Source organism: Zophobas morio, unplaced genomic scaffold, assembly GCF_036711695.1.
Source record: "Zophobas morio isolate AGI-343-1 ecotype UQ-CSIRO unplaced genomic scaffold, CSIRO_AGI_Zmor_V1 ptg000058l, whole genome shotgun sequence".
Lineage (NCBI taxonomy): Eukaryota > Metazoa > Arthropoda > Insecta > Coleoptera > Tenebrionidae > Zophobas > Zophobas morio.
The window spans coordinates 2,919,463-2,991,551 of record NW_026972163.1 but is presented as its reverse complement, the minus strand read 5'-3'; the positions used below and the strand labels follow the sequence as shown (position 1 = coordinate 2,991,551).

General features: G+C 34.2%; 4 protein-coding genes and 2 long non-coding RNA genes across 6 annotated transcripts; 5 read left to right on the top strand and 1 right to left on the bottom strand.

The window, feature by feature from the left end:
- Positions 1 to 14,152: 14,152 nt before the first annotated feature.
- Positions 14,153 to 15,685, top strand: LOC135143260 (uncharacterized). The gene is made up of 3 exons (XR_010282719.1): positions 14,153 to 14,214; positions 15,243 to 15,364; positions 15,417 to 15,685. It is a non-coding gene; the product is annotated as an uncharacterized LOC135143260 (long non-coding RNA).
- A 124-nt stretch (positions 15,686 to 15,809) lies between these two features.
- LOC135143259 (uncharacterized) lies at positions 15,810 to 19,517 on the top strand. The gene is made up of 11 exons (XM_064075135.1): positions 15,810 to 16,833; positions 16,897 to 17,003; positions 17,063 to 17,113; positions 17,170 to 17,247; positions 17,308 to 17,376; positions 17,439 to 17,630; positions 17,690 to 17,755; positions 17,816 to 17,989; positions 18,125 to 18,352; positions 18,496 to 18,744; positions 19,120 to 19,517. Exons 1-11 carry the CDS (start codon positions 16,010 to 16,012, stop codon positions 19,332 to 19,334), a joined length of 2,253 nt encoding a protein of 750 aa, XP_063931205.1. The 5' UTR covers positions 15,810 to 16,009; the 3' UTR covers positions 19,335 to 19,517.
- A 7,360-nt stretch (positions 19,518 to 26,877) lies between these two features.
- Positions 26,878 to 30,022, top strand: LOC135143317 (uncharacterized). The gene is made up of 5 exons (XM_064075177.1): positions 26,878 to 26,924; positions 26,977 to 27,054; positions 27,112 to 28,928; positions 29,444 to 29,733; positions 29,790 to 30,022. The coding sequence occupies exons 1-5, from the start codon at positions 26,898 to 26,900 to the stop codon at positions 29,999 to 30,001; spliced, it is 2,424 nt and encodes an 807-aa protein (XP_063931247.1). The 5' UTR covers positions 26,878 to 26,897; the 3' UTR covers positions 30,002 to 30,022.
- A 3,346-nt stretch (positions 30,023 to 33,368) lies between these two features.
- On the top strand, positions 33,369 to 44,239 carry LOC135143411 (uncharacterized). The gene is made up of 8 exons (XM_064075277.1): positions 33,369 to 33,541; positions 33,604 to 33,767; positions 34,418 to 34,525; positions 34,845 to 34,979; positions 35,201 to 35,281; positions 38,824 to 39,042; positions 43,792 to 44,031; positions 44,111 to 44,239. The coding sequence occupies exons 1-8, from the start codon at positions 33,472 to 33,474 to the stop codon at positions 44,237 to 44,239; spliced, it is 1,146 nt and encodes a 381-aa protein (XP_063931347.1). The 5' UTR covers positions 33,369 to 33,471.
- LOC135143254 (uncharacterized) lies at positions 43,977 to 46,173 on the top strand. Its single transcript, XM_064075132.1, has 3 exons — positions 43,977 to 45,432; positions 45,512 to 45,666; positions 45,772 to 46,173. The coding sequence occupies exons 1-3, from the start codon at positions 44,309 to 44,311 to the stop codon at positions 46,161 to 46,163; spliced, it is 1,671 nt and encodes a 556-aa protein (XP_063931202.1). The 5' UTR covers positions 43,977 to 44,308; the 3' UTR covers positions 46,164 to 46,173.
- Positions 46,174 to 63,149: 16,976 nt separating this feature from the next.
- Positions 63,150 to 65,994, bottom strand: LOC135143381 (uncharacterized). Its single transcript, XR_010282774.1, has 4 exons — positions 65,774 to 65,994; positions 65,224 to 65,504; positions 63,876 to 64,083; positions 63,150 to 63,384 (listed from the first exon to the last, which is right to left on the bottom strand). It is a non-coding gene; the product is annotated as an uncharacterized LOC135143381 (long non-coding RNA).
- Positions 65,995 to 72,089: the final 6,095 nt, after the last annotated feature.

Sequence of the window (72,089 nt, the reverse complement as noted above, 5' to 3'; positions counted from 1 at the left end):
TGTCACCCGAATTTGTGATCAACACTATTTAAAAAGTTTACTACAATTACCCGATGCCGGGGCGCCGTTGTGCAATTTTTGGTTGTAGTAACAGCCGTGTTTTTACAAAAAGTAATGATCCGGGTTTATCATAACTTTCCCAAGGAAAATGTAACAAATACTACTCGTAAAGAATGGATACGACGCTGTAAGCGTGCCGACAACTGGAACCCGAATACCAGCCAAATATGTTCAATTCATTTTACTGAACATGATTACGAAGCTGATATGAGAAATCATGTCTTAGGTAATAAGTAATATTCACATGCATTATGGCAAACAATTGTTAATATTTATTTCCAGGTTTACCTTTACGAAAATTGCTAAAGAAATCCGTTGTGCCTAGTTTAAATCTCCCAAAGCAACCAGAAAAATCAACCAGTTTGGCACGCCAAGAAAGAATTTTGAAGAGGAAGAAATTAGAAGAGGCAAAGCAAAGAAAGGAAGAAATTAATAAGTTAATCACAGAGAGATACACAACAGCAACTACTTCTGCAGCCCCACAAACCAATGTTGATGAGTCTTTCTCCTTCAGTGAGAACGTGGAATTAAATAATAAGAATGATGAAGAAAATATTGAAGTAAAGTATAAAAAACTGCTTGAAAATTACAATAAAATTGCAAGGTGAAATTAATGTCATGAAACATAAATTAATTTTGCAACGAAAACAGCTACAATATTAGAAAAAAAAACACACAGTACAAGGAAGAAGTCAACAAACCTTGAAGAAATAAGTAGTATTTTAAAGAAATTTCTGACTGAAAATCAAGTTGCTATTCTTTTGAACAAAAAAAAAAAAAGAAAAAAAAAAAAAAACGCGTAAATTGGACTACTGAACAAATTACCCTTGCCTTTACTCTACGTTACCTTTCTAAAAAAATTTACTTATTTCTAAGGAATAAAATTAATTTTCCTCTGTCTGCTTTATCTACACTGTGAAAATGGGCATCAAAAATTAGTATCAAGCAGGGTATTTTAAAAGATGTACTCACTTTTTTAAGGACAGCGGGAGAAAATATGACGGCCATGGAAAGAATTGTAGTAATTTCATTTGATCAAATGAAAGTTAAAACTATTTTAGAATATGATGTTGCGGAAGATCAGGTTTTAGGACCATATCATCTAATGCAAGTGTGTATGGTACGAGGTTTGTTTTCGACTTGGAAGCAGCCTATTTATCTAGGTTTTGATCAGAAAATGACAAAAGATCTTTTAATGGAAATTATTACAGAATTGCACAATATTTCTTACAATTGTGTAGCAATTGTCAGTGACTGTGGAAGTAGCAATGTTGGTTTATGGAAAACTTTATCTGTGGATATTAATAAAACTTATTTTAATCATCCAAAAACGGGAAAAAATATTTATGTCTTTGCAGATGCTCCACATCTGTTAAAGCTTCTTCGTAACTGGCTGCTTGATAAAGGTTTTATTTTGGGCGATGACACAAAAATAAGCAATAACCACTTGAAAGTCTAATCGAACTTACGAATCAAGAAGTAAGTTCGTGTTACAAAATATCACACAAGCATCTTACAGTTGAAAAAAGTGGACGACAAAACGTAAGACTTGCTGCTGAATTATTATCCTATACTGTAGCACAGGCGCTTTTACGATACAAACCTGGTCCTGACAAAAACCTAGCTGAAGATCTGGGGAAGTTTATTGAAAATGTAAACACCCGGTTCGACATATTTAACAGTTATGTAAAAGAACCGCCGTATTCTAACCCTATGAAGGCACCTTTTGGAATAAATGTTCAGCAATTCTGTTCATGATGTGTAGAGATAATCAAGCATTTTCTTTGATTGAAAATGAGGGTTTTCAATTTTTTATGCATAAAGCTCTACCGTTGTATAGCTTGCCATGTCGTAAAACCTTTACAAATCTGCTCGATGGAAGATATGAAGTACAAGTACCAAAATTTAAAGCACAATTGTCACAGTATGAATATTTTACCATGACAACTGATGTATGGACTGAGCAACACACAAATAAAAGTTACTTGGGTGTTACAATTCATTATTTAGACAATATTGATATGCAAAGTACACAACTAGGAGTATTTCCCTTAGAAGAAAGACATACGGCTCAGTATCTTGAACAAATTTTAAATCAAATCTGTACTGAATGGAATTTACCTAAGCAAAAAGTCATTGCCGTTATAACAGATAACGCCGCAAATATCGTTAAAGCGGTTACCAATTATTTTGGTGAACTCAACCACCTGCCCTGTTTTGCCCACACGTTAAATCTTGTGTGTGAAAGATCACTTGAAATGTCCGAGGCTGTAGCTGTTGTTATTCTTAAACTTAGAAACATTGTAACCTGGTTTAAACACAGTATTGTGGGGACTGACGTGCTACGTAAACTTCAGTTGAAGGATGGGATATCAGGAGGCAAATTATTAAAATTAAAGCAAGATGTCCGAACTCGATGGAATTCAACATTCTGTATGTTAGAAAGCTATCTTATTCTTTGCAATTATGTTAATGAAATTTTATTAAATGATCCAAAGTCACCAACTGTATTGAATGCAAATGAACTGCAAATTCTTAGAGAATTAAAGGTGTTACTGAGACCGTTGGAAGTATGCACGAGAGAAGTCTCTGCAGAGAAATACGTCACTCTAAGTAAGATTATACCTCTAATGAATTGTATGGTGAGGGAAATTTTAAACACGAAACTATCAAATGTTGATGTAGAACAGTTTAAACAAAATCTATGTTCAGAATTAAATAAGAGATTTGGAAATATTGAAAAAAATGAGAAGTTGGCTGTCTCTGCCATCTTGGATCCGAAATTCAAGAAATTAGATTTTAAAGATATTCTAGACGTTGGGAAAGCGGTCACGAGTGTTAGAAAGAAAGCTTTAATATTTGCAAGTGCAAATTTAAAAGATGTTATTAGTAATGAAGAGGAGAATTCTCATGAGATTCAAGAACTTCCAATGCACCAAGATGATTTTGACTTATGGAAACATCACGGAGCTTTGGCCAATGTTTCGCGTGTTAAAGTTAGCGACAAATAGGAGCTAAACTCTCTTATAGGACAAGAACTGACTCATTATCTCAGTACTTCAGTGGCAGAACTTCATAGTAGCCTATTTAAAGTATGGGGACAGTTGAAATTAACGTATCCTCATTTGCATCGTGTTGCAAACAAATATTTACAAATCACTGCAACGTCGGTGCCATCGCAACGATTGTTTTCAAAAACAATAATAAATGACAGAAGAAGTAGAATAAAACCTGAGCGATTAAAGAAGATGGTATTTTTGGGTTCACTACCAATAGAAGAATGGTTGTAAGTGAACAACACTACGCACCATTTTTATGGAACCATTTTACTTTTCAATTTAAATTTTATGTTTGAGTTTAATTTTATTTTTTGACTTAATTGTTGATTTTTCAGTTTATTTTTTATTGTTGAGTTTATTTTTCATGTTTTGTTCATTTGGTTATCGCTACTAAATAAATGCTTTAAAGAAGTGGAAAATACCTGTTCTTTTTTATAATTCCTTTAAAAATTTTAAATCGATGTTGGACAAAACTCGATGTTTTTAATCGATGTATAGGTACATCGATTTCGTATTACAAACGAAGACCGATGTCTTGACATCGATATTTAACTTTCGATGTTCCCATCTCTAGTACAAAATATAAACTCTTGCATGGAATGTGGAGATTATTTTATTGTGTCATTCGTTGTGTGGTGTATGCAAACAAATCGTAAGTATGTACTTATATTATATTATTGCTGCTTTACCTAATTGAAAAAGTACATAGTAGCAAAAGAATGTCAATGTTTTCACCAAAAATTCGGATTCGGAGATGGGTTCAGATTTCTTAATATAATCGGTTGCTTTGATCTTGACCATGCTTTTGCTCGCCTTCGTTTTAATTAAAATGACCAGTCTTGAGCCTGTCAGCATTTTCCGTCGGGTGAGCTCGGCAGCCCGGGAGGTGGCGGGTCGCCGACGGTCGAGACTGTCCGAGCAACACCGACGCGGTGACGGGAGGGATAGGAATGAACTTGTGTTCGGATGTCTGATCTGAAATACACGATTGTTGCGTTCGAAGAATAAATTTCTAAATTTTGCGTTTTGGTTTCATTTTTCGTAAAACTTTGCTGACATTAGGAGTGGGATTCTTTAAACCCTTGCGTGCACTTGTAGGACAATGCCGAAAGGTAAGCGACGCCATAAAAAAGACAAACGGCGACGTTCGCGTCGGAGTGAATCTAGTGATGGTGCAAGTGGGTCTCGTTCACGGCATGAGCGGTGACAAAAGCACAAGAAGTTGCGGGAACCGACTCCAGAACAACAACTTGCGGGACGGCACCGCTTGCGAGCTCACTCCTCGTCCTGCTTCTGTGACGCAAATCAGTGAGGCTATAGCAGCTGGGTTTGGTAAGCTGGCAGAGCAGGTGGAGGTGCGTGAGACTCTCCAGCAGAAAACGATGTTGACGAGTGGTTGGAGTCGATTGCCAGAAGAACCCTCCATCGTCGACGTCACTGACATTCGAGACCAAATAACTGCGCGTACGACCAAGGACCAAGCTGCTCAAAAGGCTCGTTTCGACCGTGTTCGAACTGCTGGTCAACCATATCAGGAGGGAGACCTGGTGCTGATCCGTCTAACCAGCGGCCCTGCAACCGGAACTAGCCGAAAGTTACTGCCCAAGTGGCGTGGCCCATTCCGAGTTACCAAGGTTCTCGGAAATGATCGGTATGAAGTCGCATACCGTGGAGCGGCCGGCATCGACAATATGAGGCCATGGGTCGTGTATGGGTAAGGTAGTACGGTTCAAATCGGGAGTAGTGCATGGTGCTTGGCGCTACTCGCATTTGGCCGGCTTGTGGATTGTTGATGCTCGCTGATTCAGGCTTGACCAGAGGTTTCTGTGTTTGATAGTCTGGTGGGTGGCAGAGCTGGGTGACGATCACACAAGGTGTAGTTTTAGTTTTGTTTTGCGTTATTATTAAGTATTATGTTCATTTAAAAATTAAGCTTCCTTCTATGCGTTACATTTAATATTCGCCCTCGTTTATTTTGTATTGTATTCTTGCATTATGTAAGTTTGGCCAAATTTACCCTGTTTTCTTCCAGTTACCGCTCTCTGATTTATATCTTTAATGTAGGAGAAGTGACGATCAAAGTCTAAGCCTGCATGTATGAGTTTCAGTCCGAGGACCTGGACTGAGGTGCCCATGTCCGTCGAGTGAGGACACTCTCTATGTCAGGAAAGGCCGTGTCAGCATTTTCCGTCGGGTGAGCTCGGCAGCCCTGGAGGCGGCGGGTCGCCAACGGTCGAGACTGTCCGAGCAACATCGACGCGGTGACGGGAGGGACAGGAATGAACTTGTGTTCGGATGTCTGATCTGAAATACACGATTGTTGCGTTCGAAGAATAAATTTCTAAATTTTGCGTTTTGGTTTCATTTTTCGTAAGACTTTGCTGACAAGCCCAATGATTAAAAACACAAAATTTACATTTTTAGCATATAAACATGAAAAAAGACACTTAACATAATGTATGTTTCTTTTTTAGTTTTTTATTTGTTTTTAACTCTTTAGTAACATACTTGGTATTAAACATTCAAAGAAAAATTATACTCCTATTAAAAAGATATTTCTGCGATGAATGCACGTATTTTAGAATGTGTTCTTCTTGTTTACGCTTTTGATCAACGTCAGCCCTGTATAAAGTGTTTAGGCGTTTCGACGATTCGTGTTTCGCACTAAATTAATTAAAAATACAGCACATTTTACAGGACTTATTTAATGCAGGATACTATTTTTGAAAACAGGACCGTCCTGTACAATACAGCACGTATGGTCACTTTACTCTAATTTTAACCTCAAGTAGAACACATGTCACATATTGCGATGAATTTTTTTAAACATGTTATTAGAGCAGCCGGCAGAATAGAAGATGACATGGGCGGAGCTTAGGCTGCGCAGCTTCAAGTCACCAGTGTCGTACCATACAACATTTCATTAATTATTTTTTATTTAATTAATTAAATTTAGTCTTTAACAAGGCTGTTTTAGTTATTATAAAAGAAATAATCTGGAAAACACAAAGCAACTTGAGAAGACACACCAACCGCTCGTAGGAAAAAACCTGAGTAACAACGAGTAGACGCGCGCCACTGTGTATTATATGTATCTTCCCTCAGCTCACAATGGACTCGACCAGAGCGAAATTGTGCGATCTGCGCTGGCCACGTGCTGTCATCTTTTCTCTTGCTGGCCGCTCTAAGTAGGAGTAGTTGGACTTACTTTGTTAAAGATCAATCAGGGGGTAAATGCAAGCTTTGCCAAAAACAATTTAAATCAAGTGGAAAAACCACAAATTTGTTCAATCATCTAAAAAGAAGCCATAGAAATATATATATATATCTAGGCGGCAATTTGGCATCGAAAACATGCATATTGTAGGCAATTCGGTAACTTCGTGGTTACTTTCGCACCTGTGCCAAATTGCCACTTTCATCAAAGCGGAATTTTGGCATAAATAAACGTGAAATTTGACATCGTTGCACACGTTTTCTTATTTCATATGAGAACCTGGCTTGCTTGTCGATAATCTGCAATGTGCTGCCTCCATGCGAAACATGTTACTCATTAAAAGGAACTTTCGCACATTCACATGGCAGGCATTGCATTTGCATGTTTTAAAAGTTGTGGTTAGTCAAACTATTATTTTTGCCATAATATTACTCGATCGAGCCATAATCACGTATAAATACTTATTTACAATAATCAAATTTAAGTGAGTTTTCGGAGTTGAGAGTAAAGACTGAAACAATATCAAAAATGATATTGTTTGGTATCCAGTCCAGTACAAGTTTTTCAGACACGATATTGTTGAACAACTGTATTGATGTTCACTTGTTTAAAATTAAACTTTCTAATTAGTGGAGAAAATTTTGTATCCATCAACTTCAGCAGAAAATTCACCAGAGGAGTGCCAATCAACCACTGAGACTATGAATACTCTCAACAACTGAAATTGTGTGAAGACTTTGGAACTCTTGAGTGAAAAATGGGCAGTGAAGACGTTTCAATTTTTCACTAGTTTTTGATTTTAAAAAATTCCTTGTCCTTTAAATTCTGTCGACTATTCGCCAGAGGAGTATTGGTCAGCTGCTGGAGTAAATGGTGATTTTATCAAAAACTGTGAACTAGAAATAAAATTTTTTGAGATGTCTTCAACCTTCTCTGTGAGGCAGTGAAACTATACAGTGTTCGTTAAGTTTTCTCAATTGGTGGAGTGACAAATAAAAGTGTGAAAATTATTTGCAAAAATTGGTTGAAAAAACATCTTTAAATTTGTGTTAATATAGAAATTTTGTTGAGAACTACACAAACACATTTTCTGTCCTTTTTTCTATGTAAACTGTTCACATTTTAAATGTGTTGTTGAAAATGTTTCTTACTATTCAGGAAATTTGGCACCCTCGTTATTAATACAGTTTTTTTAGTAAAAATATTAATTTATAACACATTTGTTAAAGTTCTTTTTATAATTATGTTGGCCACTTCGAAAAAAAATTAGATGAATTTGCAGCAGTTGAAAAAGACGAAGTTCTCCTGTGTGCCAAACTTCCTTACTGTTAAGAGATGTCCTCGTAAATGCGCAAGTTTGGCAACCGTCCGAAAACTTAGTGTATTTTCAAAAAAATTGGTCTAAAGAGTTTAGACAGTACTTCCCTCGCTCTCAGAACCGTGTCTCTATGTCAATCATAGTTTCTTCTCATTAGAGTTCTGTGACGGGACATTTTAATGAAATTGCTTTCAGTCTGAAAGTCACGGCTCGTTCTTTATTTGATCAAAAATAAATTGACTGATTCATTAATTTTTTTGACCCACCCTGTAAAAGCAAATCTAAAAAATATGAATGCAAGGATAAATTACATGTATAGTCTGATCATAGTTTGCACACTTTCAAAAGGATTTATTCGGCAAAATTTTGAGATGACGTAATCAATTTTTTGGGGTTGATAAACAAATACATTTTGATTAAAAAGTTACCATGCTTACAATAACTTTAAACCGTCTACAAGATTTAAAAGTATTCAGTTTTGTAATTCTTGATTTAATTAATAAAATAAATTAACTCGGTCATTAATTTTTTAAGGCACCCCGTATAAGCAAATCTAAAAAATATGAACGCAGTGATAAATCACAAGTACTGACTCATCATACTTTGCACATTTAAGATAGGATTTATTCAACAAAATTTTGAGGTGACATCGTCAATTTTGTAGGGGGGATGAGCAAATACATTTTGATAAAAAATTTACCATGCTTATGATAACTTTAAAACATCTCCAAGATTTCAAAGCATTCGGTTCTGTAATTTCTGATTAAATCAATAAAATAAATACACGCATTCATTAATTTTTTTGAGTCACCCTGTATATATAAATCCAAAAAATATGAATGGAATGATAAATCACAAGTACAGACTCATCATATTTTGTACATTCTAGATAGGATTTATTTGGCAAAATTTTGAGCTGGCGTCATCAATTTTTTGGAGGGGATAAGTAAATATATTTTGATTAAACATTTATCATGCTTATCATAACTGTAAACCATCTGCAAGATTTCAAAGCATTCGCTTCTATAATTTCTGATTCAATCAATAAAATAAATACACGCATTCATTAATTTTTTTGAGTCACCCTGTATATATAAATCCAAAAAATATGAATGGAATGATAAATCACAAGTACAGACTCATCATATTTTGTACATTTTAGATAGGATTTATTTAGCAAAATTTTGAGCTGACGTCATCAATTTTTTGGAGGGGATAAGTAAATATATTTTGTTCAAAAATTTATCATGCTTATCGTAACTGTAAACCATCTGCAAGATTTCAGAGTAGTCGGTTTTGCAGATTCCAAATTAAACTGCAAAATGTTGTTTCAACATTTTGATTTTTTTTTCAAAAATCTGGACGTTTCGGGTAAAAACTCAATTCGAAGTCATAAACTACATGTTTAGGACTATGTTATTTCATACAATTTAAAATCTATTTACTATGTACAATTTTGACGTGACGTCATCACATTATTGGTGGGGATGATTAGACAAATTTTGGTTAGCGTTTTACCATCTACATGATATTCTTGATATAAATCCAAAATTTCACAACAATCGGTCCAGTACTTTCGGAGATTATCTGTCTAATAAAAAGTGGAGACGGCAGACAGACGGACAGACAGACGGACAGACGGACAGACAGACGGACAGACAGACGGACAGACAGACGGAAACGGGAGACCTACTTCTTTGTCCTCTAGGGATCATGACAGGTCGAGAAAACGTAAAAGTAGAGAGTCGACCAACGGACTCGATTACAATACTTCCTTTGCTTACGCTCGGGAAGTAAAAAGAAAAAGAATGTATAGATTAGAGTCACCGATGAATAGATTATGCTTTTAGACATTTTTTCTTGTAATTTGTAATAAAGATGATACATAGACTTTACATGGATATTTTTTTATCCTTATCTCAAATACTTATTGTGTGAAATTGTTTTTTTTTATTTATTGTAAATATGCTCAATAATTTATGTTCAGAAGGTTTTATCAATTAGTGCAAGTTTAATGCAACTAAAAAATTTATGGGTGCCATACTTCTTGAATGATAAAAAAAAATCTTATAAATACGCAACACGGCAACTCCTAATAATAATAATACAAGAATAAAAATGAATAAGGTGGAGGATTACTTTTTTACTTCGCTTGTATAAGTTAAGGAAGTATTGCAATCGAGTACAACGAGCGACTGCCTACTTCTTTGTTTTCTGGAGGTTTCATAAATCCTAGAGTACGAAAACACTGGTCGTCCATTTCCGTCTGTCTGTCTGTCTATCTGCCGTTTGGCCGTTTTTTTTTATTAGACAGATAATCTTCGAAACTGCGGTCCCGGTTGCTGTCAAATTTTTAATGTGTATAATGAATATTGTGTAGATGGTAAAACGCTAACCATAATTTGGCTAATCATCCCCATCAATAATATGATGACGTCATCTCCAAAATTTACATTAGTAATTATTATTTAAATTTTATAAAATAGGATACTCCTGCACAATTGGTTTATGTGGTTTATGAATCCGTGTTGAGCTTTTACCATGGACATCCAGATTTTTGAAAAATAATAAAGCAAAGTTTTGTAACAACCTTTTATAATTTAATTTTGAAACTACAAAACCGAATGTTATGAAATCTTAAAAGGTATCCGTGTTGAGTTTTTACCCTAGACATCCAAATTTTTGGGAAATATGTAGTTCAAAATTGTATTTTACAATTTTAATTTGAAACTGCAAAACGCAGGGCTCTGAAATCTTGCAAATGTTTGAAGGTTGCACCAGGCATGACAAATCGTTAATCAAAATTTGTCCGTCATTTTACAATTTTGATGAAATCTTCTAATTTGTAACTGTTTTCGGGAAAAGAAACTGATTAATCACTTCTCTCCTCTGTGTTGTGGAGACACGAAGTAAAAACATAAACAGTTGATGTTAAGCATGTATTGAGAAATTGAGAATTTCAATTATTTTTTACAGTTGGTTATCTGCTTATTTAAATATATTTCATATTGTCCACACTTGTGTACCCTCTTGAATTGCGGCTTCGCGGCGTAGGGGCCACAGGGGAGTTATTTACGCCAAAGATGTTTACTTTACAGAGGTTAACACAAAATGAAAATCGCAATATTAAATTTTATATTTTTTTAAAGAAGCAGGATTTCTCGCACTGTCCTTCAAGAGAGAGGAAAATTCTGTCGAAATAATTTTCGACCATTTTTTTAAATAAATTAAACTGTTTTAAATAGCTTTCAGATGTTATTTTTAATTATTTCTAATAAAGTTGATTATATGGTGTGTACATTTGTTTTTTTTTTTAGAATTTATTCTAAATACATGCAGTAATTTATTTTTATAATATTTCGTCAATAGCAGAAGTTTCATGTACTCGAAAATCTGACGTGTGCCAAACTTCCTTGTTGTTGAGAAAAAAAAATTGTAAACACGGTATTCTGAAAACTCCCTAAAATATAAAAAATACTTTCTTTTTTCAAAAAAAACAAAATTAATAGAATGATGTGGATAATTACTAAATAGTATATTGTTTTATTAGGAGCTAAAATGAGACTTTTCGTGGCGAATCTGTAGGTTTGACGGCCGAGCGCGCGAGGCCGGCAATTACAGATGAGCCACGAAAAGTCATTTTTCTCCGAATAAAACATGCTATTTTTTCTTCAAACGTCTGCAATTCAATTAGAGAAGTAATTTAAAAAAATGGAATTACATATCAATTCTTTAAAACGAATGAATTAAGTTAACTGTTACTATGGTTTTTCAGTGTGCTTTGGAATGATTTGTATGCTGTTGCTATGGTTTTACTTTTGCTGCCGCCTGTAGCGGCAGCAAAAATTTTTATCTGTCGGTGGTGAGGAGCGGCTGAAATGTCATACTTTAAGTTCATTTGTTGAGGTACATAAAGTCATGTTTTTTTGACGTTTGAAGAAAAACAATATTTTTCGATGTTTAATGAAGTAAACTGATATATATAAATACACTTTGTAAATTGATCAAAGTATATTTCGACAGGATTTCCTTCAGCCCTAAAGTACAGTCGAACAAATCCAGCTTCGAAAAATTATCAAATTTAACTTCGAATTTTTTTTGATGACGTCATCAACATCTTAGCAAAGACATGTATATCATCAATTTTAGTAAATGCAGTGTATTACTATTAACAACTAATAAAACATGTCCCATCCATTAATTTTTTTAATAACTTTGTATAAGAAATTCAAAAAAACATGAATGCGTCGATAAACCACAAGTACCTACTTTTAGTAGTAGTGTGCACATTTTATATATATATCAACTTTTTACAAGATATTCGGCTTTTCAGTTTCAAGATTAAATACTTTGTTGCTATACAATTTTGATTTCTTTCCAAAAATGTGGATGTCGAAGGTGAAAACTCAACACGGATTCATACAGCACAAGTGCAGACGTATCTTATTTTATAAAATTAAAAACAAATTTACCATTGTAAATTTTGGAGATGACGTCACCCCATTGGTGGTGGGGCTTATTAACGAAATTTTGGTTAGCGTTTTATCATCTACATGATTGTCCTAATCCTAATATATATGTACAAAATTTGTCAACAATCGGTCCGGTAGTTTCAGAGATTATGTGTCTAAGATTAAAAATCGACACAGACAGACAGGCGGACAGACAGATAGACGAACAGACAGACTGAAACGGAAGACCACTTTTTTCGTACTTTAGGGGCCATAAAACGTCGAAAAAACACGAAAGTCGCAAGTCGCCCGATGGACTTGACCACTATACTTCCTCAGCTTACGCTTATGTAAAAATCAAATTTGTTTAACGACATGTTACAGTTTAATTTTGAAGTTTCAAAACCGAATGATATGAAACTCTGCAAAGGTTTTAAGGTTATCGGAAACACGTAGGTAAATCGTTAATAAAAATTTATGGGTTTACGATCCCCCTAAAAACTGATGACATCATTTTACAACTTTGCTGAATAAATGTTATTTAAATTCATCTTGTGTTATTGTGATCTTAAACATGCAAATTTTTGAAAAAAATCAAGACTGCGTAACAACATTTTGCAATTTAACTTTGAAATTGCAAAAAACTCATTTCAAAACATAGGCGTAGCACGCTTCTTTACATTTACTGTAACACCACATAATACATATGTTTATTTCAACTTATAAGGCTTCTCGTAAAAAAACTAAAATTTGCAGAATCAAATTTTACAATCTTTCAAAGAAGCTGGATATGTTGTACTTTAGGAGCCAGGAAAGTTCTGTCGAAATATCAAGTGATCAAGTGACCCCAAAATAATTAATCAGTGAAGTGTCATGTTTTATTCACATCCCATTTCCTTGAAAATCTGAGGGTAACAGTACTGTTACTAAAATAGTGTTATACTGCACCTATTCAAACTGACATACGTGTCTTTGCTAAAATGTTGCTGACGTCATCAAAAAAATTTTATATAGAAAAACTCATAAGAGACATATACACACTATTCTTCTTTACCTATACCTTAACAATCCACGCATGCTTATATTAATTTTAGCCCATAGGAGTGATGATAACAAAGTTCTCGAAGTCAAATTTGATCATTTTTGGAAGCTGTACTTGTTCGACTGTACTTAGTGACGACCAATTTTTTTAAGTAATTTTCAATGAAGTTGATAAAAACAGGCTCTACCCTTATAGTTTTGTAAACTTATCTTAATTGTATAAGTATACTAAATAGTACAATAATTTATATTTGCAACATTTCGTCGATTAGCAGAAGTTTTATTCACTTGACAAATCTAATGGTGCCAAACATCCTTATTGATGAGAAAAAATTCTGTAAATCTGGAAATCTAAAAACTCTAAAAATATGAAAAACATAATTTCATCTAAAAAACTGTCAGAATGAATGGAATGAAGCGGGTGATTATTTTCACCAGTAATTTTACAAAAAACAGAATGTATCTATTTTAGTATACTAAACTCATTGTCAACTAGTATGGGGATTATTGTAATTTAATATGTACTACATGTAAATACCGAGAACAGTTTCAAAACATCACCATTTAGAAAAAACTTTTACTACTATTTAAATTTACAAAAATATTGCGACAGCTAAATTTCCCAATTATATTATATGTTCTCATAAAAACGGAAGTTAAACAACACAAAAAAATGAATAGTTACCATATTGATATATAACTTGTTTTCAAAAATTATCAATTTTTATGAAAATAGTCGAAAACATAAAAATAGCCCAACTGATTCTCTGAAACCACTCTTTGTTCCCGTGCGGATGTTTTGGCTCCCGTGCGCGCTGCACGTGTTATTGTTATTGTTATTTAGAATCGGTTGCTCCACTGAAACTATCATTTTTACAAAGCGCGTCAAAGGTGATGTGTGCAGTGCATTCGCTGGGCTTCAGGGCGTCGCAGAAGCAGAACAGAACTTATGGAAAACAGATCAGCAGTTTGTCAGTTACCGTTGTTGCTTGTTAACAATTTTGGTGTATAGAAGGATAACGGAGGATATTTTATCCAAACTATCATTTTCTCCATGGAAAAGAAAAAGTAAGTTTTCAATTTTTTTTACATGCAATAGTTTTTATGTACCTAGAGCGTTATAATATACAATGTGTGTGTTATGATCTAGTAACGTTAGTGGTGCGTACAACATTTTATTTTTCACATTTTTTTCAAGAATTAAAATAAGTTTAGACCGCGTTTTGATATATTTTGAAATTACTAAGCCTGAACATAGCGTTCATACCTATGGTTTACATAGATAAAAACTACGGGTTGCTAAGAATTGTTTAATGTAAGATTCATTTGTTAGTTTTAAATTAAAACATGGAAATTCCCTCAAAGATCGTTAAAAAAGCCACAAAGGCAAAGAAGATTTAAATTAGCGGGCGTTAAAAAATCATAACTAATTTCTTGATAACGCCAAGGGCGTTATGAGCCTGTTGATAGCAGCTGTTACTAAGGTATTATAAGTTTATAATTGATAGGTGAAAAATAAAAAAATTCAGTTATTTGATTACTACTCCCTGAGACTACTGTTATGATAACAATTTGAAAATTTATCTGGTTCTCTTATGTCTGTTTTAGAAAAATACAAGTTAGTTCTGATTACTTTCAGTTAATCTTTGTTTTTAGTTCATATTTTATTTATTATACAGGATGTCATAGAAATAAGAGGAAAAAATCGATAATCGCGGGTTAGAAAATTTAACCATTTTCGAGATAACAGGGTCTTGAAGGAAGGACAACAATTTTTTAAACAACTTTTGAACGTGTCAGCGTAAGATTTGAAATTCCGTAAACTCGATTAATGTTTGAAGGGCTTTATTTGAAGCTTAATGTATTTTTAAAAAGCTGCCAGTAACATTTATTTCCAAAAAAGATGGCGTATAAGTTTCGAGTAAAAAAAATAATTTATCCCTCAAAATCTACGCCACTGACTGCTTTTTCAAAATACATCAAGCTTAAAAAAATCCCTTCAAACTTTCAGACCACCAATTATAAATTTTTTCATCTTAAAATAAAGCTCTAAATCACTTCTCTAGAGTTGTCTCCTTATTTCTCTATTTTTGTAGGGGAAATAGGAAGAAAAACTGTTGCTTTTTTTGCCAGAATACATTTTTAAATATTGCCCGCCATCTGGAAAATCAACACGGTGACGAAGATGAAGTCATTAAATTTACGCCTCTTCCAAAAGGTTAGATTAGTTATGCCAAAACATAATATTAAGATTTTAAATTATTTATTAGGTTCTAAAGAAAGACGAAAAATTATTGACTTGATAAGAAAAAAAGGCAACTACGAAAATAATACATATGAAAACGATATCATTCCAGTTCGACGGGCACAAGAAGGTAAAAATCCGAGATTAATACCGTGTCCCAGATGCAGGGGTTATTATTCCAAATGTTCTCTCAGGAAACATTTCCCTAACTGTCAACAAGAGGGATACAAACAGAAAAACAATAGACTTGGTATAATCTTAGGTCGCAGAATTAACAACGATATACACTGTACGGCGTCGAAGACACTAACCGCGATAATGAGTCGCTTAAGAATGGACAGTGTATACGACGTGATCCGAAAGGATCCTTTAATTATATCATTCGGCAATAAACTGTGTAAAAAATTAAAAGCTCCTCACCACGCCAAAGAAATACGCGCTAATCTGAGACAACTTGGGCGCTTTTTAAATGTTGTAAAGAATTTAAATCGTGAGATTTCAGAATTTATTGAGATATATAACCCCATCAACTTTGAAATTTGTCTGCAAGCTGCGGAATCAATTTCAAAAATTTCAAAAAACGATGGGAATTATCAGTGTCCGACCGTAGCCTTATCAATGGGCACATTACTGAAAAAAGTCGGAAAGCATGCCAAAACGTACTTAATTAAAAACAAACTCGACAAGAAAATCCAAGCATGGAAAAAGTTTATGCATGTTCTAAACGAAGAATATGGAACACATATTAACAAAACTGCTATCGAAAATTTGTCGCAACTTCACAGAAGTAAACCAGTACAGCTACCAACTGCAAATGACATATCAAAATTTTACGCTTTTCTCTGTGATAAGAGAAATTTTTATGCCAAGCTACTGCAGAAGGAGTTTTCTTCTAAAGCATGGAAGGAACTGTGTTCATATACTTTAACATGCATTCAGGTTTTTAATAGGCGAAGACCTGGAGAGAGTCAACGGATGTTAGTAAGTGACCTTAAAAATATTAGAAAAGCTGACTATGCGGGAGACCAGATGCTCTTTAACTCACTTGACATTAGAGAACAAGAAGCTGTAAAAGAATTCAGTTTAATATTTCTCAGAGGGAAATTAAATAGATCTGTAAGCATGCTGGTAGACCATACAACTTTAGAGTGTTTAAATTTGATTATGAAACACAGAGAGCAAGCTGGAGTTTTAAAAGAAAATCCTTATATTTTTGGACTGCCTGGGGAGGACCAGCAGGAATTCAGGCATTTGGATGCATGTACACTTATGCGAAACTATTCTAGTTCTTGCGGTTTATCACATCCAGAAACAATAAGAGCTACCCTGTTAAGAAAGCACATTGCCACTTATTGTGCCGCAATGGGATATACAGATGAACAAATATCAGATGTGGCAAACCATTTGGGACATGAAGAAAAAATCCACAAGAACTACTATCGGTAAGTACCTTTGTAATTTTGCTTTATAACTAATGGGTCACACGCTAAAAAATAATACAACAGGATGCCAGTGGTGACAAAGGAAATAACTCGCATGTCAAAACTGTTGAACAACGCATTGATAGGTAGTGGAGAAACAAACAAATCACCATCTGTTCTTTCAGAGTCAGGTATGGAAAATGTAATTTTCTTAGATAAAAATACAATATGTGGTTCTTATTTTTTCTAGACACTCATTTTGACAATGAAAGAGCATCACCAGCTGTTCTTTCGGAGTCAGGTAAGATGTAATCTTCTACATAAAAACAAACATTGTACATACTTATCTTTTTCCAGACACATATATTGACAATGAAAATTGTAGTGTTTCCAGTTATAACTATAACGCCAGTGAAATCCTATTTGATAATGAAGGTAAGTCTTCAAATGAAATCAAATTGTTAATGAATTAAATTCTTACTTGTGGAAAAGTAGTTGTTGTAGAACAGTATTCAGAGAGCAATTTCGTGGAAAGTTCAGCACAGCTACTTACGGGTGATGCAGGTTTTTTTTTGTCAATTTCCTTACGTATACGTATGTGTAATGCATATCACAATTTTTTTTAGACACTCTGTTCGAAAATCACGTAGTTTCTGATAGTCATGTGGAATGTAACGAGAACAAAAATGGTGCATCTGACACAGGGATAGATCATATTACCAGAAATGAAGGACAATATTTGGAAACTGTAATTTCACAGGAAAGCGTATCATTTTCAAATCATTCTTTACAGTCAAACACCAGCGATACACATGAACGTAACTTTAATATTACATTTTCATAGAAACTCTTTATTACCTTTTTTTTTACGTTCTAGAAGATACGGAAGTAAATGATATTCTTAAAAAACCTTTCACATTTACAGAAAAATATTTTAACGAAGGTAAAAGTTTCGAATGTATCCCCGTCTATTCATTCACTTGTATGTTTCTTTCTCTGTTAGGCAAAGAACTGAAAGTGGTATTGGTACCATTGGAATTAAAAACAAAGGAGACAAGTTTTCTCAAAGAGAGGAGTAGATATAAGTTGTCCTCATCCTCGGAGTCTGACTACGATCATGAGTCAGACATGTCTGAACATTCTGAGCATGAAGTTGAAACTGAAAAAGCAACAAAAGGTATATTGTTAACTATTTGAAATATTGACCAACAATTTAAATTTTGAATGAAATCAAAGAAAATTTACGATCTAGTATGTGTTGCTCATACACTTTAAAAATGCTGTAAATTATTGTTGTGACTTTTGATTAAAGGTTTATCGAAAAAGCGAATCAGACACACATGGACGACGCCAGAAAAAGTAACTGTTAGAACTGTTTTCAGAAATTATTTCAAAAAAGAAAGTATGCCCAGTCTTAAAGAATGTCAGAAAGCAGTAAATCTGTACCCTAATTTAAAACACAGAACAGCACAGCAAGTCCGAGCGTGGATCAAATGGAATCAATCACAAAGCAGAATTTCAATCGAGCTTGAAAAAGAAGGTAAGGCTTTTTACGTTTTAGTAACGAAAATTTGCCAAAAGACTTAAAAACGCAGCTGCTATTTTACGTCTTAAATTTCAAATAGAAATTATAAGAACACATTTCACACTAATTTGAATAAAATTTACTTCGAGTTTTTTTAGAACTGGAAGACAATCCTGGAAAAATTACCAGGAAAGCCTGGACTACGCCAGAAAAATGTATCGTAAGAAAACTTTTTGGGAAATTCATTGATCAGTTAACTTTACCTACATTTAAATCGTGCCAAAAAGCTGTGCGTGAATATCCAGAACTTCAAAATAGAACGGACAAAGTGCTGTATGCATACGTAAATAATCAAATTAAAAAAAAACAGCGAAACGTGACTTATGGACATTTTTCGCCTCAGAAAGGTAACCGTACCAAGTATTATCATAACTGCGCGTTAAAAGTTAGGGATATTTTGATTAATTTAATTTAAGCCTACGTAATTATATGGAAAAGTATAAAATAAATAATATCGATATCCCTAACTTTGACGCGCAGTTCAGTATTACATTTCTACAGAAAAATTAACTTCTTTTGCTGTTCCTGTTTGTTTTTTTGTCGAAGTTACTTAATACAAGGCTTTCTGCTAATGCTGTGGTATATATTGTTCTAAAATTTAGCATCCAATTCTTATTTATGATAACCTAATTTAACAATATCTTTTTGCTCGTTTTATACAAAATATCGGTTTGTGCTATTTTAAACAAATTTATGTGCAAAACTGCTTTTTTTGATTTTAGAAAAATTACGATCACCATTTAAAACCATTGTTCTAAAACATTTTGGCCAATACATTTCTTCTCTAACAACCCCAACAGTGGTTGCAGCAATGGAGATAATGGAGCAGCATTCAAAGTTAAGGTACATGAATGTTGAATCCGTTATAAACACAGTGGAACACGAAATAAGAAGAAGAAAATTCACGCACATAAAAAGAAAACTTGTCCTCAGTTAATCTCATAGGTCTCAGTATGTCTTCTACAATGGTTTCTCTTCTTTTACATTTTTTTACATCACACTAATTAGAGAAAGCGTCATCAAAGATTTAGGTATCTTTTTGGATTGTAAGTTAACGTTTGTCTATCATATTAATCATATAATAGAAAGAGCATTTTTACTATTAGGCTTTACAATAAGACAAGGCAAGTCGTTTAACAATATTTCAACAATTAAGGTTTTGTTTAATTCTTATGTTGTTGCATGTTTACAATATGGATGTATTATATGGCATGAAATTTATTTCATTTATATAAGTGCTATTGAAGCAGTTCAGAGAAGATTTCTCAAATTTTGTTGGTTCAAAAAACATGTCTCCGCAGCGTGGTATTGATAATTCCATTTTGTTAGCTGAATTTGGAATGTTATCTTTGGATATTAGAAGACAGATCGCCATTATAACGTTGTTTCATAAAATCGTTCATTTTAAGATTGATTGTGCTGAGCTACTGGCAAAGATTTCATTTCATGTTCGACGGCTATGTTGTAGAGATGCATTGTCTTTATACTCTCCTGCAGCTCATACAAATATATTACTGAGTTCCCCAATTAATTTAATCTGTATGTTGTATAATAATAAGTTTAAAGAATTGAATGTCTTTTATCTTAATGAAATCAATTTTAGGAAATTAGCGACGAAAATGTTAAATTAAAATCTCTAGTTTTTTTTTGTGTTAAGTAGGTACATTACATTATTATTTACTTACTTAAGATTTGATTTATGTTTTTGTTTTCAATTAATATTTAAAACATCGGTTCGATCTTGTTTCTTTTGCTTATTTTATAATTATTAATATTGCTCTGTAATTGGTTCTAGGAACTGTAGGTCAATAAAGGTTATTAATATTATAATCCAGAGAACTTCAGATTATGAGTTTTTCAGGTTTACATAAGAATACTTGTTTAAAAATTAAATAACATCTCTTATTGTAATGGTTTACTGTTTAAAATGAAATTATAATTTGTAACATACTAGTATGTAAGTTTCAAATGCTTATATTGTTATAGAAGTATCCTTTTGTTAAAAAATCAATATAAATATTTTCTAAAATTCTTGAACTTTTTACTATTTCCCAAAATTTTAATGTTAATATGATAATGGTTAATAGTATATTAAACAAAAAAAAACTGTGTATGTCTGGAAAACACGATGTATGTGTGTATAGTGATACAGTCGCCCTTTAGCATGTAATAAAAATTAAGAAAATTCTGTAAAACTCGGTATCTCTCCGAAACGAAATTTATTTGTCTAAAATTATTTGTGGCTTTAAAAAAAAACGATTTTTTTGGATCCCACCCTTCAGCCTGGATCAAATTTTGACGAATTGTCTTCAGTATTTCATGGTTGGCGATGCTTCACCTAAAAATAAGATTAAATTACAAAAATGAAATGTGAAACATATACAAAATACTTACATAATGTAATAATAGGCGATTATAAATTTTGTCGGCTACTAGAAAAATTTAGGGTTTCAAAAACGGATAACTGATAAACTTCCTGATCCATAAAAAATTTGTTTATAAAGGTGGAAGTTCGGCAACTCGTGAATTTACATATAAATAAATACAGAATTATTCTTCAAAAAGATAAAAAAAATTAACAGACTGAAACAGGAGATCACTTTTTCGTACTATAGGAGTCATGAAAGGTCGAGAAATCATGAAATTGACAAGTTGCCAGATGGACTGGATTACTATAAAACAAAATATATACAAGGTGGCCCAAATAAAACAAAACAGATGGAGCATCTTGTGGGGAAACCCTGTTAATTCTCCTTCTAACAGTGTTTGATTTTTTAAAATCGGTGGATTGGTTCCTGAGAAATTGTAATATGAAAAATCATTTAAAATATCACCTCTTATCACCACTTTTTACTTACTCGTTAAGAATGCCAAGCCAACGCAATCAATGTAGAAAATGACCTCCCGAACATAGCAACGTTATACGTACCCCTTGAATAAAAAATCGACCTGTTCGAGCATTACATAATCAAGTACGGCGTTTACGGTCCTGACTGTGTGTGCCAAATTTCCTTATTGATGAGAAAAATTCCTGTAAATACGGAATTCTGCCAACTTCCTAGAAATAAAAATCAATTTTTTTCAAAAAAGCAAAATATGGATGGAATCATGTGGATAACTGTTGGATCACTTTTTTTCAAATTCTAATGAGAAGTGAAAATATATAAATACATTTTTTCCATTCTGTGGTCCATGTTTATAATTTGACAAAAAAGAGTGAATAAATAAACGTCAGTTATCGTAGATTTTTTTTATTACAACTGTAATTGTATCAAAAGAAAATTCCAAAATTTTTGAGAAAAAAATCTTATGTTTTAGGCAGTTGCCAGAATTCTGTATTTATAGATTTTTTTCTCATCCATGAGGAAGTTTGGCAGCCACTAGAATTTATTATTGACGCGCATGAGACTTCTGCTAATTGACGACATGTTATAAAAACATTATTTTAAGTTTTGAGAATAAATAATAAAGAAATAATATTTTTAGATACCACTTGAGATGAATTTACAAAAATATACGACGAAAGTCTGTTTATATCAGCTTTAATAGAAGTTATCAAAAAAAAGCCTAAAAGCATTATCTATGCAGTAGTTACCCCAGTGTACACATTCTCTCATTTTTTTTAAATACATACATCACGTTTTGAGGTGTTGCCGAACTTCCGTATTTATGGGAATCTCTCCTAACAGCGAAGAAGTTTGGCACAGCCAAGATTTTCGATTTTTTCAAATACTGAAAATTTTTTCGTGACAAATGATTTTTATAAACACAAATTATTGTGTAGAAAATATGATGAGTCTGTACTTGTGATTTATCATTCCAGTCATATTTTTTGGATTTGCATATACAGGGTGACTCAAAAAAATTAATGAATGCGTGAATTTATTTTATTGATTTAATCAGGAATTACAGAACCGAATGCTTTGAAATCTTGGAGATGTTTTAAAGTTATTATAAGCATGGCAAATTTTTTATCAAAATGTATTTGCTCATCCCCCCTAAAAAAATTGATGACGTCACCCCAAATTTGGTGAATACATTTTATCTAAAATGTACAAAATATAATGAGTCTGTACTTGTGATTTATCATTCCGTTCATATTTTTTGGATTTGCATATACAGGGTGACTCAAAAAAATTAATGAATGCGTGAATTTATTTTATTGATTTAATCAGGAATTACAGAACCGAATGCTTTGAAATCTTGGACATGTTTTAAAGTTATCCTAAGCATGGTAAATTTTTGATCAATTGTTTATCAACCCCAAAAAATTGATTACGTCATGTCAAAATTTTGCCAAATAAATCCTTTCGAAAATATGCAAAATATGATCAGACTATACTTGTAATTTATGGTTGGATTCATATTTTTTAAATTCGCTTATACAGGGTGACTCAAAAAAATTTATGAATTAGTCAATTTATTTTTGATCAAATTAAGAACGAGCCGCGACTTTCAGACTGAAAGCGATTTTATTAAAATGGCCCGTCACAGAACTGTAATGAGAAGAAACTATGACAGACATAGAGACACGGTTCTAAGAGCGAGGGAAGTACTGTCTAAACTCTTTAGACCAATTTTTTGAATTTATGACCCTGATCGTAATCACACATCTTATGGAAATAAAACGTGTATTTATATTAGTTCACTCCAATAAAATTAGGAAGATATTGTTCTAGTAGTTATCCACATTATTCCATTCATTTAGTCTTTTTTTGAAAAAAAAAATGTTATTTATTATCTACAAGAGAAAAGTGATCATTCACTAGTGGACTATTTTTCACGAGTACATAAACATTCTTTATCATCGAGTGTAATATTTTATTTTATTTTCTACCAGATTTTAACTAAAACTTTAAAACTGTTCGAATGTGCTGTACGTAATATTTTTAATACGCTGCGTCGCGCATCGGCGAATGCAAACGTGTTGGCTAATACATGTGTTGTCTTGGTTTGACTTTGGTTTCAATTTGTAATCTTAACAAATAACAAAATAAATTGTAGATAAAAGACTCCTTTATCTACCGGTAAACAAGACTTGTTTATCTACTAAACATAAGGCCAAACGACCTACTTTTAATGGCTGGTACAAAATAAAAGATTTTTTTTAATTTATTAGGAGTTTCCAAAGTTCCGTATTTGCAAATTTTTTTCTCATCAATAAGGAAGTTTGGCACGCATAAGGTTTTCAAGCCCATGAGACTTCTGCTAATTGACGAAATGTTAAAAAAATAACTTAATGTAATTATTTAGAATAAATGCATAATAAAAAACCAAAAGAAATTTTACACACCATTTGAGGTTCCAAAAATATACTCGTAAAATTTATTTATATCAACTTTAATAGAAATTACATACTTATTGACAAAAACATCTAAAAGCTATTTATAACAGTATACTTCATTAAAATTTAAAAAAAAAGTCAAAGTTTAATCATACACAAATTCAAGATTTGTAAACCACAAATACAAGAGTATATCATTTCATACAATTCTGGTAATGTTGACTATGCAGCATAATGAGCAGACGTCATCAAATTGTTGGTGGGGATGGTTAACCAAATTTTGGTTCGCGTTTTACCATTTACATGATATTCGTAATATACAAACAAAATTTGACAACAATCGATCCAGTAGTTTAGGAGATTATCTGTCTAATCAAAATCGATACAGACGGACAGACAGAAACGGTAGACTATTTTTTTTGTACTCTGGGGGGTCATGAAACGTAAAGAAAACATGAAACTGGTAAGCCGCCCGATGGATTCCTTCACTTACGTTCGGAAAGTAAAAAAGCCTAGTAATCATCCACTTCATTCAATTTTAATTTTTCATTATAAGGGAGTTGCCAATGTTGCCTCTTTATAGAAATTTTTTTTACCAATCAAGAAATTTGGCACACACTAAATTATTCAGTTGCATTAAACTTCTACTAACTGACGAAATCTTGCAAACATGATGCTAAATGTATTTATAATAAATACAAAAAAAAAAAACAATTTTACACAATATGTATTTGAGATGAGGTTAAAAAAATATACGGCTCCAGACTATTTATATTAACTTTATTAGAAAAATAAAAAAAAGTCTTAAAGCACAACCTATACATCAGTGACTCTAATCATATTCCTTTTAATTTTTTGAAAATACATTATGTTTTGATATTTTCAGAAGGTTCCCGAACTTGCGCATTTACGCGAACATCTCTTGACAGGAGGGAAGTTTGGCACACAGGAAGATTTCGCTTTTTTCTAATGCTGCGATTCCATCTAAATAAAATAATAATTTTGTTTCAAAGTAGACAAAAAATTAAAAAAAAGATACAAAATGTGTTATAAATAAATGTTTTTACTATAAAAACTACATAAATAACGAAGGTGCCAAATTTCCTGAATTGTAAGAAAAACATTTTTATAAATATGGAAGTTTAACAACACATTTAATGAGTACAATTTACAAAAAATAATGAACAGAAAATGTGTTTGTTATAGATAGTTTCCAACCAAACTTCTACATTTACACAAATTTTAAACTGTTTTTTCATCTAATTTTTTCAAATAGTTTCCACACATTTATTTGTCAGTCCACCAACTGAGAAAACTTAACTAACATTGAAAAACTTCACTGTCTGTTTCTCACAGAGAGGGTTAAAAGCATCTCTCAACTTTTTATTTCTGGTTCAAAGTTTTTGATAAAATCAACTTTGGTTGAGATATTCCCCTGGTGAATTGTCGATTGAATCTGAAGGACAGGAAATTTGTTTTAACCGAAAATGCTGTCTTTACAGCCCATTTTTCTCTTCAAGGGTTTAGAAGTACTAACACAGTTTCAGATGTTGGCAGCACTCCCAGTCTCGATTATTAACTGGTATTCCTCCAGTGAATTTGCTGCGGAAGCTGAAGGATGGTAAATTCTTCCTACTAATTAGAAAGTATAACCTTAGCAAGTAAACATTAAAACATTTGTTTAACAACATCGCGTTTATAAAACTTGCACTGAACTGGTGAGAAAACCAAATCTTTCTTGATAATATCTCAATATCCACTGTCAATTTAGAAAACTCACTTATATTTATTATTGTAGATAAAAATCCATTTATCGTGTTGTTATGATTTCGAGTAAGTTCCATTCCACACTGTTCACACAAAAATAAAAATTTGACTGACCTCTACAAACTACAATGGCTGTAAACACTTGCAATGATGCATAGTTTTCTACAATTTAGTCAAAACAGTGTTTAACGAAGCTAGCAAAATTACGTGCTGCTATCACTGAGCAAGTGGCCAAACTGTCATTTCAGGTGAGATGTAGCTAAGATATAAACCAAGACGGCATGAATTGCGCTGTTGTCACATGAGCACCCTATGCGAAACTGCTTCCTAGATGAATATATATATATATACATGTATGACGGATGATACGAAGCCCGGTATGTAATGCAGGCTCTCAGAAGCCCGGGCTTTCTACATGCAATACCGATTTATAAGTCGAATATATCGCTTTATTGCAAAATGTTTAGTGGGAGCAACTTGAGAGGGGTAGAAATTATTTACATACACCAAAAATCTTACTTTGCTGTTTTAACGAAGCCATTGATATACAACATGAAATGCGAAGCCCGGCTGTATAAAATGCAGATATTTCACATGTGAAATGCAACCATGCTGCGTTGCCATTTTGCTATTGTTTCTCAGCCTTCTGATGAGATCATTTTAATTCTTGTGATCGAAGTGCACGTGCAAGATACTAGCATGGACCGCTCTAAGTTTTTGGTTAGTTTGGCTACTCAAAACAAAATTGGTAAGTATCTTGCAATATTTAAGTAGTTGGGATAGTAAAAGCAATCTGCATTAGATGTTAATGTGTTTTTTGAGAGAAAATGAAAAATTTAAATTTGTTTAAATAAATTAAACAAATTTTTCATAATTTTTCTCTTCCACATTTTTGAAAACTAAAAAGTTAGCAACTTTTCTGTAGCTTAACTCATCACGCATTTATTCTTATATTCTAAAATTTAGCTACAACCCTCCATAAACTGAGCACTTTGTACAATACTTTACTTTTGTAGTGCTATAATTTGTCCCTTCAATTAAAAAGCCACCATTGCGTATGTTGTACAAAACAAAACACGTTACAAAGTCAATTTCACTTCAGTCAGCACGGCATTCATGTTTTAATGTCAATGTGTGAAAGCTGTTTAGTTAACATTGGTTTGACAACGAAATGTTGGTGTTTTTTTTTAAACGGCATGGCCTGTACATTAATTCGGACAAACTATTAATTTTACACCTACTTATTAAAACTCACAAATTGTATTATTACTCCATTATATTATTCTAAAATTTAAAGGGTATGTTAGTGAAGGAGTTGAGGTTGCCGAAATAGAATCGAAAGTTTTTGAAGATGACGACTTCGAAAATGAGCTGTCATTTGTTTCTGAGTCTGAGCCTTTTCAAGACTCAGGATCAGAATATGTTTTATCTGAATCTATTGACTCCGACATGTCAGAAGATATTCCTGTAATGAAGGTATAGTTTCTTTTAAATTAAATCCAATTTAATTTTTTTAAACAACTTTTAGAATTTCACCGTAAAACGTAAACAGATAAGAAAATCATCCGACCAAAGTACGCCCCTTGAAGACATTTTATTAGTTAAGGTATTAAGAACATTAATTTGAAGTTCAAGCGACTTAACTTTTCATAAAACTTTTTAGGACTCAACTCTTCCCGAATCATCAGAATCAAAGCAACTCAGCATTTTACAAAATTTTGACGAGTCACAACAAAAACAAGAAAATAAAATTGAAAATATACAAAATAAAGAAACTAAAAGTTCACAAGAGGAAACACAGAAAAATAAAACAGTAGAAGAAGAATGGATGATAGATGCAGATGCAGACCAAAATACTATAGTGAGTGTGGTTCATCAGGGAGAATACTCTAAAAAACCATCTGCAAGAGAACGGCCTACAATTTGTCCTATTTGCTATAGAGATGTACCTACACATTTTACAAGACATTTATTTAGACATCATGATAATAATGAACACGTGATAAAAATTAAAAGTAAACCTCCTAAATGTAAAGAACGTTTAGCTTTGATTGCAGCGTTACGAAAACAAGGTTATTTTTATTTGAAAACGGAAAAGAATATTTCAAATCCTGTGAGAAGTTCCAAGAAAACTGATGTGCAATATTTTGTATGTACTTACTGTTTGGGACAATATACAAAAAAACTTCTTTATAAACATGTTAAAATATGCAAACAGAAACCTGCCAGCGAAACAAATCCTGGGAAAAACTGCTTAAACAAGAGTCAAAGTTTTTTGGCCACATTGACTTCAAAGAATCAAAACTTTTTACAATCGGCGCGTATAAAAGAAGAAGTTTTTAGCATAATCAGAGCTGACGAAATCAGTTATACTGCCAAAAGTGACACATTGATTTGTTTGTATGGGGAAGCCCTTTTGTGCAAACATAAAAGACAACAAATTGCAACAGTAATTTCTAACAAAATGCGAGAAATGGGTAGATTACTAATAGTGTTAAAAAGGATTAGTAATTCAGTTGATGTCTTATTTGATGCATTGAAACCAGAAAATTTTCAAGATTTAATATGTGCTACTAAAGAAATTAGTGGTTATGATCCTTTAAATAAATGCTATAAATCACCGTCTTTGGCTTTACATATGGGAACCAATTTAAAAACTGTTTGTGATATTGCACTTAAGTTGGTGATAGAAAACAGAAAATTACCAAAAATTAATTGGGAAAACAGAGATAAAAAGAAACAAGAAATTAAAGACTTACAGAAATTAATAAAAGGACATTGGTGTAATGAAGTTTCGAGCTTCGCTCTCAAAATTTTAAAAGAGAGGCAATGGGAAAAACCAAAGGCTCTTCCTCTTACAAGCGACATACAAGCTTTTCAAACACATGTTAGCAACTTGGCAAATCAAGCATATGAAGAATTGAAAAACAATTCAAATTTAAGGACCAACTATAGGACTTTAACGGAATGTGTTTTAGCATTAACTGTAATGTTCAACAGAAGGCGGGTTGGTGATGTGCAGTATTTAAGGATGGATACATACAACAAAAATGAATATACAATAAATGAAGAAGCATTTACTGAATCACTAACAAATGTTGAAAAACTTCTCAGTCAAAAATTTAAAAGAGTGGTTACCGGTGGTAAAGGTTCAAAACCAATACCAATTTTGTTTCCTCCACAAATTCAGAAATATATAAAATTAATACTAGAAATCAGAGAACATTCAAATATAGTACCAAAATCAAATCCATATCTGTTTGCCAATCCAGGCTCTGAAAACAAATGGATGGCAGGGTATCACGTTATTAGAAAATTAGCAACCGGCTGTGGTGCTACAAACCCATCTCTTTTAAGTTCCACAAGATTCAGAAAACATATAGCAACCACATTGCAGCTCATGACAATGGACGAAAACGAAATGGAACAAATAGCCACCTTCATGGGGCATACAAAAAAAACCCACACCGAATTTTACAGGTATTTTTTCAATTATTTTAAAAAAAGGCACAGTGAAAGCATTTTCCTCTCTTAAAAAATTATAGATAAATACTTAGATAAGGACCTAAGTATGCAGGTATTGCAGGTGTGCCAAACTGATTTACAATGTCAAAAAAGAGTGTTCTGTGACCCATTTTAAGAGAGGTCTTTATAAGGGTTTTTTACGCAGCTGGTTTGTTGGAAGATTTCACTTTGAGTAAAATCTTCTGATGAACCAGTTGCCTGAAAAACTTTATATGAAGTTGCTTTTTTCAGGTTTTCTCTACATAAATAATTGATTTTAAAGTGAGACTAAAAATATTGGTTAGGAGTATTATTTATTTAGGGACGCCTGAAACAAAATATACAAAAAACGTGTGGTCATCGAAATCATACTCTAAATTATAATTTTCTTTTGCACAGAAGCGACTGAAATTAATAACACCTTTAGTGGGTTTGCCAAAACACTGAAACTTCCTTTTATTTTTAAGAAAATAAATACTATTTTTTAACAGGTTACCCCAAGATATTTTTCAAACTGCAAAGGTGGCCAAAGTATTAATGTTGTTAGAAAAAGGCAGAGGAAGACAATTTGTAGGAAAAAGCCTCGATGAAATAGAAATAGACAACGATATGTATTTAAGTTCTGATGACGAAGACTGTTTTTATAATACAGCTAGTTTTGAAAATGTTGAAAGTGAAGAATTTTCACAGGTTGGGCTGGAAAATGCAGAATGCACGGAGAGCACTTCTCAACTTAATGCTGAACCAGGTCCTTCAAGCATGGAACCTGCAGTTAAAAAAGGTGCCTAATTATTCAGTTAAGATCCATAATAAGTTGTTACGGCGTATTAATTTTAGGAGGGAAGAAAATAAAACCATGTGGCCGCGTTCGTTGGACAGAAACTGAAAAGAAAATTGTTACAGATTACTTCAAGCTGCATATTCAAAAGAAAATCACACCAAAAAAACATGAATGTGATGAACTGCTAGCTAAGCATGCTGATGTTTTTGTAAACAAGGATTGGGTGCGCATTAAAACTTTTGTGTACAATGTGTTTAGACAAAAGTAAAAATCTAGTTCTTTAATAAAACGTATTTTCATTTTTGTTTCTAATTTGATTTTTGCAAGGGGTCAGCGGCTTTAAAATACTTTAATGCCACTCATGTGTGGAGTTAAAATAAAAAGCTGTCAAATTATAATTATTATTACTAATATTTGCATTTTGAAAATTACAAGCACTAGAAAAAGCCGAGTCCTATACAGCATCAGTTGTACTTATAGTCGAATTAACAGTATTGACACAATTCATTCAAAATTCCTGGGAAGGTTCCTCGGAAGGTTTTTATAGCAGCCGCACTTGCAATACTCTTTGTTGTTGATAATTTCTTTCTTATTGGCTAAAGAGTCTTCAATATAGCCTTCAGCTACACTGCTGGACTTCCAACCTCCATGCCTTTTTAAGCATGTAAGATTGGCTCCACTATCCACAAGCAGTGTAGCTGAAGTGCGCCGAAGACAGCGCCCTGTGTACTCTTTGTAATGCGGTAATTTCAGATAAGATGCAATATCCTTGGGTACTGTGAATACCCATTACAGCACGATGACATTTTCCTTTGCAATATTTTAAGAAAAAACGTCGTTCCGGAATATTTTCTAGTCTCAGCGAAACATATTTTCTACAGATGCTTATGTAAGGTTCTCCAATTACTGTAAACGATCGTTTCTTATGCGTTTTTGAATCAGGAATGTTGATCAAAAGCAGAGATCCTAGATCCTGGACATTGCTGGTTCCCATTTTTATCATTTCGTCACAACGGCAAGCAGCCGCTATTCCAATCATCAAAATTACCTAAACATGAATATTATCTAGTTTACTTATATCGAAATACTGAAAACTAACCTTCATTGCCAAATATTCGTCATCCGGAGCTTCATTCAAGAACTTTTCAAATTCACCTTCGACGCAAATACTGCAATAAAACAATTTCCGAATAATTTTCAGCGTTTTTTTTCTTGCACCATTTAATAAATTTGCTGTATATGGCTTCATATAATGCACTTGATTTTGTTGGGAGTAAATTGTTGACAGCTTCTGCTGCAGCCTGAACAATTTCAAAAGGTCTGTTTACTTCTTCTGCCATTTTTTAGGCTCTACCTGCTACAAAAATAATGCTGTAATATCTAAAATGATTATAATTATAGAGAAATACTTACCAATATTCGTAAAAACACGTAAAAAATTGCGAAAAATTGGAATCTTTTTTATATTGACAATGATGTTACAGCAACTGGCCACAGCAAACTAACAAATCGCAAGCGTAAACGTAATTTTCAGGGGCAAATTCGGTCTTAAAGCAAATTTGGGGCTCGTTTGGAGAAAAAATGGCATATTTTATTCGGAGCTAAACATTTTTTTTTGCTCGTCTCTCATTGCTGAACTCACTACGTTCGTCTGGCAAACCTACAAACTCGCCAGAAAAAATAATGTTTTAGCTCCTCATAAAATAATATACTATTTATTATTCAGAGAAAACAGCAATTATTATTCGGTCTATGTTTTTTTATTGAGAAACATTAAAATAAAAAACTGCAATCAGTTGGTCTGAATCATTTAAGCGTTTATTGTTACAACTCCAGAGCAACCATTTTAGTTCCAAAAATGAAATAATGTGTATAGCTCAGCTATTCTAATACAGAATAAATTAACATAACTCTAGATTTTTTTTGCAATAAAAAACAAATGGATGTGGATTTTTTTGTATTTTTGAAAGTAGATGCTAACGTTTTGGAAAGACTAACTTTAAAATTCTAAAAAAATGGTTTAATTACTTACAACCACTTTAAAATAGTAAAATTTGTTTTTACTTTGGTTTTGGAAAATGTGGTGAAGAACGTAAACTTGTGCTGAAAACAGCTGTTGCAATTGAGAAAAAAAATGTTTGTACACAACTGAAAATGCTGTTTTGAAGCAAAGAAAAGAAATGCTTCAGTTTTAAAAACAATTGTCCTATTGATAAAAGAATTGTTTCAGTAGTATAAAATATTGACGTATTTGTGAAAAAGGTTCTTAAAAGAATTGGTAGTTTTAAAATGTACTGCTAAAGTTTCTAAAAGAATTAACAAAAAGGAATTGCCACAGTTTTACAACTGATAAAATTCGACAAAGAACTGGCAGTTTAAAAAAATGGTGCAGTACCAAAAAGACCATAAATAATTTATTTATTAAAGAAAATATAACTAATTCAATAGGTATTTTGTTTTTAATTTAACAAAATCAATGTAGATAAATAACTTCACTTCATAGGTATTTAGTTATATGTACAAAGTTCAAAATTGGGTACCTAGCGCAACCAAAGTAATTCTTCCCTAAGCACTCCCAATCAGACATAAACAGTGTTGACAAATTTAGGGCTTTGCATAATTCGCAGCAAATAGTTGGTTCTTATAATCCGCCATGTCGCTGCACTTTGTATATTTTATATACAGAAAAAAACTGGGACGCCCCCTACAGAAAGATGGTGTGAACTATACCCCGTGTATTTGCAGATACAAGGCATCATTACAGAGCCCGCATTAATTCTACATTTTTGTTAATACCAACTTAACGGTAAAAACTACGACGATATACGCGTGATTTTTACGAAGCCCACTTCAACTAGGATCTTTCCAGCATATTATATTTTATCAATACCAACCCAACCGCAAGAAATAAATTGTAATACACATGATTTTTACGAAGCCCGGTTTCGGGCTTCGTAAGTCGGTGTCGGGTTTAGTATAAGCTGTGGAATATAGCATTGTGGGCTTCGTAATGGACGATTACATGTCTATATATATATATATTTGTATCAAGTAGAGATCCGAATAAACTTTGGACAACCTGAGATCCACTATAATAAAAATACTTTTTAAAGTATATATTTTACAAAAAATGCCTCAATACCTTGTCTAACTCACACCCCCACAGAGGGGAAAACATTTTTAACATTTAATTTTCTTGACAAAATTTGTGCAAAACGAGATCATTTGTAAAAACACAACCAGTCGAGATCCAGAAATGTATACATTGATGTAAAACGCAAAACATGAGATCCGGTAACGTTGCCAGAGTCATGGTAGAAGGAGACATGGTATAGGCATCCGATGTACCAATTTAAAAATGTTCTGCGCATCCATTTGTGACGTTAGGTGGCATCAACGACCTTGTGACTCTTGTGAGCTTCGCTAGGGAAGTCTAGGGAATTTCAGCTTGAGTTGTCATTGCCACAGAATATCATGATATTCTGTGTCATTGCTCTGTCCAATACGTGAATTAGTTGTCGGATAACGAATTGTATTTTAAATTTCGCGCTAATTTCACCCCACTTGACGTCACACCCGATGCGTATGCCTATACCATGTCTCCTTCTACCATGGCCAGAGTTACGTCTGGCCCGTCTGCGCAAAGAGACCAGTTGCACGTGCATTTACGTAGTTTTTCAGAGTTTTGGTGTTTTGAGTGGATAGTCAGTGGTGATGTAAGCAAAATTTTTCGACATCATGATAAGTCGTGGAAAAAACTTAGTATATTTGGCCAGAAGTGGAAAATCTAATGTACCATTAAACGAAGGTAAAGTAAAATAAGAATGGTATTATTACAATGTTAATGTTAATCTCGTCGCATTTTAACAGTGAAACTAGATGAATCCGACGAACACTCGGACGAATATAATTATGATTATTTAGAAGACCAATATGCAGAAGACCCGTGGTCACATTTTAAAAAGTGGCAAGCAGCAAAGAAAATAAAAATACCATTGGCTCAAAGATTGAATAACTCATACTGTAATCAAAAGGTATGTATATTTGAATTATCGATTTAATACAATTAAGATGGATTTCACAATTTCAGTTAACTTTAATCATTCGTTAAAAACAATTGTTGGTATGGTTGTAACAAATATATCTAAGTAGTTAATCATCCGTTAAATTTAACTAACATTGGTGATACCGACCCTTATTGCATTTGTTTTATATCTTATATATAAAAAAATTATAAAGTCCACTGTTCGACGTAGATAAAAGTTAAAATTATTAGTATATTATTCGTCAAAAATCATACGAGTTAATTTAGAGTACCCACCTGTAAGTCAGATAAAATTATTTTTAAATAGACCGCTGTTCAGAAGGGAATTTTTTAGAAACTTTTCGGTTTTGGACACAAACAGCTTTAAATTTCATTAATTGTTTTTAATAAAAATTGTACTTTTTGAGAAAAGGACTTTCACTGCCGCAGATTTTTTTTTCTTATTTAAGATGTTATAAAGAAGATTGAATAGAAATATTGTACTTCATTTAAAACATGGCACCAAGGGCAGTCGTCTTTTGGTGTTTAAAAAACTAGTTACCATCAAAAAACGTTCATTAAATTTAAAATTATTGGGTTAGTTCATCCTAATCCGAAAATTGGACAGAACTCAATTATAAAATTTTAACGAATTTTTAGGACAACCATATGGAAAATGATAATCAAAATTTTGAAGAACGTGTGCTTGAAGAATTAAGACCACTTGAAACTAGCCCACAACTCTCAACGTTAGACCACAATCTTCAGGTATGTAGTAAAAAGTAATTTTCCTAATGCAGTTGTAAAATGTCAACATTATTGAAACTCGAGTCTGACTGAATACTTTCAGAGCGATTTTTTCGCTTTCTATCATCGACAGGCGTGCGTCCTATTTCATACAAATTTTTACAAGAACTATTTGTCTTTAGCGAAAATGTACAAATATAAGTGTTGGATAAATACATATTCCCCTTAACGGTTCTATAAGTTGTGCAGCTAAAAAAAAATATGCCTGATATTTTAACAGTACCTAAATTAATTTCCATGAATCTTTAGAACTCTGTACATAGATTTGACGTATTTTTAGGGAAATGTTCAAACCGGATCTGAGAATAGTGTTAATAGCGTTTTAAATGATATTCAAAATCATGAAGACCCTGTTAACCAATTAACGCCTCTAACTACTACAGAAGCGGTGCATACATGTAACGATCAACTTCTGGTATGTATGTTGTTCTAACAGTCATGTATGTAAAATATTGTAAATCAGAGTAAGTTTTATAGTGAAAATTATCATTTTATTTCAAAAATAGCCAACTGGTGCATAAAAAAATGTAGAAAAATGGGCAATTTCACTGCTAATTCCTGCATTTTTAGTGCCCATTTTTCACTCAAGACCTACACAGTACTTAACGAAAACAAATACAAAATAATGTGTTTTAGAATTCCGCCGAAAAGGAAGATCATAATAGTGATGACGAAAATTCGCATTTGTCGGAGAGTTCCCTATTTGCAGATTCATCAGTAAGTGAAGTAGTTAAATATCGAATATCAGATTTGTTGTTTAAGTAGGTACGTACCATCAGTGGACAAAGAAAATTGGAAATTGGAAATTTTACAATTGTCAATTGTGTCACAAAACGACAATCATAATTACATTTTAAAAATGAAATTCAGATATACAGGGTGATTTTGAAATACGTTCGGAAAATTAAAGCACAACATCTCTGAAATAAGTTGAGGGCATTTCCAGTAATTTTTATTCATTCTAATACAAGGATAAAAATCCCAAAATCCAGACCTAATTCGGCGTCACTGATATGCACATAATGAGACGTATGTTGGCGTTGTATGTTGAATCGGACAATTAATTTTTTACGTCATATTTGTCAAACTTATAACAATAATAAACACGTTCTTCAATAAAGGGTACACGTCTGCATAATAGACAAGGCATAATAGACACATTTTGGACACGCCAATTATTGAAAAACGTTTTTATTTCGATTTTTACTTCCCGAGCGTAAGCAAAGGAAGTATTCTAATCGAGTCCGTCGGCCGACTCTCTACTTTTACGTTTTCTCGATCTTTCATGACCCCTAGAAGACGAAGAAATAGGTCTCCCATTTCCGTCTGTCTGTCCGTCTGTCCGTCTGTCCGTCTGTCCGTCCGTCTGTCCGTCTGTCCGTCTGTCCGTCTGTTGTCACGGATTTTTATTAGACAGATAATCTCCGAAAGTACTCGACCGATTGTTGTGAAATTTTGTACTTATATTAAGAATATCATGTAGATGGTAAAACGCTAACCAAAATTTGTCGAATCATCCCCACCACTAAAGCGATGACGTCACTTCAAAATTGTACATAGTAAATGGGTTTTCAATTGTATAAAATAACATAGTCCTACACATGTAGTTTACAACTCTGAATCGACTTTTCACCCGAAACGTCCAGATTTTTGGAAAAAAAATCAAAATTATAAAACAACATTTTGAAATTTAATTTTTAATCTGCTAACCAGAATGCTTTGAAATGTTGCAGATGTTTTAAGGCTATAAAGAGCATCATAAATCTTTAGTCAAAAAATATTTGCTTATCCCCTCCAAAAACTTGATGACGTCAGCTCAAAAGTTTGTGGAATAAATCATATCTAAAATGTACAAAATATGATGAGTCTGTACTTGTGAACTATCACTCCATTAATATTTTTTGGATTTGCATATACAGGGTGACTCAAAAAAATTAATGAATGCGTAAATATATTTTATTGATTTAATCAGGAACTACAAAACCGAATGCTCTGAAATCTTGCAGATGTTTTAAGGTCATAAAGAGCATAATAAATGTTTAGTCAAAATATATTTGCTTATCCCCTCCAAAAACTTGATGACGTCAGCTCGAAAGTTTGCCGAATAAATCATATCTAAAATGTACAAAATATGATGAGCCTGTACTTGTCATTTATCACTCCATTCATATTTTTTGGATTTGCATATACAGAGTGACTCAAAAAAATTAATGAATGCGTAAATTTATTTTATTGATTTAATCAGGAACTACAAAACCGAATGCTTTGAAATCTTGCAGATGTTTTAAGGTTATAAAGAGCATAATAAATTTTTAGTCAAAATATATTAGGTTATCTTCTACAAAAAACTGATGACGTCAGCTCAAAAGTTTTCCGAATAAATCGTATCTAAAATGTACAAAATATGATGAGTCTGTACTTGTGATTTATCATTCCATTCATATTTTTGGATTTGCATATGCAGGGTGACTCAAAAAAATTAATGAAGGCGTGAATTTATTTTATCGATTTAATCAGGAATTACAAAACCGAATGCTTTGAAATCTTGGGAATATTTTAAAGTTATTATAAGCATGGTAAACTTTTGTTCAAAATGTATTTGTTCATCCCTCCTAAAAAAATTGATGACGTCACCCTTAAATTTTGCTGAATAAATCCTATCTAAAATGCAAAAAATATGATGAGTTTGTACTTGTGATTTATCATTCCATTCATATTTTTTAGATTTTCTTAAGAGGTGGTTCAAAAAAATTAATGAAGTCAATTTATTTTATTGATTAAATTAAGGACCCGGGGTGGGCTAGTTAGCATCATGCTTGCCCGCTACACCTTGGGTCGTGGGTTCGATTCCCGCCATGGCTCTGGGTGTAACGTGTATGTCCCGTTCCCCTGTAATTGGGCCTCAGTGCCTGTTGGGGGACGTAATTAATAAAAAAAAAAAAAAAAAAAAAAAAATTAAAGGCAACACTTATTATTAGTATTACACCCCAACCAACCCAATTTGGTAGACACAAAATTTGTTAAAGGAAAAACTCGGTTGAAACATAAGGGTAGCACGCTTATTTACATCGACTTTAACATTACAGACCTGCATTTGTTTTATGCGTTCACTTGATTCCGCGAATGTGAAATAGACATGTTTATAATCAACCAATTGTGAATTTCACCGTCAAGAATTAAAATAAAACCCAATGTTTTATATAATAAGCGGAAGTCGAAGCAATAAAACCGACGGTCGTTTTGTTTACAGTTTCTGTGTTTGGCTCTCACGTATGCTGTTACGCCTGTCATCTTAAATTAACAATGTTTATACATACACGATTTTCAGTTGCCTCTGATACGTAGGTATACGTGAGTAAATTGTTTCGTTATTTTATTGATTATTACAAATCAATATTCAAACGACCCAATTCATTTTCCCGAAAATTTGAGAATATAATAATTTTATTCTTAGTATTACACTACATCTATCCCAACTGATATACGTGTCCTTGCAAAAATGTTGATGATGTCATCGCAATTTTTTTTTAAATTCCCACTACAAAAATGTAATGAGAAAAAAAACACAATAGGCATGCAGTCGTCAAGTTTCCGACAGCGAGGGAAGTACTGTCTAAACTCTTTAGACCAATTTTTTTTATTGTTACAAGTTTGACAGATGTGACGTAAAAAATAATTATTAACGCATTAAGCGAAGATATACGCCTCAAATTTTTGTAGTTAAAAAAGCTAACAACACAAAGAACACAATCGGTATTTAACTATGGATGATGCAAATAGATTATAATCAGTGCCGCATCATCAAAATTGAACAAGATTTCTATCAAAATTTTCTTGAAACTGGGGCAGCAATTTAAAAAACGAAACCTGCGAAATTCTTTGATTGCTAGTAAATATTAATCGATGTGTTTTCCGAACCCATTTCAAAATCATTTTTTTCGTAATGTCATCCGGTGTCAACCATATCTCATAAAATGATGGGAATACTTTTTAACAAAAACCCAACTTATGTGTTTAAAGTAGATGGATGGATAAATTATTCAGTTTATATGTTTAAAATTCTGTAATTTTGAAAATGATCTAGTTATCAACTGTGCTCTAGTTTTTTTGTTCAGTGATGGTAACTATTTATATTGGAAATTCAAAATTTTCTCATCCTTGCTGAAAAATGATAACGCTACTGTATAAAAAACTTCTAGAAATTTCAATTGATTACATTTAAAATAAAATATTGCCAATGATAATATCATTACTTTTAGGTTTCTTGGAAGCCCAATCAAGAGAATGATGTCACTTCAGAAGATAATTATTCCGAGATAAGCGAGTCTATCCCCCGAAAATCACCTATATATTTTCATGCCGCTTCTAAGGAACGTCAGTCATCAAATCCTGTCAAGTGTATTGAAAGTTCTCTTGACGCGAAAAATCCACTCCCAACGAGTCCAAAACCATTACCTACATCAGACTGTGATTTATCGGTATGCGTATTTTTATTGAATACATTCATATAAGTACGTAGCCTATGTATCAGAATTACGAGGTTTTTACATTATAGCGCGTATCACTTTAGCCTGAGAATATAGTATATTTATTATTAGCCAAGGTTGCAACGCCAAGCATTCTAGACCGAGCGCAAATTAGAACCCGAGACGCGCAGCGTCGAGGGCTCTGAAGCGCGAGGTCTAGAAGTGGCTTTGCAACCGTTACTATTTTTTTCACTAGTAGAAACCATAAGACAATAAACTGAAAAAATAAACGTTTAATTTTTTGACGCAACATGATTTTGTTTTGATTTCTAATCAAACTTAATCTAAATCGTCAACACAAAGAAAACCGTTTATACTTGTCGCTGAGTTAATCATTTTATCTTCTACCGTCTACCAACTACCATGCGTATACTCAAGTAATGTTTGTAGCACACATTTGTTCATTTTTTAAGAAATAATCACATCAAACATTGCGTACATAACCCAGTGTTGCCAATTCGTGGGATTTATCCCTTTTCACGGGATTTTAAGCTTGTTTAAGGGATAAAGGGATTTAAGCCTCTTTTCGTGGGATTTTTAATAGTGGTAATATTCAGTTATCCGAAGATTCTTGTTCCTTGTTTACATTCACATGACATAACATCGAAACAGCGCTACCGCTACCATGGTAGTACTAAATTGTCCTAAATGGTAAATCAAAAACTGTGATCAAAAATCTTCTCGGTGTGGTCGGTAATGCAGTTAACTGAACTGATTTTGTTACTCCTTTAGTCGTGTTTTAGGTTAGGTATCAGTCTATCAGTTCCTCAGCTGTTGTCAACTGTCGCCATCACGAAATATTTATGGTTAAGTTTATTTTTTATTCCTGTTGTAACAATTTTTAAAAGTATTTAGTGTGTGTATCGAAAAATAATTTTGTAAGAAAGATAAGAAAAATGTCTGATACAGACACATCAAATGGTAATGCAGAACATTCACATAAAAGAAAAAAATACAGGCATGCTGAGCATAAACGTTTTCAGCTCGCTTGGCTGGAAAAAGACAAGTTTAAAAACTGGCTGCAACCATTAGCTAATAACAAAGAAAAATGTCGGTATGTAGTATGAAAATCATAGAAGTACTTGGTTGATGATAATTATTATTAATTACAGGTGCAAGGTTTGCAATATTGAGTTGGTCTGTGGTCTCACAGAGCTAACAAGGCATTCTGAAAGAAAAAAACATATTGAAAAAATGAGAACTGTGAATTTAAATAGAAGTGTTACCAATTACTTTAAAAATAATGATGGTCATGAAGAAAAAGTAAAGAGAGCTGAACTTAAATTAGCATTATTTTTTGCGGAACACAATGTAGCTACAATGGTTGTGGATCATTTAGTCCCCTTATTGAAAGATATCTTCGGTGATTCGAAAATATTACAAGATGTGAGATTAGCAAGAACAAAATGTAGCGAGGTTGTAAACAACGTTGTTAGCAAGCATGAAACCAATGTTTTAGTTAAAAATTTGAAAAATAACAATTTTTCAGTATTAGTTGATGAGAGCACTGATATATCAAATCACAAAAACCTTTGTGTTTTAGTGAAATATTGTGATAACGATGACAATAAGACTAAAACTAATTTATTAGAGTTAGTACCTTTAGATGCTAAAGACTGCAGTGCAGAGAATCTGTACAATGCTTTTAAAGACTGTTTATATAAGCACAATATTCCATTAACAAATATCATAGGTATAGCTTGTGATGGAGCAAATGTGATGACTGGTCACACTAATTCGTTTTTCAGTCGTCTTCAAGATGACATTCCACATGTAGTATTAATGAAATGTGTATGTCATTCTGCCGCCTTGGTGGCTAGTAAAGCTTGCGAAAAGTTACCACGAGGACCAGAAGATCTAATTAGGAATATAGGGTCTTATATTACTGGAAGTGCCAAGCGTTGTGCAATATTAGTAGAGTTCCAGACATATTTTCACCAAGAACAAAAAAAAATCTTGAAGCTTGCAACCACTAGGTGGTTGAGTAGACACCAATGTGTGGTGAGAATCTTAGACAATTGGACATCTTTAGAACATTTTTTTGTTACAGCAGCTGCTGAAGATAAATTAAGATGTGCGGAAACTATTCTCAAAGATATGAGAGATGTGTACACCAAAGCATATCTTTATTTTTTAAAATATGCTTTAAATTTTTTAAATGCATTCAATGCCCTTTTTCAATCTAACGCTATAATTATACATCAACTCCAGGACAATTGCAATAGGTTGCTCTTGCAATTGTGTAGTAACTACCTAAAAACAGAAGTGTGTTATTGCAAAGATTTGAGCGCCATTAATTTAGCGCATCCAGAGTATTTTGTAGAATTGAAAAATATAAAATTAGGTGCTGCATGTGAGAGCTATTTGCAATCAGCACCACTGGCAGTCCAAGAAACAGTGAGGAAATATTGTTTATCATTTTATGTTACTGCTGGATCAGAAATTCAACAGAGATTACCTATATCCAACTCTATATTTAAATCCATCAAGTTTATGGACCCTGAAATAATTTTTTCCCCAACAAGGCATTCAGAAATACAGCTCACTCCCTTAGTAAATCAGTTTAAAAGTCTAATTGATGAAACACAATTGTCTGTCGAATGGCAAAATCTACCATCATCTTTTAATGAACAGGAAAGAAAAGACTTGAAAGTTATGCCACTTGACAAAATGTGGCTGGAAATAGCAAATGCTAAGAACTTTGACAATATCTTGATGTTTCCAAATATAGGCAAATTAGCTAAAGTAATTCTCACATTACCCCATTCGAATGCAGAAGCTGAGAGGATATTCTCTCTAGTGACAGACATTAAGAGCAAGAAAAGAAATAGAATGGGTGAAATTACTTTAAATGCAATGTGTGTCATACGTAGTGCACTGCATCAGAGCAATAAAACTTGTGTTAATTATGCAATAGTCAATGATATGTTGAAACTGTATAGCAATTTTTACTCATTTAAAGAGTGAATAAATTAATTTTTATGTTGTTAGTTTGTTTGTTAAATTTTAAGAATTTAAATTAATTTTCCGTGTAAATCGGTTTCTTTGTTCTATTTTTTACATGATAAGAGTTTATGATTTTGTTTTGATAATAAAATGTATACCATACAAGAAAACATTTTAATTATTAAAGCTTATTTTCGAAGCGTACGTTTAATAAATGAAGATTGGCCTATTCAATGTGTCTACTTGTGACATGCGCAATATAGCGCAAAATCGCCAACTGCAACCAAGAAATGTAAACAACAAACAGAAAAATTAAGCAGGGATTGAGTCAACTTTATCCCTCAAGCGATCGAGTTTTCTTCATAATTATTTAATAATTTTTCAAGACTATTTTGTAGTTATGCAACCAACAATTGTCAATTACCTTCTATCCATTATTTCGAGAAGCGGCATTTTTTAATTTGCATGGAAAATCCATAAGCGACTAGATGAAAATCATTTTGAAACACCCGGTATAATAAATTATTATGGGATTTTTTTTTATTCGCGAAAATTTCAAAGAGCAATGAAACGAACAATTAATTGTTGCATCAATTAATTTTGTTCGTTTCATGGCGCTTTTGATCACGTTTTTTCTTGCTCTCCCAGTATATACATACCTACTAGAGAAGCAACGCGGGAATAATGTAAATTTAACAATTTGGTGTGGGATATTTAGCGAAAAAAAGGGATATTTTTGGTAAGTTCGTGGGATATTTCGTAATCTTGGGTTGGCAACACTGACATAACCTCAATTTTTCTTTTTGAATCGGTGGTCGCAAAAGTTGAATTTGCTACCTCTAAATGAGTCGACATTTGCATGGATCATGGCTGCTAGTGAAAAAAAAATTGTTTTCACTAGCAGCTATGAAGCATGTCCACTCATTTAGAGGTAGCAATTTCAACTTTTGCGACCACGGGTTCAAAAAGAAGATTGAGGTTATGTACGCAATACTTGATGTGATTATTTCTTAAAAAATGAATAAATGTGTGATACTAACATTACTTGAGTATACGCATGGTAGTTGGTAGACGGTGGAAGATAAAATGATTAATTCAGCGACAAGTGTAAACGGTTTTCTTTGTGCTGAAGATTTAGATCAAGTTTGATTAGAAATCAAAATAAAATCATGTTGCGTCAAAAAATTGAACGTTTATTTTTTCAATTTATTGTCTTATGGTTTCTACTAGTGAAAAAAATAATATATTAACCACGGTTGCAAAGCCACTTCTAGACCTCGCCCTTCAGAGCCCTCGACACTGCGAGTCTCGGCTTCTAATTTGCGCTCGGTCTAGAATGCTTGGCTTTGCAACCTTGGCTAATAATATACTATTTTCCTACTCGTTGCTATGGACGACGTCTAGCAATAGTTATTTGTGACACAAGACCAGAAAATGCATGTTTGCGAGTGCGAGTGATAATGTGGAGCCGAGAGACGCTAGTCCAGGCGGAACAACACAAGCACTCGCAAAACATTTTGTGGCCGTGTGTCTCACATAATTTTTTCTACTCGTTATCCCTAATATCTGAAGAAAAAATGCAAACAAGTTTCCACAACAAAAGTCAAATTAATGACATTTCTCCAATCTGTCTTTCTTTCCGTACGTTGGTATTGACGACGTTGTGAAATAGCTTTTGCCAGACGTCGTCCATAGCAACGAGTAGGAAAAAGTTCTTGCAACTTACTCTATGATGTTAAAATACCATTCTTTCAGGGTTCCACTCGAAGACCAATTCATAAAAATCCTGTGGAACACAGTCTACGTAAGGGAAGAGTATGGGACAAAAAGGATCGCTGCTCTTACTGCGATAAAGACGTCACTAATTTTTCAAGACATCTTTTTAGAAAACATGCAGAAGAAGAAAGTGTACGAAAAATCCTTGAACAGCAGCCAAAAGGTGAACGCAAAAGAAAAATTATGATTGATCTCATAAGAAAGCAAGGGAATTTTACAGTACTAGGAGAGAATATAACGAGGCCGGTTCAAAGACCGTCTGCAATACAAAGTAAAAATGATGAAATTCTCCCAACAGATTACCTTCCATGCATTTATTGTAAAGGATTATACAAAAAAAAATCTCTACGGAGGCACGCCCTTACTTGCTGTTACAATAAAGAGATTAATCAAAAACACAATTTTGCAAGCGAGGGTCAGACAATGATTGCTTTTACTGAATCTCGTCAAGAATTTCTAAAAAAAATCAAGATTGAAATGCGAAGTGTTTAGCAAAATGCGTGCTGACAGAATATCTTTAAACGGAAAAAGTGACCCAATAATCTGTCAATATGCAGAAGACTACCTGCGCAAACATAAAAGACCACATATCAAAAATGCGGTATCAAACAAAGTGAGGGAATTGGGAAGACTTCTCATTCCACTTCAAGATATTTATAAAATTAATTCCATGCTAGAAGTGTTAAAACCTGAACACTTTGATAAAGTAGTTTCCGCCAGCCGCATAATTTCGGGTTACAATGAAGCAAAGCGATCCTTTAAAGCGCCTTCTCTTGCTCTTCATATGAAAACAATATTATTAGCTGTATGCTCTTCAGCTAAAACTCTTATGTTAAAAAAACATCCTATTTTGGGGATTACCGATTATGACATAGCACTCAAAAATGTTAAGGGATTTCGGGAGTTGGTCGATGCTAACTGGAAATTTGAAATGAGCAGTCTGGCACTAAAGGACCTTAATGAAAAGCAATCAATAAATCCGCAGAAATTACCAGTAACCCAGGATATTATTTTATTCAGAAATTATACGCAAGAAATTGCGGAAACATGTGTGAAAGAACTAGAAACGAATTCAGAAAACTTGACGTCATTCAAAAAACTTACGGAAGCGGCTTTGGCTCTGACAATAATTTTAAATAGGAAGAGAATCGGAGATGTACAATATACACAATTAGAATCTTATAATCGAATATCAACAAGTACCAACCAAGAGGAGTGCCTTAGTTCCCTAAATGAATGTGAAAGAGAATTATCGAAGCATTTTAAACGCATTACCACAGTGGGAAAAGGAAGTCGGTCAGTTCCGATACTTTTTTCAAAAAATGTACAAAAATACATAGAAACACTTCTATCAGTCAGAAGAAAAACTACGTTCGTACCGCATGAGAATCCATTTTTATTCGCGTTAACAGGAAGCTCAACTAAATGGGTGGATGGATCAGCCGTATTAAGAAGATATGCAGTCAAATGTGGGGCCAAAAATCCTGGTACTCTAACCTCTTCTCGCCTTAGAAAACAAATTGCAACTGTCCTACAGATTTTAAACCTTAATGACACTGAAATGGAGCAAGTGGCCACCTTTATGGGCCATACCAAAAAAACCCACGAACAATTTTATAGGTAGGATATTTAGTATATAGCTTGTGGATATGTAAAAATAACAATATTTCGAGAACCTATATATCTTTCTTTTTTTAAGGATGCCGCAGGACGTTTTTCAAACTGCAAAAATAGCCAAGTTACTTCTAATGATGGAAAGGGGAGTCGGCAGCCAGAATCAGGGTAAAACTCTTGATGAAATCAACGTCGAATTGGAATCGTGGAATGGAAAATCTCTTGAAGACCCTGGAAGTGGTAACTTCCGGCTATTATTTTAATTTTTTTTAAGTTTAAAACATACAAATAATAACATAAACAAAATAACAAATAACCAGTTTTTTGACTTGTTTATTTTTTTAGAATCAGAGGACCATGATTTGGAGGAAAAAAGCGCACATGATGAACCAAAGGAAGAAGATGAAAGAATTAGACTAGACATGCCAACTATGTCTGTGACTAGTGTTAACGTTACGCAAACCAACAAGCACAAAGCTCAAACTATGTCTGATGATTCTCCACTCAAAAAGAAAAAGATATCTAAAGAAAAACCCAAAAAAGAGAAATGTCGTGGAACATGGAACGACAAGCAAAAGTCCATAATGTTAAATTATTTTAAGAATCATATTAAAAACAAAATTTCGCCGAAAAAAGCGGAATGCTTAAAATTACAACAGGAAAATTTTGATTTGTTTATGAACAAGACTTGGGTACAAATTAAAGTATATATTTATAATACTTATAAAAATAAATAAAATTGTAATATTCCTATTTTTTGTCATTTTACTATTTTAATTCTGTTGTAATTCAATAATCGCCGTCGTTTTGTTAAAACTTATAATAAAAACTGTTGCGATGTTGCAAGATCTGTTGGATCTCGACTTATTGATAGAATGTTATATACAGCCTGAGCATTGCAGCGCCCTCGTTGGTGTGCCCACCTGAACTACTCTCGTATAAAAATTGATAAAAATGTGAAATCGGAGATCCGACAAATAATGCAGTGACGTCCTTCCCCCACCTATAAAAATTGTTTGGTGAAGATATACACATGAAACAAGTCGAGATCCAAATTGGATCTCGTCTTGCCAGAATGGATCTCTACTTGTACAAAAAATATCACTAAATGATCTCGACTTGTACAGTAAATATATCTATATATATATATATTATGCAAGAGGAAGAAAAAGCAGCAGATCCTGGTCCTTCCACTTGAACATCATCAAAGGCTGTACTGTAATAGAAATTTTTTATACTAGAAAATCTGCACATTAAGCTTGTTGAAAGAAAAAATTCTTTTTTTGGGTTCTTAGTGCATGAAAAACTAAAACAATTTGAAAGTGCTGAAGCGAATAAGATGAGAGAAAATTTTATCAAAGCATTAAATAATGCAATAACTTATCTAAATAAGTGGTTCAATTTTGAAGAAGATAATAATTAGCCAAATACACTGACGTCATCCGAGGTCATCAAGATGGCAGCGTTTGACAACTAGCCGGTTTTCTCATAAGAGTCAATGCTAATATTTTCGGAATTCATTTAAATTTGAGAGTGTGTCAACTGTGTTTTTATAGTTTGGTAAGTTTGTTACAGTTTCTAGACTGTGTAGATATCTGTAAAACGCACCATAACGTTTGAATATGCTTAAAAAATAATGTTTTCCAATGTGATGTACAGGTTAACTTCGCTGCATCTTATATTAAAACTTCGCTTTTATAGACCTAAGTAAAGCATTTGATTGTGTGCCGCACGACATTCTAATGCGTAAACTTTATTTTTATAATTTTCATCCAAGTAGTGTCAAACTTATCATGTCATATTTAACAAATCGTACTCAGAGAACATGTTTTAATGGAATACTTTCAGAGGCTTCCAACATTGCATATGGAGTTCCGCAAGGTTCAATTCTTGGGCAGATTTTATTCCTTTTGTTTACGAATGATCTCCCTTCTTATTTACAGGATGGAGAGGTCACACTTTATGCAGATGATACCTCTATAGGCAATGCAGGAATAACAACTGAACAAGCTAGAGCAAAAAATAAATTTCTTGTAAACCAATCAGTAGACTGGTTCACTGCGAACCGATTATCGTTAAATAAAAAAAAAACAGTCACGATGTTGTTTAGTTTAAAAAAGGGTGTTAATGATACACTTACATTTACAAAATATCTTGGTGTTTTAATAGACTCAGAACTTACATGGAAAAAACATGGGGATTACATAGCAAATAAAATATCAAAAAACATTTTTCTTTTGCGTAATTTGGCTAATAAGATTTCTTCAAAATATCTTCGGATAGCATACTACTCTTTAGTAAATTGTCATCTCAATTATGGCATATTAATTTGGGGACACTCCTCAACCTTAAATAAATTATTTAAACTCCAAAGGAGAGCACTGAGAATTCTTGCAGGTGTTTCATACTCTGAAGATTGTAGATCATTTTTCATAAGCTTAAATGTTCTTACTTTACCATGTCTATACATATATCGCTGTCTTGAATATTTGGTAAATAATGCTCAGGATTACCGGAAATTAAGCACATATCACAATTACAAAACTAGAAGTGAAGACTTAAGTTATAACTTGCTGAAGCTCACCAAATGTAAGAATGGAACCTCATATTTTTGTATTAAGTTTTATAATGCATTGCCAAAAACATTTAAATCTCTTGAAACGAAAATGCTTTTGATAAATATTAAAAAGTATTTACTTCACAAGGCCTTTTACTCTGTTGATGAGTACTTACTTCATAAATTTGAACGCGTTTATTAAAGTTGCTTTATTATATTTTACATTAAGTGATGGGGATTTATAATAATTAATACAATCATTGTTATATAGATTTAATTAGTATAGTATCATCTTACTTGTATTATTATCTAAATTTATTAATTACACTATGCAACACTAAAAAATTCACAGAAAGTTCAGATAGTGTTTGAGGTTGGGTATACTCCATACTCTAAAGAAAAAAATGTTTTATACTCATATCACATCACAAGACATAGATAACGGGTGTTTTGTTTTTCTTACTTTTTGGGACACTTGATTGCATTTAATCGTAAAAATATCGCTTTTATGTATCCACCCATGCTTGCAGACTTCTGTTGGTGTCTGCAGAGGGATACCGCGAGATTTGGCTACAATAGGAATGCCAATCGTTCGAAAAAAAAGACATTTTCTAATGAAAAATGAAGTATTGTTTTATTAATTTTGTATGATTTCAAAAAATTCAATAAACACTTTTCATTGTGATACCTGATGTGATAGGTTGGGTACCTATACTCCATATACTAAAGAACAAAATGTTTTATACCCATATCACATCATAAAACATAGATAACGGGTGTTTTGTTTTTCTTACTTTTTGGGACACTTGATTGTAGTTAATCGTAAAAATATCGCTTTTATGTATCCACCCATGCTTGCAGACTTCTGTTGGTGTCTTCAGAGGGATACTGCGAGATCTGGCTACAATAGGAATGCCAATCGTTCGAAAAAAAAAGACCTTTTTCAATGAAAAATGAAGTATTGTTTTATTAATTTTGTATGATTTCAGAAAATTCAATAAACACTTTTCATTGTGATACCTGATGTGATAGGTTGGGTACCTATACTCCATATACTAAAGAAAAAAATGTTTTATACTCATATCACATCACAAAACATAGATAACGGGTGTTTTGTTTTTCTTACGTTTTGGGACACTTGATTGCATTTAATCGTAAAAATATCGTTTTTATGTATCCACCCATGCTTGTAGAATTCTGTTGGTGTCTTCAGAGGGGTACTGCGAGATCTGGCTACAATAAGAATGCCAATCGTTCGAAAAAAAAGACCTTTTTTAATGAAAAATGAAGTTTTGTTTTATTAATTTTGTATGATTTCAAAAAATTCAATAAACACTTTTCACTTTGAAACCTGATGTGATACGACTCTTTCAAGCACAATCCTCAATTGAGTTTGAGGTAAGAAATGTTAACTACATACTGTGCATTCTGTGAATTTTATTTTTTTTTAATTTGTTGCATAGTGTTATCTATGCTTTTGGACGTGTGTAAATACATTTGTAGAATGACACCAATAAACTCTATCTATCTATCTATCTATCTATTATTTGTTTTGCAAATTAAATCTTTGTTAATGCACATCAATGTTTTTTAAATACACTAGGATCTTAATATTATAATATTTTGTATTTTAGGAGAAAATGCCTAAATTTTATGCTGTTGTGGGTTGCGCGAATCGAAGTACCAGAAATGCGGACAAATTTTATTTTCCTTTCCCAGCAATTAGCAACAAAAAAAGGTAAATATATACAGGATGGGGAAAAAAATGCGGAAGCTTTGGTTAAAAGCCTTGAAACGGGTGGATTTAACGAAGCCAAAGTAAAGTATTCCTATGTTTGTTCGGATCATTTTATTTTAAGTACCTATTAGATTTACAGTTTCTAATAAATTACTACATTGGTGCTCTTTTAGGTAAACCCGCACCCACACCTTCAGTTAAACCCGTCACATTAACCTCAAACGAAAATATTAATTCCTGATTTACCGCTTAAAACACACGGATGTATTTTGGGTGACGAGGAATTCAGACCAAAACAGCGTTCTGCATTTTTATTTTTATTATGGTTTTTTTAAACTCAAATCGCCAAAAAAAGCACCCAGATACACAGAAAAGATATGAAAGAAGCTATGCACGTGTTTATTTTCTAGATAAATACCCACACTTTTAAATAAAATGCGAAAATGTTAACATTGTCACTTATGGAGTTTCACGGCGCTTGTCAAACGCCGAGTTCCCGCCACAGCGTGACGTCACGTGTTATTGGCTAATTGGCTATATACAGTTTCAAATTTAACATTAGGTAAGGGACAATTGCAATATGAATCTTTTTGTGAAGTTATAAAGTTCATACCTAATGAAACAAGACTGTTGCTACAACTTAATATGAATGCAATGTTCGATGAGGTTACTTGTTTAAATAATGCACTGCAAATCCTAAAAGATCGAACTGAATTTCAGTTACTTTCAGAAATACATTTTTAAAAATTGTGAACTTCCACAGATAGCCACTTAAATGTCATTTATATTCAGCATTCCTGTAACTACATGTTTCACTGAGAGAATATTTTCTATGATGACAAATAAGTGGACCGAAGTTAGAAATAGGGCGTCAGTATATTTGATTAGAGCCGAGCTTCTGATAACTTTAAATTTTAAATTAAGTTGTACGCAATTTTTTGATTATATATCCAAAGAAAAAAAGATTATTAAATGTACAAAGTAATACGAAGTACTTGAAATGAGAAATACTCTCTTTATTATTATTATTATATGTAACATAATTATTTTTTTTTTGTAATCTTTTGTTTAATAAAGTTATTAAAAAAAAGATATATTTTTTTTTCCAAAAGATATGTTTTTGACATCTTTTTCATATATACTTATGCTTGATATCTGGTAACCCTACCCAAAACTGATACAATTGGTACCAACGCGATGGAATTCCACTTTCTATATGTTGGAACCATATTCAGTTACAAAAGAAGTTAGTGGAGTTATAAAACAGGCAGTATGGTAATTCCATTGCAAAATTGCATGGAAAAACAACTTACAGAATTAGTGCCCTTTACCGACATCGGACAGTAGTTGAAATAAGAAACTCTAGTTGAGATCTCCAAAAGGTTTGGGGAATTGAAAGCAACCGCCTGTTATCCATTTCATCTTTACTGGATCCGAGATTCAAGAAACTTCATTTCAAGAATCCATTACGACTCAGCCAGAATATGGCAAAAATTAGACATTTAATCAAAGAATTAACGCCCAACGAAGAAATAGAAATACAGGAAACTTTGCCAGAAGACCTAGAGTCACGAAAGGATGAACCTAATATTTGGATCTATCACAACAAGCTTGCAGCAGATTCACGGAAAAATAGAACTGAAGGTAATGGAAATTTTGATGAGTTTAATCATTACATCCGCCAACCTACTGCTGATCAGAAATTTAATTCACTCGCTTTCTGGTTAAGCAATGAATCACTATATCCAACTCGGTCACAAATTGCATTGGAGTATCTTGTAATAATCGCTACTTCTGTACCCTCCGAGAGACTTTTTTCGAGGGCAGGAAATATACTCGACCCAGCAGGAAATCGTCTTTCCAGTGACAGATTTGAAAAATTATTATTTTTGAATTCATTAAGCATTGCCGACTGGAACTTGTAATATTAATGAGTGTATTCTTGTTTTTCAATTGCTTTTTTTTTAATATGTATAGTTTTTGTTTTGTAACTGATTTTCGAATTTTTTATCATTTCCTGCTCCAAGAATTTACAAATAGAAATTACAAAATGTGTGCGTGTCAATTGTCGTTTTTATATTGCAATTTTTTCTAAATTGATCTTTTTTATTTCGATTTTTCTATGAATGGATTTTTTGTGTTTCGATCTAGATCGATCTCAAAAATCGATCTTTTTTTAAAAGATCGACATTCCTAATAAGAAAATACATCCTGAAAAGAAAACGTCAATCACAAAATTTCGGGAACATTTAGTAGATTCTTTTCTTGAATTTGCTAGTCAAGAATGGAGAACAGAATCTAGTGCTACTCAAATGCAGTTTAAATTAGGTGTACTTAGGACTTTGCGAAGTGAAACACTTGTTCGAACCGCAACACCACCGCCAACAAAACATCAAAAAACCATAAACTGGTAAAAACCGTGGAAAAATGCAAACGAAACAGGAAAGTTATAGAGCGTTGCTCACTTTGTTACGAGAAAATCATAATCGAAAAGGGGAGTAAAGAGACAGCAAAACTGCATAAAGAATAGCAACGTACGGCGAATTGTGTCCAGAGAAACTTTTTTTGTGAATTCAATGTTTTAACGTCCATTTCAAACGTTGATTGAATGTTAATTTTGGATTTTGAAAATAAAGTATATGTATATTTTTCATATAATCTTATACAACCATTTTTCTGCAAAAAAAATATTTATCTCAAAAATAGGTACTCTAAAAACAAATTAAAAATAATAATAATAATAATAATAATAATAAAACCTAAAGTAATAAAAATGGCAGCCGGCTGTTCACGTGACGCTGTCATTCGCCAGAACGTCTTGGAACTGCAGTAAACTGGCAGTCAACGTGTTAATTTATTTATAATTCCTCAAACAATGGAGGAAAGAGTGAACGTTCGTGCTAGGTTCTACCAAAGATATGGGTTTTCTGGCATTATAGGTGTGATGGATTGCAACCTACTTGGCAGAAATCACCCAGAACATCCAGAGCATGTTTACGTAAATCGCAACCATTATCATTCATTGAATGTTCAGCTAATCTGCGATGATAAGTTGACAATATTAAATGTAAATGCTGCTTATCCTGGAATGATGCCTTTATTTGGCAGACTTTGAATGTGAATATTGCACTGCAGAATTTGCATGCAGTTAGTCATATTTTCTTCTTGTTAAGACGATTCAGGGTATCCTCTTCGTCCATGGTTATTAACTCCAGTAGAGGGTTATAACCATGTCCCGGAAATACTCCTGAGGACATTTTGGTCAAAATTTGTGAAAGGTGTAACAGTGTTATTAAGAAAAGGTTTCAGTGCTTATTTTGGGTGTTGCTCCAATTTTATCATTTGCAGTGAAGTGTTGGTGAATAACATTGTTATTGGTAACGGATGACAACTAAAAATCTGGACAAAAATAAAATGTTCTCAAGTTGTACTAATTTGCGTAATGACGCCGCTTCATTACATGACCAAGTAGTCTATGATTGAAATAATGATGCTACGTTGTTTTTGTTTGACAATTGTCAATTTAGTCGTCCCAAAATGTCATCAAAAGAGAAGCTTCTCTGAGAGCGTATTGTACATTTTTATGAACGCCATAAAATCATTGGCAAAATGTTTACTGTAGAACATTTTTTGAAAGACGGCATATCAAGAAGTACAATTTACGACATTTTAAAACGTAGTATTATTGAAAGAAAGCAAGGATCCGGACGAAAACCTACAATAATGACTCAGAAAAATTTGAAAAGAATGAAAACTCGGTTTAATAACAAGGATGGCGTTAGTCAGGGAGATGTTGCTAGAATATTCGGTTGTTCTCAGCAGTATATCAGTAAGTCACTCAAAAAGCTCCAAGTTAAAGCCAGGAAAAAGCAAAAGTCGCCAGCCTACACGGAAAGTCAAATTGCCAAACTCAAAAAAGACTATCGTTATCTTGTGAGAGATTTTGAAGACAAAAATTTCATTTTAGATGATGAATAGTAATTTACGCAACTAGTTCGGGATAGCCTGCTTCCCGCATGAACGCTTGTTTGAGGCACGACCGAAGGGAGTGCCGCATTTGCGTGAATGCGGGAAGCAGGCTCACGAACGTGTTGTGTACAATATTTTTTGCGACGAATAAACCTTTAAACTGAAGAGATTAACTGTGAGTTATTTATAAACAACGCCATTGACAGCGCCGTCAACACGTCACAATGTTGACACTACCCGAGTATTTTAAGGTTACCATGGCAACGGGAAGTTAAATGCACGTGTGCGGGAAGTTCGACCTCCCGGACTCTGGTGAATGCGCGAAAGCTATCAAAAAAGGTCATGAGTGCAAAAAGTTATTTTACGTTAAGTAAGCCCCAAATGCCTGGTAACAGTTTTTATTACACAGACGACTCTTCTGTTACACCACCTGAAGTTGAATTCAAAATGCGAAGCAAGTTCGACAAAAAAGTAATGCTATATACTGTTGTTTCCAACAGGGGAGTTTCTGAGCCATTTTTCAAGGAAAGTGGTCTAGCCGTCAACCAAGAAGTTTACAAAAACCAGTGTTTAGCTAAAATTTTAGTTCCATTTATTAACAAATATCATTCAGATGATAATTACATCTTTTGGCCGGACAAAGTATCGTCACACTATGCAAAAAGTGTTACTGCGTTTCTCGAAAGCAAAAATATTCCTTTTGTTCCGAACAATGTTAACCCCACCAATCTTCCCCAGTGCATTGAAGATTTTTTTGGGGAGCTGAGTTCTTTAGTGTATAAGAGTGGTTGGAAAGCCAAAACATTTCACAACTCAAGCGTAGAATTAAGAAATACTTGAAAGAAATGGACACAACTGGTGTTCAGACGGCTTGCGCGCACATTAAACAGAAGTTACGCAGAGTAGCGGATAATGGACCTTTTGTTGAAAACCATTGATTTTGTCATACATATTTTTTACGTTGTCATAAATTAAGTGCCAACCTTATAAAACTGTTTTGAATAAATTATTTACTCTAAATTAAAATTTATTGACAACCCGGATTTTTAGTTGTCATCCGTTATTATTACTGTTTTGGTCTGTGACCGTGATCATGGCTGAAGTAGATTCGGTTTCAATCGAAATTTCTTGTTCAATAAGAACAAAATTTTCATCATCTACTTCTAATAAACTTTCAATTGTGACAATATGTTTGGTTCTTGGCTTATCTGTAACAGGTTTTCTTCATGTTTTTCAGAAAATACTAAAGATTCATTCACTCCGCCATGTCCTTTGACAGAAATTGTTTTTATAACATTCAGTACGGCAAATTCGGTGGCATTAAAGGTTTCGTCATATTTGTTTTTCTTCAATGTCTTCAGTTTTCTTCTACTGCTTTTATCTTGCCATGACTAATAAACAAGCTTTATTTTGTTATTCACGTAATATAATTAATGCTTTTTTCTACTCATTAAGGTTGAAGTTTGTCATTTTCCCATCGCTGGCAGTGGATGAAATTTCATTTCACCCTCTAGTGGAAAAATACTCGGCCGTCTACGATTTTAACGGGTCGTCCAGCCTGAGCGTTTCGCAGCTAGCGAAACGTGTCGCGTATCGCCTGCACCGACCGCACCGTCCGCTTCGCGCGCTTCGAAAATCATGACGCCTAGGCTGGACGACCCGTTAGTGTTTGACGTTTAATACTGCTAGTTTACACAAGTGAAAACAATGAACATGAGTGAGACTGACGAAGTTTCTGAAGAAATTTTGAATGCTGCCAATGCGGCATTTTCGAATCTGATACAAGTGCAGTTATTGATACAGGAAGCAGCCAACTAAGTTTAAACAAAGATACAAGTTCAAATAATACTTACGATAAAAGTGTAAATATTATTGGTGATAATTGCACAAATTGTTCTATTACAGTTAATGTATTTCAAAAATAAAATACCTACCATAAACAAACATTTATTTCCTAATTTCTTAGAAAAAATAGTATATGCAACTCGCGGATGAAGAAATTTCAACGGCTCGAGTTTCTTTTTCGCACTCGCTCGTTGCACTCGCTCGTGTGAAAAAATCACTCTCGCCGTTGAAATTCAACTTCATCCACTAGTTCCATAATGTACTATTATTCAATTTTGACATGTAAACAAACGTTTATTTTGCCGTCAGTAGGCCACTAAAGCTTTGGTTTATCCGGTAGCACCATAAAATTTTTAAACCGCTAGCGAAATAAAATTTTTTTTCACTAGCAGCCTGGACACATGCAAATGTCGACTCATTTAGTGGTAGCAAATTCAACTTTTGCTACCACGGGTTCAAAAAGAAAAATTGAGGTTATGTACGCAATGTTTGATGTGATTATTTCTTAAAAAATGAACAAATGTGTGCTACAAACATTACTTGAGTATACGCATGATAGTTGGTAGACGGTAGAAGATAAAATGATTAACTCAGCGACAAGTATAAACGGTTTTCTTTGTGTTGAAGATTTAGATCAAGTTTGATTAGAAATCAAAACAAAATCACGTTGCGTCAAAAAATTGAACGTTTATTTTTCAGTTTATTGTCTTATGGTTTCTACTAGTGAAAAAAATAGTATATTAACCACGGTTGCAAAGCCATTTCTAGACCTCGCACTTAGAGCCCTCGACGCTGCGCGTCTCGGGTTCTAATTTGCGCTCGGTCTAGAATGCTTGGCTCTGCAACCTTGGCTAATAATATACTATTATTTTGCTGTTTTGAAACCATGGTTACCATTTCTGTAATTTCTCCAATGCCTTACTGCTCTTTCCATCTAAGGAACCTTTGATACACTTTCTGATTTGCTCTTTTTTGGGAGCAAGTTTTGCCGTTGGAATCTTGCATGATTTTGCAATTTTTCGATAATTTTAGTTTGTTTAAAATAAACAAACACCGTCGCCAGAGTCACATACTACACACACACACCTGATATTGTAACCTAAATTCTACGCATATAAAACTTTTATTTGGTCGCTGTCAATTCTGACGTTTCTCGAATGTGAACTTTGAATCACCAATTTTTTCACAATTTGGGACTTGGGGTTGTCAAAATTGAATAAAAGTTTGTATTACACTTGCGGTTAAAATGAATGTGTAACTCGCGGTCTTGAGGCGCTCGCGGCATACGCCGCTCTCGCCTTAAACTGACCGCTCATTAAACATTCACTTTAACCGCTTGTATAATAAATAACTATTTTTCAATCAGATTTGTGATAAATATGAAATAGTAATTTATGTATTAAGGGCATAATTAGGACGATTATGGCACGAGGGAATGTTTAAAGCTCGACGAAGGAGCGCTTTCAATTTCCCGAGGGCCACAATCGATAATTATGGCCGTGGTGCATACAACATTTTATTCTATTTTATTTTATTTTATTTATTTATCTGCAGCGAGTACGAACCACTATGCGCAGTCACCTTTATTATCTATGTGTAGAAGTATTAATAATTATGTTCAGATGTTGACATTTTCACCATTAATTTAGGCAGACCAAAATCGGTCATTACAAATAATTTTAGACGATTTGTTGAAGAGTTCATTATTTGGGAATCAATTTTATAACTTATATTTTATGTATGTATTTTTGGTTTATTGTGGAATTTATCCTGTAATTGTGTAGTGTAAAGCTACTGTTGGATAAATAACTATTATTATTATTATTAGTTTCTAAAATATTTTTAACGAAATATTTAGCATTTCCGGCGCGATTGTGTGCCTTGTGCCGACGGGAACTTTAATATATAGCTGGTTATTTTGATGTTGTTATGGATTCTACGTTGTTTGTTTGTTAAATAATTCTATTTTCAAAATGCAAACTCAAGAAGCAGAAAACGTTTGAAAAGAAATTGTATACGAAAGAATATGACAAATTTTGCGAGTGGCGGTGACCAACTGCGATTAAAAAGTCGTGATGGCATACTTGCTCAAATGGTAAGTAATTGTATTTAAAATTATTGTATTTAGTAAACTGTATTTCATTTTCCGTAGGCAAAAGTTTACAAACCTTCATCACTGTGGTGTACCCACTCTAAGCTCAAAAAAATGTTAAAAATTAAAGAAAACTTTGATATCTCGAAATCTCTTATGATTACTGAATATATTAATAGTAACTCCGTGGGTGATGAAGCTAAAAAGTCTTAGGTAGTTCAACGAAAGGAAATTGAAGAGTTTATGTTAAAGGCACCAGATCTTACATATTTGTTAGTGAAGGTAAAACCTGCTGGTCGTTAGTTCTAATATTCGTCAATTATGTTGTGACAGCTTTTGAAATATATGAAGCCTGTAGACCCGTGGAGCTTCATGATTTACGTTATCAAGATATGTTAGCTGAAGGATCGGTCTTGTTCGTGAATATTCGTAGGACTAAAATCTACACTCCCAGGCAGTTCACGATTATCCCAAACGATGGCACCAGGGTGCCCAGATTTGGCGATTTATCGCCATTTTGGCGACTTGGCGCTTAAGATTGGCGTTGTATTTTTTATGTCGGCGCCAGTTGGCGATTTTGGCGAATTTTGGGCGATTGTATTATTTTTCCATTTTTGTGTTGCGCCATCTGTAGACGGACGAGTAGTAATCATCTACCACTACACTCTCAAAGAATGTTAACCTTTTTCTACTTTGCGCCATCTGTGATCGAGTAGGTTGACTTCTGAAAAAAAATCAATTGTTACATTCATCCCATTTGGTTTGCCTCATTTCTCGATCACTCCTACTCATTTCATTGGAAGGGTCAATGTAACCGCAACTCCATTGTCAGAAAAATATAAAAAAATATGAATTGAATATTGCAAATAATACAAAAATGTTGCTACTACGACAAAGGAAAATAAAAGACATTGTTATTGTCGTTACTAGATTTTTTTATCCTAATTTGAAAACATAAAAATTATTTTAAAAAATAAAGGTTTCCCGCAGTGTGGCGCCATCTATGTAGACCTGACCGCGGCGTTTCCCCCCACGAGAGGGCTAGGAGAATCAGTACTTCTTAGAGTCTCGCTCTGACATGAACACTGCTTTGTATTTTCTCTTGTGTGAACGTTTGTGAATAAATTGTTAATTGTTGGGGATTGAGAGTTATTGAGTCCTGACCAACATCAACCCCACAAATTGGTGAGCCCGACTAAAAGGCAAATCAACGCGAGGAGAGCGAAAAACCCAGCCACGTGGTCAAGCAACTCCACGCCGCACCGGGACGAAAAAACAAGATGGCTGGCGACGATGATCAAAGCGAACAAACGCACGCGTCTGCCGCAACCCATTTCGTACTGCCCCCATTCTGGTCAGCCAAGCCAGACCTATGGTTCACAACGGTAGAAGCAAAGTTCCAGATCAGCAAAATTACAAAAGAGGAGACACGTTTCAACCATGTGCTCACCATATTACCACCCGATGTAGCAGCCGAAGTATCCGACGTCATCTTGAAGCCACACGACACGGAGCCTTACACATGTCTCAAACAAGCCATCGTCAGTCGCACCTGCATCACCGAGACGCAGCGACTAAAGCAGTTGTTAGGAGGCCAGGAGTTAGGTTCCAGGAAGCCCTCACAGCTGTTGAGACACATGCAGTCCCTAATACAAAATACGCCCTACGTAAATGCCACAGCGTTACGAGAACTATTTATTCAACAGATGCCAGTATCCATTCAGCCGATCCTTGTGTCGCTTACACAAGTCGAAATCGACAAGGTGGCAGAAGTGGCCGACAAAATACTTGAGTCCACCCCGTCGGCAGCGGTGGCGGAAGTACGAGCAAGGTCTCCGCAACCAGGTCCATCACGCTCGAGCGACGTCGACATGATGCAGATGATGTCAAGAATCCTGGAAAAAATGGACAATCTGATGCAACGGCTCGAAGGGGAAAGCAAAAAGCGAACTCGAAGTCGAAGCAGAAGCAGAGAGGACCAGCAGTGCTGGTATCATCGAAAATTTGGGGAGAAAGCCAATAAGTGCACACGACCCTGCAGCTTCCAAAAAAACGGGCACGAGGGCCGCACGTAAAGGCAGCTGCGGTGGCCCGGCAAGCGTCTCGACGCCTGTTCATCGTCGACAAAGGGTCGAAGATACACTTCTTGGTCGACACAGGCGCCGATATCAGCATTCTGCCCGCCAAATTCAAACACAAGTGCGCCCGTGAACCCACCTCGTTGCGACTACAGTCAGCCGATGGTTCGGATATCCGCGTTTTTGGTCAAATAACCGTCACACTAAATCTTGGCCTTCGCCGCGAGTTCAAGTGGACCTTTATAGTCGCCGAGGTAACGAACGCAATAATCGGCGCAGATTTTCTCGAGCATTATGGCTTGTGCGTGGACATAAAAAACAAAAAAATAAGTGACTCGCGCACATCGCTTTCGGTCGAAGGGCGTTTGAAACGCGCTCACGAACACGGGATCCACGCAGTCCTCGAAGGTGCGAGTGCAACATATAAACAGATGCTGCAAAAGTACCCAGAGGTCACCCGAGCTACAACAACGCCACGCGAAACGAAACATGACGTGGTTCACCACATTCCAACTCGGGGACCCCCAGCTCACTGTAGACCCCGAAGACTGCCGCCTGACTAGCTGCGAATCGCCAAAGAAGAATTTCGGCGCATGAGGGAAAATGGCATCATACAGCCGTCCTCCTCACCTTGGGCCAGCCCTTTGCATATGGTCCCCAAAAACAATGGCACATGGCGTCTATGCGGGGACTATCGCGGTCTTAACGCAGTCACAATCCCCGACCGCTATCCAGTGCCGCACATCCAAGACTTCGCCGCCAATTTGAAGGGCAAGACAATTTTCTCCTCATTGGACCTATTAACCGCATATTTTCAGATACCTGTAAATCCAAGCGATAGACCAAAGACAGCTGTCACAACACCATTCGGACTCTTCGAATTCCTGCGGATGCCATATGGGTTAAAGAATGCTGGACAAACATTCCAGAGATTTGTAGACCAAGCATTGTACGGACTCGACTTCGCCTACGCCTATATAGACGACATACTTGTTGCCAGTACGTCAGAACAAGAACATGTCCAACATGTGGAGGAAGTGCTCCGACGTCTGCACAAACATGGCATAGTCATCAACCCAGGAAAATGCAAGTTTGGCGTACCTGAGCTAGCATTCCTTGGCGTCAAGGTTTCAAACAAAGGCCTGGAACCGCTCCCAGAGAAAGTCAGCGCAATAAGAACTTTCCCAAAACCAAAAACTTCAAAAGACTTGCAGAGGTTTTTGGGAATGCTAAACTATTACCGCAGATGGATCAATGGCGCAGCAAATACCCAAGCACCCCTGAACAACCTTCTTCAAGGGTGTTCACGTAAAAACGCCGATTTACGTTGGAACCAGGAAGCTGAGGGAGCTTTCGAAAAATGTAAGTCGGATCTAGCTAACATAACAACACTAACATTCCCCGATCCCAAACTGCCACTCAGTTTAGCAGTAGATGCTTCAGCTGAGGCCATCGGAGGAGTGTTACAGCAGCTGGAAGAATCGTCTCAAAAGCCCCTCGCATTTTTCTCATCGAAATTGACAGCCGCTGAAAGGAAGTACAGCGCCTATGACAGGGAGCTCCTAGCGATCTATAAAAGCGTGATACATTTTAAACACTTTCTAGAAGGTAGACACTTTGTAATCTATACCGACCACAAACCACTCACGTACGCCTTCCAACAAAAACCTGAAAAATGCTCGCCTAGACAGTGTCGACATCTGGACTTAATCTCACAGTTCACCACCGATATCAGACACATTCACGGCTCGAACAATATTCCAGCCGACGCACTATCAAGAATCAGCGCAATTACACGTTCAGAGTTCTCTCTCGCACAACTAGCGAAAGCACAAAAGGAAGACACAGAATTGCAAGAGCTAAAAAAGCAAAGCAAGTTCGCGTTCATCACCATTACAGCACCTGTCATAGACGAACCACTCTGGTATGAATCCAACCACGGGAACAGACTCTACGTTCCAAAAACGTTCCGAAAACACATTTTCGACACCATCCACCAAGTAGCACACCCCGGAGTGAAATCCTCCACTAAACAGATTTCGAAGAAATATTTCTGGCCCTCCATGCGGAAAAACATAGCAACATGGGTAAGAGAATGCCTAAAATGTCAGAAGGCCAAAGTGCACAAACACACCCATGCACCAGTTGGCACGTTCGCAAACCCGGATGCCAGATTTTCCCATGTGCACTTGGATATTGTAGGGCCACTACCCTCAGCAAATGGGAAGGAGTACTTGCTAACCCTAATTGATAGATTCACACGATGGCCAGAGGCAACGCCGATTCAAGATATTACAGCTGAAACATGCGCTAAAGCATTTGTCAACACATGGATTTGTCGTTTCGGAACACCAGCCAAAATAACTACAGATAGAGGTACCCAATTCCAGTCATCACTGTTTTCATCCCTGACACAGATGCTAGGCACACACCACATTAAAAACCACAGCCTACCACCCACCGAGTAATGGTCTAGTTGAACGTTTCCATCGGTCACTGAAGACATCACTCATGTGCCACGATAGCAAGTGGACTGACGCCCTACCTCTAGTCTTATTAGGCCTAAGAACAACGCTAAAAGAAGACATCAATACATCTGCAGCCGACTTAGTTTACGGTACGTCTCTCCGGCTTCCAGGCGACATGTTTGAGGCAGCAACGTCGAACCCACAGACACTGCCCCCGCTGACAAACCAGTTAGTGGAGCAGTTGAAAGCCCGAATGCAGTGCCTAAAATACCCAGCAGCACGGCACCACAACAAGCCTTACGTCCATATGCCAAACAACTTGCAGCAATCAGAGTTCGTGTTTGTGAGAGTGGATCTTATACGGAAGCCACTTCAGCCCCCATATGAAGGTCCTTTCAAAGTGCTGGAACGCCACGACAAGTTTTTCACCTTGCTAATTAAGGGTAGGGCTGCAAACGTATCCGTTGATAGGTTAAAACCCGCATACGTCGAAAGAATGACAGATTTCACTCCATGCACGAGTACCAACCGTACCGCCAACCCACCAGATGAAGTCTCTAGTGACGATTCCAATTCTGGCGCCGAGACAGTCGCGCCCAACCAACAAGCACGAAGCGAGCAGACCGCCCGATCAGGGAGACGCGTCAGATTTCCATCGCGCTACAAAGATTTCGTCCAATTTCACTAAAATGTAATGCTTATAACTCATTGTACGTAAATAATTGTAAAAACTTTCTAATCGCTCGAGTGTTCGCAACCCTCTCACTGGGGAAGGAGTGATGTGGCGCCATCTATGTAGACCTGACCGCGGCGTTTCCCCCCACGAGAGGGCTAGGAGAATCAGTACTTCTTAGAGTCTCGCTCTGACATGAACACTGCTTTGTATTTTCTCTTGTGTGAACGTTTGTGAATAAATTGTTAATTGTTGGGGATTGAGAGTTATTGAGTCCTGACCAACATCAACCCCACAGCAGCTTCCCCTGAAAACCTTCCATGGACCAATCACCTCTGAAGGCGGCAAGAACAACTTCCACCGCATTGCAATCTTCCAATCCATTGTTTTACCGCTAATTTCCCACCCTTATAATTTAGCTTGATCACTGATTTTTAAATAATACTTAAAAACTATTGGATCACAAGATTCGCTCCATATAATTTTAATGAGTCGACAATTCTCCCACTCTCATGGTGCATTTTCCTTTGGTATTTCACTGAAAGTGGAAAGTGTCCTTGTGTTATAATTTAATTTCTGCTGTGTTTAAACTGAAGTTTTTTTTTATTAATATCATGGGAAAACATGGAAAATATACGCGGCATTACAAAGCCAAATGGGCAGAAGAATCGTGGGCGAAAGGTAAATCTAATTAAATTTCTCTCAAGTAGTAGTAGTTAGTTAGCTGGTAGTCACATAATTGTTCAGTTCAATTACTGCTTTGAAATGTAATCAATTATTTAATCTGTCCAATAGGTTGGCTCAGAGAGGAAAAAAATGATTCTAATGGAAAAGAGGCTTATTGCATGTTCTGCCACACCTCACTTCGAGCCCATTATGCTGACTTGAAAAAGCATGCAGAGACAAAATTTCATCAAACGAATGCTAAGAACCGAGTGATTCCAAAAAAAAACACTGTAAAACAATACTGTAAGTTGATTTTAACCAAACCACAGTTTAAACTAAAGTATACATTATCATTTTAGTTACCTCAACTGGTGGTGAAGAACAAAAAAAAATTGATTTAAAACTATCCATGCACATCCTGTTTCATTCATCTATTAGATCTGTTGATCATCTGGGAGAAATCCTGAATCAAGAATCACTGAATTCACCAACTTCAAGTAGTTTCACCAATTTAAAACTGCATCATACGAAATGTGCTGGTTTAATTAGAAACGTAATTGGGGCATCATATCTGAAAGAAATTATTTCATCAATAGGCAATCAAAAATTTTCATGTATCATTGACGAATCAACGGATGTAAGTGTCAAAAATATTTAGCGGTTTGCGTTCGGTATTTCAACGGCGCTATTTTAACAACTGACTTTTTAGGCCTTATTGAGGTAGAGAAGGCCACAGCACAAAATTTATATAATTCTTTAACACATTATTTTAACAAAATAGGTTTGCCAATTCATAACATGCTGGCTGTAGGAACAGATGGAGGCGCAAATTTGTGTGGAAAGAATAATTCAGTTTATTCACTTTTAAAGAGTAATAATGAAAATTTGTGCCTCTTAAAATGCGTTTGTCATGCAATTCACCTCTGTGTTTCTAAAGCCAGCACAGAGTTACCAAGCTGTTTAGATTTTTTGGCACATGAAGTATACAACTGGTTTAGTAATTCGCCTTTACGAAAGATTGAATATCGGAAATTATATGATACAATTAATATTAACGAAAGTAATTCCTTCAAAAATTTAGTTAAACTATCAGCAACAAGATGGCTTTCACGATATAACGTTATTAAAAGGTTATTAGAACACTGGACAGAATTAAAATTATTTTTTGAAATGGCTGGTAACAAGGAAAAATGTTATAAAGCCAAAACAATTTTTAACATATTAAATGATAATAAAATGCTATTATATTTTAAGTTTTTACTTCCTCTTTTGGAAGATACAAATAAGCTAAATCTGATATTCCAATCCAATGAATATGACATCGGATCAGCATATTCACAATATTTTTTAACTGTCGAATCTTTAGGGAGACGAATCATTAAACCAATATTTCTTACTACCAATGACGAACAATCTAATGAAAATGTCTCTGTTCTTTTTAAAATTGCTGCAGCTGTAGATAATAAATTGGCATATCTTTCAGTGGAAGATGCAGATTTAGGCTATTATTTTATGACAGAACTAAATAATTATAACTTGCCTCAACAAGAAATAAATGAAATTAAAGTCAGGTGTTTCAATTGTTTACAAACACTATTAAAAGAATTCATTGAAAGAATGCCATCAAATTTACAAATATTCCATAAGATGAAGCTTTTAAGCCCTGTGTGTTGTTTAAACAAGCAACAGAAAATAAATTTTGCTGAATTACCTCTTCAACCATTCTTTTATGGTGAAGATCTCAATACTGTGGAGAATCAATGGCGCAAATTACAGCTTGTAAATTGGGAAGAAGAATTCTGAGGAAATGTTCCCAATAATATCTTGAAATTCTGGCCGATAGTCTTCAATTATGTTGATGGCGCAGGTCAACAAATATTCAAAGAGTTGGCAACTATTGTTTTACGTTTGCTCACTTTCCCTCTCAGCAATGCTGCAGTGGAACGAGTGTTTTCCATAATGAATAGCGTAAAAACCAAAGTGAGAAATCGCCTAAAATTAACCACTTTAGAAGCCATAATTAGAACCAAAATATTTTGTTTTAATCGTAAAATATGTTGCAATAATTTTACCCCAACAGATCATATGCTGTCACTTTTTAACAGCAACATAGTTTACGCAAACTGTGATGGTGAAGATGCAATTAATGAAAATGAATTACACGTTATTTTTAATGTGACACAAGAGTTTTTTGAATAAAAAATGTGGGCTAAAAAAGTATAAACAGCTTGTGATACACATATTTAAGAATGGGTAAATACCTGCTATTCTTAGCTTTTCATACGTGTGTTCGGCTACTTAAAACTTATTTGGATTCTGTTTTTAGTACTTTCTGCATTAATTTATAAAATCTTATTGGATTAATTAATCTCAAGTTGACATTCAGTTTGACACTTGGCATCTTGCTTGACAGTCAATGGGCGTTTGACAGTGACAGTTAAAGTTACTAGAAGAACCTACATCTAGGGACTTTCCTGTTCTTGACGTTATTTTTTCATTATATAACAAATATTTACATATCAAAATGCATGATACAAATTAATAGATTTATTTATAACTTCTAACTAAGTTATCTCTGGTAACTCCAAATGTAAGCCCTTTTTGTGTAACATTATTGATGTATTTTCAATTTATTCTTATTTGGTTTTAATAATTGTTTAGGTGATGTAGACTATATTATTGATCTGAATGTTTTTTTTTATTAAAATAAATATTTAAAAATGGCATAAAAAGTATTTTCACTAGAAGTCAACAACCTAGGGGCGTTTTGATTTTAAATGTTGGGTTGGCGATTTTGGCGACTTCGGGGTCCCTCTGTTGGCGATTAGTGTGACCACTGGTCTGGGCACCCTGGATGGCACAGTGAATTATATTGCTTTGTATAAGAAATATGTTGCTTTACCTCCTACGTTCTCTGCGTAATAAAACAAAAAAATATTACAGAAGGAAATGGAGGGAGACGAAATATGTAACGTATCTTGAGAAATTTAGGCAAGCTAGAACTATCTCTAAACAATTAACTAAGTCGTCTTACGAATCGTACATGGGACTATTGAGGAGTCACTTCGAACAAACCCCAAGAATATGTGGAAATATATCAATTCCAAGAAGGGCACTTCCCGTATTCCTGGTAAACTAATTCAAAACGGTCTTGAATATGATGATCCACAAGATATTGTAAATGCTTTTGCAACAAAATTTTCTGATACGTTTATTGCTAAGCCTGATTTCGAAATTACAAATATCAATACTTACGCCGAAGCCACAGCATAGATATCAATCAGTAGAGACGGCTCGCCGTTTTTCGTGACCCGTTTTCGTGGGTGGTCGTTCGCTTTATGACCGAATGAGGGCGCCCAACTGACGTCTAAAATATTTGAAATTTGGCAGTTTTGTTACAATATTTTTGCCGGTTTTGCTTGTTTAAGACTGCTTTTCCAGTAGAATTGTACAAATAGTATAAAAATGTAATTTTCACAATAAAAGGTAAAATCTTTGTCCGATGAATTTTCATACAGGATCCCTGTTGTGCGCCTTATTCTCTCCCTCGTGTTTGGAATTCTTGGAAAATATAGTAAACATAACACAACGAACAACAACGGTGGTTATGAAATAAATATAAAAAATTTATTATATATGATTCCGTTGTTGTGGTAAAATTAAATATAAAAATAATAAGAAACAAACTACACGTAACAAAAAATTATATAAGCAGACCTTTACTCAATAAACAATTTTTTTATTCATCATGTATATATATATTTTTTTTGACCTACACAATCTTGAGTTTTATTTTGAGACGTTGCTTAACCCATAAGCAGTCGCACGTGGGTAAAAATGACCCAAGCCGTACATTTTGTCAAATATCTTTTTTCGCTTAATCCCTATGGACTTCCGGTTTCATGAATTCCTTAATTATTCTTACCCGCGTGACCCATACCAATTACCTGCACTTTATGAGAGTCGACAAATATGTATTTTTTTTTGTAATAATTTTTTTTTAAATAAAAATTTTACTTTATATGATATTACGCTTACGGGTTAAGTTGTTAGGTAAAATGCGTTTTTTTCGTAAAATTTTTGAAATTATTAAACAATTTAACAGGTGCTGTTCTTATTTTTATATTTATTCTTGTATAAAGTAATTACCATAATTACATTATCATGCCTGTCTGTTTATTTCTCTACTTTTTTTTAGCTTTCTACATATATAAATAAGATGGATACTTTCTTTAATAACTAAAAGAGTCTATTCTCGAAAAATATTTAGTCCTCATAAAATACTCCTTTACCTACGGTCCATTACAAAGTGTACCATTTCCGGATTTGTAAATGCTAGCTTTAAATTTACAGATGCCAAAGGTGAAAAAATTAATAGAAAAAAAAAATTTGGCAGCATTAACTTTTTTCCTTTTTGTAATTTAATTTTTATTTTATTTATTTATTTTTTCTTAAATAAACCTCTTTCTTTTTAGATGTATTTATTACATTATTTTTACAATGATAATTAAACCTCAAGTATTCAGGGAAAGAATGTGCGAATTGTCAAATTGTATAAGTAATAAAATAAAAACTGTAACAAATCATCGTGTTTATAATTTAAATATCGACTTTTTTTTTCTTATTGCGATTCACGATTATACGATTTGAGCAAACTACACAGTTTGCAATATTGCGTACACGAATCAATTTTTGAAATTGTAAATGAAGTGATACTTTTTAAATTGGCGACATCTAGGAATAGTTTAGGCAACGACCACCCATGACGGCTTAAAATTCGGGTCAGAAAGAACAAAGGCGCCGACACGAGCTGTCTCTACTGATTGATATCTATGCTGTGCCGAAGCTAACCACATTAAAAATAATTTTAATAAAATAACACAGACAGCTGGAAAAGATTTTTATTACAGTTTTTGTAAACGCCACCTTAATATTCGCTTAAGAAAACCAGAAGGAACTAGCCTAAACAGAATCAAAGCTTTCAATGAAGACGATGTTAAGCTGTTTTTTAAAAATCTAGGTAGTCTTTTTGAAAAACACAGTTGGACGCCCAATAAAATATACAATGTTGATGAAAATGGTGTTACAATTGTCCAAACGCCCCCAAAAGTTTTAAGCCCTAAGGGAATTAAACAACTTGGCATTAAAACTTCCGGCGAAAGACGGAAAAACGTTACAGTCATTTGCTGCATGAGTGCAAGTGGCCAATGCATTGCACCCATGTTTGTTTTTCCCCGCAGAAGGATGGCAAGTGCTCTTGAAAGAAATGGACCTCCAGGGGCAATTTACAGAGGTTCTTTTTCCGGTTGGAGCAACGACAGACTTTTTTATGAATGGCTACAGCATTTTTCAAAGTACCTAAAACAAGCTAAAGATGATCCGGTACTTATTATCTTGGATAACCACACAATCCACATAAGCTTAGAGATATACAGCCTGTGCAAAGATAACGGTATTGTTTTATTAACGTTACCCCCACACACATCCCACCGTCTGCAGCCGTTAGATTTAACATCTTTTGGGCCATTGAAAACAGTTTACAATAGGGAATGTGATTTTTTCTTAAAACACCATGAACGAATTACAATTTACGACTTGCCTGAAATATTTATAAAAGCTTATATTAAAGTAGCTACGATGGAAATAGTTATTTTTGTTACAAGTACCTAAAACATAGTTTTTTGGGACGAATTTTGCTGTTTCCGGACGAGCCGAAGGCGAGTCCGGAATAGCAAATGAGTCCCAAAAAACGTTTTAGGTACGTGTTACAAACAATATTTTTTTGTTCAAGCTCCCAAAACACCTTTAAAACCACTTATAAAAACGACTAATTTTGACAAACGGAGCAAATATTTATTGAAAAGTGGGCTAGTGGGCTGCCACCATAGTAACTACAGTGTTTTGTAAACACGAAAAAACCTGACATTTTTTTGCACAAAATGCAGAATCCCGCACATATTACGGAAAAAGCAAAAGAAATCGTACTAGATTTACTTCCAGCGAAGTCTCGGCAAATGTACGAAAAGGAATATCAAATATTCCTACGATGGAAAGAAGACAAAAAAATTGTAGTAGTAGATGAAGATGTAATGTTAAATTATCTTCATGAAAAGGTAAGTGCCGCCTTAATGTTCAATATTTATAAGCCTTACACATGATTATCGTGATAATTTCCGTATTTTGTTACAGTCACAAGAAGTAAAACCATCTACTCTCTGGTCAAAATATTCAATGATTAAAGCTGTTTTGTCTGTCAAAGAAAATACAGGGTGTTCGCTAAGTTGAGGTTCCTTTTAACACTTAGTTTTATGCGTTGCTCTAGAGTGATTTAGCTTCTATTACCTTAGTAAAATTTCGATATTTATTGATTTCATCTTTTTATAAATTTTAGAAATTTTTAGAGACGGTCCTGTCCAAAATTTCTAATTAAAGATTAGCGTTTACACAAAATATCATTGTCATGGATATGAATTTAGAGTATTGTCAGAGCTGTCATTCAAATTTATTGGCATGGCTCATTTTCAACGTGCTTATCGTTTTGAAAATAGTGAGCTCGTGGATATGTTAATACTCTACGGAGAATGTCACCAAAACGCTGCTGCGGCGCACAGTGGTTTCAAAAGCTGAAAAACGGGACAAAAGTCGATTGTTGTGAAATTGTCTCTCGTCAAAAATGATTGTGGATGCTTCTTTTTAGATTATTACAGGTGTTTAATCCAAAAGGTATTTCTACACAATTGAAGCGCAATTCGTTGCCAAAGTAGTCGACACCAGAATACAACATGATAAGTTCGTTAATACACAAGTAAAAGAATAATGGAAAAATACAAACAATTTTGTACAATGACTGTTGTACTGGCTTCTTGTAAAACATAACTCGATCTTACTGCTACAAAAAGCTTTATAATGCCTGAAATTTTTTGACAATAATAGAAAATAGCAGATAAAAATTAAAGGTGTTTTCTATTTCGACATAACTTTCGATCTAATCCTTCCCTATCTGTAATTTCTACGGTTTTTGATTAAATATATCTTAATAAACAATGTCCAGCAGGAATTAGCTGCGACCACCTGCGACCGTGAGCGTAATCTCTGTTTTTACTTTTTACTTATCAAGCAGAAATAATGTTCGATCAAGTTTGTGTATGTCATTCATTCCATGTGTGAATAATATAAGTTGCTTTTCTGTCGGTTAGTAATTATTATCAACATGAGAATTGTTATTAAAAATATTGACTTAATTACTGTGCTTCTCGAAAAAGAGTGTAGTATACAGTGTTTAGTTTCCTATATTAGGAATAAATTCAATGTCGCAAACCTATCCGAATTAGAAGCGCATCTTCGCAAAAAATTTATGCCCGTCTTCAAATCAAAATGGGCTAGCTCGAGTGGAAATAAAACTAGATTTTTCGCAAAAAATGACTTTTGGTTGAATGAGTGTTCTTATGTGTGGAATGATACAACTTTTAATGTTCCTCAAACGAGCAAATTGGGAAGACCATTAAAACACTTTGACGAGAACTGTTCTGATAAAACCAAAAAACGAAGGGCCAAGGAGATGAAAAAGTACACAAGAGGTGAGGTTTGTTTTTTATTTAATTTTCTGTATATCGTAAATTTGAACTTGGCGTTGTATGCCACGGGGAATTGTTGAGTGCATACTCAACACTTTGCATCTGTTCACAGATGAGTTACAGAACGCTTTAGAATTTAACCTGCGAGTTTCTGGCTACAAGGATATTGCAAACCAACTTCACAAACTGCTGCAATCTATCGACGAAGATTGCTTGGCAAACGACTCAGAGCCAAATGAACAATTGTCTAGTGAGGAAGCATTAGCTTTGTTTGTGGACGCTAAGCTCACAAAATACCAATACAATAGAATACGCTTTGCCGCTATAAATAAACATTGTTCCATCTTTCCCGCTTACAAAAACCTACTCGCAGCAAAGACAAAGTGTTACCCCCCAAATTTGTATATATCTGACAAAAAGTCGAAACTGGAATTGCAGTGCTTACTTGATTTAACAGCTTCGAGATTGTTGTTATCTCTCGAACTAAAGAATAACCTACCACACCATACCAACTTGGTAATGATTTCAAAATGGGGATGTGACGGATCATCTGGCCATACTCTCTACAAGCAAAACTTTGAAAACGTTGAACATTCCGATGAAAGTGTATTTATGGTATGACTTGTGCCCTTGGAGCTTTCGAGCGGGGATGAGCGCATTCCTTTTTGGGTCAATCATCACCCTTCCTCGACCAAATTTTGTCGACCAGTAATGTTTGAGTTTTGTAAAGAGACGAAAGATAAAATACTGGATACTGTAAATGTCATAAAGAACGAGATCAACTGCTTATCTCCTACCGAAGTCCCAATTGAAAACCAAAAGTTTTCTGTAACACATAATTTAGTCTTGATGATGTTGGATGGCAAAGTGTGCCAGACCTTGACTAACACTCCTTCAGCTGCTTGTTGTCCTTTATGTGGTGCCAAGCCATCCGAACTGAACGATATCGATACTGTTCGTCAAAGACCTATATCAGAAGGATCAACGGAGTATGGGCTGTCAA

Excerpts from the sequence above, each read along its gene's own strand:
- LOC135143259 (XM_064075135.1), top strand. The coding sequence starts at position 16,010 with ATGGGCACATTACTGAAAAAAGTCGGAAAGCATGCCAAAACGTACTTA. Across the intron at positions 16,834-16,896 it reads ATCCACAAGAACTACTATCG|GATGCCAGTGGTGACAAAGG; the intron begins GTAAGTACCTTT and ends ATAATACAACAG. Across the intron at positions 17,248-17,307 it reads AATCCTATTTGATAATGAAG|TTGTTGTAGAACAGTATTCA; the intron begins GTAAGTCTTCAA and ends GTGGAAAAGTAG.
- LOC135143317 (XM_064075177.1), top strand. The coding sequence starts at position 26,898 with ATGTCAGAAGATATTCCTGTAATGAAG. Across the intron at positions 27,055-27,111 it reads AAGACATTTTATTAGTTAAG|GACTCAACTCTTCCCGAATC; the intron begins GTATTAAGAACA and ends AAAACTTTTTAG. Across the intron at positions 28,929-29,443 it reads ACCCACACCGAATTTTACAG|GTTACCCCAAGATATTTTTC; the intron begins GTATTTTTTCAA and ends ATTTTTTAACAG.
- LOC135143411 (XM_064075277.1), top strand. The coding sequence starts at position 33,472 with ATGATAAGTCGTGGAAAAAACTTAGTATATTTGGCCAGAAGTGGAAAA. Across the intron at positions 34,980-35,200 it reads CATGTAACGATCAACTTCTG|AATTCCGCCGAAAAGGAAGA; the intron begins GTATGTATGTTG and ends AATGTGTTTTAG. Across the intron at positions 44,032-44,110 it reads GAAAGCAAGGGAATTTTACA|ATTACCTTCCATGCATTTAT; the intron begins GTACTAGGAGAG and ends TTCTCCCAACAG.
- LOC135143254 (XM_064075132.1), top strand. The coding sequence starts at position 44,309 with ATGCGTGCTGACAGAATATCTTTAAACGGAAAAAGTGACCCAATAATC. Across the intron at positions 45,433-45,511 it reads ACCCACGAACAATTTTATAG|GATGCCGCAGGACGTTTTTC; the intron begins GTAGGATATTTA and ends TCTTTTTTTAAG. Across the intron at positions 45,667-45,771 it reads TCTTGAAGACCCTGGAAGTG|AATCAGAGGACCATGATTTG; the intron begins GTAACTTCCGGC and ends TTATTTTTTTAG.